Genomic DNA, 72089 nt, shown 5'->3' on the forward strand with positions numbered 1-72089 from the left:
AGTTTGCATAAAGCAAGCCAAATGGCCTGCTACGGGGAGACTTTCATATGACTCCCACAGCAAGAGTTCTCTGGATTGACTAAGAATAATGGCGAAAGCAATCCTGTCTTGAACTGGGTACGTGGTGGAATTGTATATGCTTAGCCCATGGAGGAGAGTTTGCAAAAGCAGTGGGTATAACTGGAAAACACAGGCTGTAGTCACCTTGGGATAGTTGGTTCTATTGGCATAGTTCTATAGGGCCTGAGGACATGGGGTTGGGGAGGAGGCGGGCATGGAATTTCAGGCAATGTGACTTTGACCCAGGAAATGCTGGATGATTTGATATGGGCAGGCCCTCCCCACAATTGGACAAATGGACAATGGCCTTGAACTCGCTCCTGTAGTCTGGAGTAAAGGGGTAAAGGGTCTGTTTCATCCTCAAAGACCTATAATAGGCCTATCTCTATTGGAGATCCAGAGAGTGAATAATTTTCTGCATTCGTATTACGGATATGGTCAAAGAGTCCCAAGGAGCTCTCCCTGAGCATTCCAGACACTGGATTGGAATGCAAACTCATCACTATGTTAAATATGTAACTCCTTATCAAACCCAGCTACAGGAAGCTTTATTGACATCCCACTTTGAAGCATTGCCAAAGAATCAGCTGAAATCAACAGAGAAAATTTCAAAAGCCCCCAAGCGCAGGAGATAGAGAAGGAAAGACATCCTGATGACTTGCGTTAGCAACCATCTTTAGTGGCTGACTTCTCTTTCTCATATCACCACTCCCGTCACCCCCCTACACCCACCCCACCTCCGCTCACCTTCCATGTTCCTTCCACCTTCCAATAAACTAACTGCATTCGAATTCTTGGCTCAAGGTCTGATTCTGGGAAACCAAAACCAAAATACCAAAGCCATCAACCTAGAAATAGGAGTCATCAGAGAAAAGCCTGTGTCAACATGAATACTCGGAGATAATGTGACCAAATAAACATGTGCTGACCTCCTTCCCTATAAAAGAAAATACATCAGGAAGTGTTTTAAAACTATTATTCCTGATACTCACAGAACCAAATGGTATGTGGGGCAACAGCACATGTTTCCACACTTCACCTCCGAGTCTGCTTGTCCCTCTTCCCCCTTGCAGAGCATATCTGAGGAGACAAACGCCGGCCCCGTCCCACAGTTACAGGGACGCTTTTTCTGACTCTTCTCCTGGTTGGCTTCTACTCATAGTTAAGTTCTCAACTACCACATAACACATCTCCCAAGAAGCCTCCCCTGGCCCCTTCCTTTCTCTCCCTCTTGCTCCGACAACACCCTCTACTTCCCCTGTCCGAGCATCAATGGCCTGTTTGTAAGTGACTCTCCACTAAGCTACACAGTTAGTGGAGGCGGGGACTGTTTGTCTTTGGGTTTATCCTCAAAACATAACACTGGGTCTGGCACAGAACACGTGCTCAAAGACTAATTTTTTTCATGAATGAATGAATGAATGAATGCAGCGTTCTAATCCTGCTCATTGTTTATGAGTGATCTTTGATCCCATTCTCCTCCACTTACCAGAGCCACGGACCTAAACTCGTAGGATATTTGCGTTACAAAGGACCCCAGAGATCCCGCAGGAGGTCATTTCACAGATAGGAAAACTCAGACCCAGTACATTACAAAACCAGGATTCAGAAAACCTGACTTCTACCACTTTTAGATGAGTGACCTCGAATAAATCTCAAATTAATGCTCTTATTCAACAAACCGCCTGAATCTATTTCCCCATCTATAAAGCTGGAATCATTGAATTTGCCTTACATACTTTAAATAGTTTTCCTTCTTTCAGTATTTATTGAGCATTGACTAGGTGCCAGGCCCTCTGTCAGACACTGAAAATATAACACTCAGCTCTCAGACTGTGTCCTCAAGGAGCTGATATTGGCAATGATCCAGTGAGATGAAGAATGCATCCTACAAAGGTGGAAATTGATATTTTGCAACGTATGTTACCTGCCCAAGTTCACACGGCTAGTTACCAGCATAACCAAATTTCAAATGCAACTTTAAACAAAATTCTACCTTCCCACACCTAGTTTCAGGTTTCCCTCTCTCACCTACCTCCAGTATGAGGCTCATATACTCCACCCTTTGCAGGATTTAGATTTCAGTATAACTTTATATTTCAGTGTACAATTTTAGCAACAGGCTGGGTGGAGTGGCCGAAATTAGCTAAATAGTAAAGGAATAAAATATCAATAAGTACTGGCCACATTTAGTCAAATTGAATAGTTTCAATAATTTGGTTTCATGAAACTTGGGACCTCCAAAGATCCTGACCATGTCAAGAACTCCAGCTGCATATCATTAGTTCAATTTAATTCCATTCCATTCAGTAAGTCTTTATTGACTGCCTATGATGGCAGGACACTGCATTAAAATGGATGGTGCAAGGATGAATGTGGAGGACTAAGGAGGATCTATTAGGATTCATTTAAGTGAAAGCTACCACCACGCCTCACATTAGATGCTGCCTGGTCAGTGTTTGTTGAGTGAATGTGTGAAAGGATGAGTTCCCATATCCCAACCATATTTGCCTTTTAAAAAGAACAGATGGTGAGAACAGATGCTTATTTGAGTCCTACCTGTGCCACTTACTACTAGCTGTAACCTGGAGCAAGTGTGTAGCCCCTCTGAGTGTTTCCTCATCTGTAACATGATGACAATACTGCATGCACCCCCTCCCCCTTATTTTTTTCTTTACAAATAGTCTCTTGAACATTCACAGGAACCAAAGGTTTGAGAAAGTAAGAGGGAGTTCTGAGCTGGCTGGATTACTGACAGATTTTAAGATTCTCTTCATACCCCTTCTTCCCAAGTCTTTGAGATTGGTCTTTGGGCATGGAACTGGGACAGAATCCTGTCTGCAAAGCTGACCTGCTCTGTGACTTTGGGCAAGTCCCTTCATCTCTCCAAGGTGTACTTTCTCCATTGATAAAATGGGGGAAATAATTGTAACTAACTCAAAGGATTATTTTGAGGACAAAATAAGATAAAGAGGGAAAAGCTCCCCTCTCTGCTTGGCATATAGTAGGCATTCAATAGATAATAGTTCCCTTCCCTTCTTCTGCTTTCTCCTTGAGCTGCCTTAACCCTAGCACACCCTGGCCTCATGGTTTGCCACTCACTTCTCTCCTTTCCATCAGGATCTTCCATCCACATTTAGTGAATGCCACTTCCAGCACCACAACAAACACAGTAGAAACATCTCCTCCCACTTGAAATCTACTGCCTGTTATAACCAGGGTGCAGTCACCAACATCACAGAAACCCCATCCTGGAGCCAAGGACAGACCCTGTACCAGCTCCAGGTAATGAAAAGGAGAGGGATCACACCCGGCCCTCTTTAAACCCAAAGAGAACCAACACAGCTATGCAGCAGCTAACAGAGTTCAGAGTAAACTTAAAGGGAAATCCCATCTCTTGGGGGATGGTGAAGCTGCGCCCAGGTCCCCAGAGACATGTGTACGTTCAAGGTGGATGCTGCAGGAAGGTGGATTCATTGCTGAGCTCGCAGTGCCACCTGGTGGAAATTCTGTGCCACTTTAATCCCAGCTACTTGAATCCCAGGGCCAAAGCCATCAGGTTCTGGAACCCACTATTTCCATCAGGGACACCTTTTAGCGGTTTGTTCTCTGACCGTCAGTCTACTAAGGGAAATAGATCCATTACCCCTTTTCATAACTAGTTAAAAACATACTTAACTGCCAATCAGACCTTCCCCACTGGGGAACTGTAGTATGCCAAGTACAGGGCAACGCTTTGTTATGTGGACCTGAGTCAAATCTTTCAGTTCAAAAGCTACTGATTTGCAGGTGGCCTAAAGAAATTCACTGCTTAACTTCCACATCTTCAAAATGGAGATAACTGTACTGATCTGCCAAGGTTCAGGGGAGACTTAAATCAGTTTCTGTATGTAGAACACCTTGAATTCAGTAAATATTTGTTCACTTCTTCCCTACTAGCATAAATGAATGTGAGCTCATTTTGTAAATAGCAAGGAAGGTTAATGCCGAATTAGTCTGTGGGTCCCAATTTTTATAAAGATTTTTCAGGTTTTAATAACACCTTCCTATCACTGTCTTCATAATGCTCAGTCCCCTCAGAGGTCCCAGAAACCCAAGTTAAGAACCACTTATTAAGACCCTTTTATTTCCCTCTGTCTCACTTTGATCGGCCACACAAGAATTTATGTAAGAAAGGGTTTATTTTTTCAAAGGTTCAAACAATGATTAATGAAGAAAAGGTAACAATAAAAGTGATACAAGCACAGCCCTGACAACAGACCCCAGGTACTGGGTTCTAGGTAAGCCTGTCCCAACAAAGGGTTGAAAAAGACCCAAAAAAGAGGAAGATCTATATCCTAATGCAATTGTGGCCTCAACTGACAGAGTTAAGGCAAGAAGGGAATTCGTCTCTCCTAAACTTTCGTTTTACACAGGAGTAAACTAAGGCCCATGAGGATGGAGCTTAGCAAAGATCACATAGAAATGAGTGAGAGAGCTGGGGACAAAACCCCGATCTCCTAAGTAGAGAGAACACAACCCTTTGATATATAAAAGAGGAGGCATTTCAAGTCAGCAGGGAAAAGAAGAATTAGCCAATAAATAGCCAATTGAGATAACTGGCTGGCCGTTTTAGAAAAGGAAATAAATTCCAGAGAGAGAAAAATAATTTACATAAAAAAACAAATACAAAGAAGTAAAATCATAGAAGTAAAATAAAAGAATGGGTTCATAGTTTTATAATCTTAGAGTGAGGAAACACCGTACTGAGTATGACATAAATCCCACAAATCCTATTTGACTACATAAAATGTTTATGCTTCTGCACAAAAACAAAGCTAAAAGAACACAGAAAGTAAGAATATTGGTCATTTGTTTGCTAGACAAAGGGCCAATTTCCTTACTATAAAATTAGCTTTTACAAATCAATAAGGAGAAGTCATACAACCCAACAGAAATGCTAATGTCCAATAAGTAGATTTTAATATGCTCAATTACACTCATAATTAAGAAAATACAAATTAAATCAACATTGGGATATCACTTTACATCCCTATCAATTTGGTAAAATAATTAAAGTTTAATAATACTGTTGTCAGTGATGAGGGGGAAAAAGTACTTTTATATACAGTGGAAGTATAAATTGGTCCAAGCTTTTAGAAGAACAATTTGGGAAAGTCTACTCCCCCAACGCAGGGTACAAATACCAGCATCTTTTTTGGTTTTATACACATATGCTCTCATGTCCAGAATTTCTTTCCTGAGGGCCTGCCCCAATTTTCTAAAAGTCCAAGGGCTTCTCAGTCAGAAAGAGAGGGCAGCTTTTTGTGTGTGTGTGATCCCTGTTCACAACCTCCAGCAAAAAGAGATCTGGAAAAATTAGATGTGTCTGCTTCTATGGTTGCTTCTCATTCACCCCAGCTCTGACTCACTATGGAAGGCTTGTTCTGGAATATTCCTCAGATGATTGCTGCCCACTGCTCCATGGCCCTTGTGGTCCCTGCCGGAGTCATTGGACTTTTTCGAGAGTAGGAGATGCCCACCTCCAAGTGTCAGCTCAGTGAAAAGGGTTCCTTGTCACACTGGGTCCCTTGAGGACAAAGCTCTTAGGTTTTGCTCACACACTGTAGCTATTCCATCCTACAGGCCTGGAGGATGCCTCATAGTGGCAGAGGTGCAGGCCCAGGGTCTGTCCTTCAGAGACTGGGAGTGACAGAGCTAGCATCAGAGTTAGGAAACTGAAGGAATGGAAGGAGAATTTTTACCATCTCACTATATGGCTTTCTGAACTACTTGATAATTTTTATTAATGAGCATGCCCCGGAGGATTTGGGGTTGGTGGAAGCAGTGCCCAGAGTGTGATGACAAATCTGGACCCTACCAGAATGGCTGGTGTGGAGTCCTGTTCTATGCCAGTGGTTGTTTGAAAATCTGCGAGCTCTTGTGTTACAGCCAGACCCAGGTTCCACTCAAGTGCCACAGGCTCAGCTGTTCTCTCAGCTCTCTGGGGGCCACATCCCTAGAGAGCAAGTGAGCACAGGACGTCAGGTTCTGCACACTCATTACTCTTCCCCACTAACAAGCCATAGTGAGCGCCACCCGTATCCACCCCAAAAGGTCTCCCTAACTCTGAATTTCAGTGAGAAGCGGAGTGCACGAAGGACAGGGGACAGGAGTGGAATCCCCTCCCTCCCAGAGAGACTTCTTATGTCCATTGGCCTGACCCCTCCCCAGAGCTTCCCATTGGCTCCATTCTACATATTATTTCATGCAGGGACCCAACCAGGTACACATCTGCAGATTTGAGATGTGTCCCTCGAGATGTGCTTCAGGGTGAGAGCAGCTGGCAGCTGCTTTCACTGAAAAAGAAGAAAACAGTTCATCTACAGTAGGGCTCTCCCTATACCAGACGTGTGATTTGTCAGAATTTATCTTACAGAAATATTTGAACAAGTACAAAAGGATAGCCATTATAGCATTGCTCATAAGAGCGAAAAAATGAAACTAACCTAAATGTCCATAAATATGAGAATGGTTAAATAAATTGTAGTCTATTCATACCATCACGTGCCATGTAGCATTAAAAGCAATGAGGTAGATGTATGGTTACTGATGTGGAAAAATGCGCAAGATTCTTTAGTGAGAAAAAAATCATACGGCAAAGCAGTGTTATACTATCCTCCTTTATCATTTTTCAAGAGATTCTCTATAAAAATAATAAACACGATATGCCAGGCACTCTGAGTGCTTTACCTATATTAACTCTTTTAATCCTCAAAACAACGCTCTGGGGTAGATGTCCATTTTACATACTAGAAAACTGAGGCATAGGGAGGTTATACAACAAGGGAAAGCTCAGACAACTAGCAGACCCTAAGAGTTATCATGGGAAAACAGGCACCCTGGCTTCAGAGTCTAACATCTTTGCATTTTTCTCTATAGGTGGGTATGCCTACACTTGTTTAAAAAGAAACCCAAGAAAACTTTTAACACTAGTTATTTGCAAGAATCAGGGTTAGGAAACTTAAGGAATGACAGGAGAATTTTTACCCTTTCACTCTATGGCTTTCTGAACTACCTGACAATTTTTATAATGAGCATGCATTGCCTTCACAATATATGTAACACATACACATACACACAATATATGTAAATACAAATACACATGCATATATTTGTGTAGAATGAGTCTCTAGACTTGGACTGATGTCATCATCTGTCTTAGACCTAATCCCACTCATATTCCTGAATTGATTGGGTAAATTCCTCATCTTTTATTCATTAACAGTAAACCTCCTCGGGTACCAGATCAGATCGTTGGATGCACTGTCCTGCTTAAAATCTTCAATGACTTTCACCAGCCCTGACAAAGTCTGTGATCTAGGCCGTCCCCATCCTCAACCCTTGGCACTTCATACTCAAACTTTATACATTGGCAACACTAAACTGTTAGTAGTCCCTGCTCACAAATTTCTGTCACTTGCTTCCCTTCTGTTCCCTCTTCCTGGATTGCTCCTATCCAGCCACCCACTCCCACTCTTTGTTGTACTCTAACTCATCTTTTAATGACTCAGCCTGGACGCTGTCCCCAATCTCAATGATACCCCTCCCCATCAAGAATGAGTTTTGTGCCCTGTGTCCTGCTCCCATAAACCCTGTATCTCAATCCTAGATTTTAATTGCCTGATATGTGTACCTGTCTCCTGTGAGCTCCACGAAGGTTCTGTGCCCATCTTTGCTTCTCAGGCAATTAGCATAGGATCTGGCATAGTATAGATGCTAAAGAATATTTGGGAACTAGTAGAGAATATGAAAAGTAATAGCTTGCCTGTCCTACGCCTGGCACTAATCTTAACACTTTACATATATTAGCTCTCAGTTAATCCTCACAGAAGCCCAATGACGGAAGAACTACAATTAGAGTTCCAGCCAAGAGGCCTTTTAAAGGCACAGAGTAATTACATCACTTACCTAAATTCACACACAGATCTAGGCATGTGACCCAGAGCTACAGCTACCGGTATGTCTTGAATGGAGAGCTAAGTGCTCCTCCTCTCCAGCCCCACCCTAACCCTAATGACTCCCTAAGCTCTAATTTAGGAACACATCAACCATGACGCTTGTATTTTACGGCGTACATACAGATGTCATTTCTTTGTTCCATCAAAGCTCCCAAAGGGGAAGTCAGATATTGTTCATTTGTGTTATCCCAGTGACCATCCAGAGCCTAGAATTTAGGAATTGGAGCTAAGGTGAGTATTTTCTGAAGAAAGGAAGGGAGTGAAGTAGGGAGGGAAGGAGGGAAGGAGGAAGGGATGGCCCACCATCCCCGCCTCTGTACTTGTCAGTGTGCACACCCAGGCACGCACATCTCAGATCTCACTTCTTCTGAGTATTTCAGTTTTCAGGGGGATAAAACAACTTTAAAACAGCATCTCAGACTCTTTCTTTTGTTTTGTTTTTTCTTTATAAAGAGAATAGGATGGTCCTACTTCCTCTCTCCCATAATTCCCAGCGGCATCAAAGCGCCTCAGAACTGACACTGCAGCGCCACCTTGTGTTCAAAGACCGTTATGTCACCCCCAGTAAAACTATGTAAACAAGTGAAGTCTCCTTTTTCTTCTGCTGAACGTTGATCTCTCTCTCTCTCTCTCTCTCTCTCTCTCTCTCTCTCTCTCTCTCTCTCTCTCTCTCTCTCTCTGTCTCTCTCTCCCCTTCTCTCTCTCCCCTTCTCTCTCTCTGTCTCTCTCTCTCTCTGTCTCTCTGTCTCTCTCTCTCTCTCTGTCTCTCTCTCTCTCTCTCTCTCTCTCTCACACACACACACTCATATAAAATACCCTTTATAAAATACCATTCTATGATGGACACGGTGTGCTCTGCTTACATTCCTCATTAGTAAAGAACATGTTACCCAGCTGTAGATGTGGACAGCTGTGGACAGCCTTCACTTGTCAGCCACAGGAATTGTTTCTGCTGCAGAAAGCTACCTCATCCAAGGTCACGCCCTTCCCAAGGGTGATCCACATATAATGAAACATACAGTGGTGTAAAGACCTAGCAATCTCAGCCCAACACCTCTGAAGAACCATTCTCACTCCAGAGCTCCCCATGGGCTGACTGAGGCTGTCACTGGGCCTGCACTGCAGCTCAGCTTTGCCCTCTGCCCAATCTTGCCTCCTGTCCCTCTCTTCCATAGGTATCAATCAAAAGCACACTCCTTAATAACCATCCTGCATGCTAAACTCCACCACAGAATCTACTTCTGCAATACTATGCCTCTGAAATGTGGATGCATCCCTCTTTATTTATCTATTTAGGAAACATGTACTGAGCCTGCATGTATTATGGAATAAATTAGGTCTAATTCTCTATTTCTGTAACCTGTAGCTCAAACTATAGTAGCCTCCCACCTACACCCACTTATCCATGGAGCACTGTCATGCGGGAGACCCTGCTCGCTGCACCATGTGTCATGCAGGGCGGCCTGCGGGGACTCTGCTCCCGCTCCCCACATAAGAACGCAGGATATGGCTAGGCCAAACAGGAACACCCACGAAGCCATAGGTAGGGAAGTCATACCACTATGCTGTCACTGGCAGCTGGGTTGGAGACACGGGAACCAGGAGCAACACAATTCTCAATCCTCACTGTGCCGCTTGCAGGCTCAGCCACCATCTTCTTGCTAGGCCCCATCTTTCTGCTAGCGTAGGCACAGCAGTTATATTAGTGGCCAATGGCTCACTGGTTACAGCTGACAGCCAACTAGCCACAGCTGATGGCCATTTGATCACTGTCGACCATTTACTACCTGAGCCAGCACCTTTCTAGAGAGCCTGGAAACTGCTTTTTGGGGCTCTGTCCCCACAAGCATACATTCCAAGACCCCAGTGGATGCCTGAAACCACAGACTGTACTGAACACTACATATACTATGTTTTTCCCTGTATGTACAGTAAGTCCTCACTTAACATCATCATAGGTTCTTGGAAACTGTGACTCTAAGTGAAGCAACATATAAAGAAACAAATCTTACTGTACGCTAATTAATATAAATAAGAGTTAAGTTCCTACGGCATACTTCTGGTCACAAAAACATCACCCAACTTTTAAATAAAGACTCAAAACACTCCTAATATTAAATACTGAAATAAATATGAGCTGTACATATAGTCAAGAAAGATAATAAAAACAAAGAGGATTATTTTCTAAACCACTTATTCCAGTTTAGGGTCACGGCAGCTCAGGGCATGAGGCAGGAAGCAATCCTGGACCAGATGCCGCCATTTCATCTCCGGGCATGCTCACACACGCTCACTCAGACTGGGACAATGTAGACACTCCAGTTCACCTCACGTACACATCTTTGGGATTTAGGAGGAAACAAGAGCACGCAAAGAACACCCATGCAGAAATGAGGAAAACGTGCAAATCCACACAGACAATGGTCCTGGCTAGAGGTCAATTTTTTTTCTCTCATCAACATTAAAATGAAACAATATGGAGTAAAACGATGTTATTCAAGGACCTGGCTGTACATAGCTATGATAAAGTTTAATTTCTAAATTACACACAGTAACAGACTGACAACTAATAAAATAGAACAATTATAACAATATGTTGTAATAAAAGTTATATTAATATGGTCTCTCTCTCAAAATATCTTAACTGTACTGTACTCACCCTTCTTCTTCCGATGATGCTGTGAGATGATAAAATGCATAGGTGATGAGATGAAGTGAGGTAAATGACAGAAGCATTGTGACGTAGCATTAGGCTATTGGCCTGATGATACAGACGTAACAAGCACTTTACAGCTTCTCTTTGGCATATTATAATTGCCAACATCACTATTCTTGCACTTTGGGGCCATTATTAAGTAAAATAAGAGTTACTGGAACATGAGCACTATGATACCTCCACAGTCAACAGTCCATCTGATAACCAAGATGGCGGCTACTACGTGACTAACCGGCTGGGGGCGTCTAGGGCGGTGATAGGCTGGACAAAGGGGTGGTTCACGTCCTGGGCGGGGCAAAGCTGGATGGTGCGAGATTTCATCACACTACTCAGCGAGCAATTTAAAACCTAAGAATTGTTTAATTCTAGAATTTTCCACTTAACATTTTTGAACCCTGGTTGACCATGGGTAACTGAAAGCAAAACTTCAGGTAAGAGGGGACTACTATACTCTAAATGCAGCTCTTGATTCTGTCAGCTGGTTTATAGGCAGGGAGACTACAAATAAAACAGGTGAATCAGTTAATAGTATTAAAGCCCTCTTTGAGGTCCTGGAGTAACAAAAAGAAATAGAACATCAGGGCCACGTATTTTATCAATGTCATGTGACCTGCAACTCATGGAAAAAAGGGATGGATATTTCCCATATATATTCAAAGAGTACATTTTGAACATGTTTATTTAAGTTGGATGGGGGGGCTTTCCTGTGACAGTATTTCATAACTCCCTTCTGGCTTTAGCCCCTTTCCATACCACAGCAATTAAGGGTATTCTTAGGGAGGTATCAGCTGCCACCAATATCCTGACTCCAAATACAGAGACGCAGGTACTAGGAGTTTCCAACCTACCTTCTAAATGTGAGCTCTCTGCATCTTGCATCATGCATTTCAACATCAGGGCAACAAATCATCTTACCTCATGGCCAGCCTCATAAAAAACCAATATTGTATCACCCAGAGGGAAGAGAAAGCCGGGCATTCTCAAGGCATGCATGTTGTCACCAGTAGCTCTGAATAGCTAACAAAATGCAGAACTACAAGGGCTATAATGCCACTGAGTGAACTCCTGGTATTCTGTCTGTCCAGCACCTGTACACCTTCCACATCTGAGGTACATCAGTCTCTTCTTCTGGGAAATACTCTCCCCCTGCTCTAACCACATGGCTCTCACAGAAGTTATGTCTGTACCATGATTCCATCTCCTCCACCAGCACCACCACTGGGGAGAGACCCCACCTGTGGGGACAGAGTCCCAGAGAACAGTTTCCAGGCTCTCGGCCTCACGTGGAAAGGTGCTGGCTCGGGTAGTAGATGGCCAGCAGAGTGACTAGTTGGCCATCAGCTGTTACCGGTTAGCCATTAGCCACTGATATAACTGCTGTGGCGATGTTGGTTGGTTGGTTGGTTGGTTGGTTGGCTGGCAGAGAAGCAGACGGCAGGTTGCGGATCGTGTGGCTCCTGTTTCCTGTGTCTCCAACCCAGCCGCCAGCAAGAATATAGTGGTATGACTCCCCTATCTATGGCTCTGTTGGTGTTCCTTTTTGGATTCACCATATCCTGCATTATTGTGTGGGGAGCAGGACTAGAGACCCTGCATGACACCACCTAACAAAAGAAGCGTGGCTTTGCCAGACCCTGCAAGAGAACCACAGCAGAGTGCACCTTAGTAAGAAATAAATATGTGAAGTAGTAGGGGCTAGTTTAATTACACTCCAAACAAGTTGCTCATCCCTCTGGGCCTTCTTCATTTGAAACAAGAGATAAAATAGTAGCCATGTGATGGCCTACTATGTGTCAGGTGCTATGCTTGAACTTTATTTACACTGCTGTACATATTCCTCTCAACTACTCAGCAAGAAGTCATTTATTCCCATTTTACAAATGAAGAAGTGGAGGCTCAGAGAGGTTAAATAACTTGCCCAAGGTCACACAGTTGAGAACGGGCTGAGGTCATATTTCAACATAAGTTTGTGTAATTGAAAAGCGCAGCCGCTTTACCCCACATATTGCAGTCTCTTAGTAGCACCACACAAGTTCTTAAAAGAGCACGTGTGAAAGCCCCTGCCAGTACAATGCCTGCACATCACAGGCACTGAATAGATTCTAGAAGAGAATGAAGTTAAAGTGGAATAGTAGCTGTTCAATGAAAAGTTACACAATGGATAGCACAGCACAGCCCATCACCATCTCGTATTCAAATCTGTCAGTGAATATGGTTAACCTACAATGAAAATGGAAGAGGCAGTGAGTGTTCCCTTTCCCAGATTACCTCCCACAGAAAGGTTCTGTCCAAGTGGCAGTTTCAGGTGCTACCTAGACCCAAGCATCTGAGAATTGTTCCATCATGCCAGTTCTTCGATTCAATGAACACCATTGCTTCCTTTGCCTCAGGCAAGAAGTTTGTAGACCCTCCTGTATTTTCATCATACCCCTCTGTTCTGTGATTTGTGCTTTTAGAATAAATGACCTGTTCCTCAGTCACTGATTGTCTGAATTTCTGGAATTTCTTCTGTGGTCACAGAAAAAGTCAATGCGTTTTTCCCTCACCCCCATCTCAACTTCCTTCCACGGTGAAACCGAAGCAGCGAGGCCCAGAGCAATCGTATTTTATCGACAGTTTTATGCAACCCCATGACAATGAAGCTTCTTTTAACTAACCTAAGAAATAAAAATAGTGAAGAGAATCATACTAATGGTCCACACCCAGCATATCTGACACCTGGTGGGGATCATTTTTTAACACCCCACCTTCTCCGTAAAATAAATTTATTTTCAGTAATAGTCATGAAATTAAACAAATAATCAGAATGATCAGACAAGGAATGCAAGCAGTAAAAATTTTCCTTTTTGGCACTGTATATATATATTTATGACAATAAAACAAAAAACTGAAATAAATATTAAGGTAATAAAAGGGAAAAGTATAGGTTAATACTTTATGTTTACACGCGCTTTTTCTTTAAAGGAGAGAACAGTTAACACATAGAGAAATGCTTCCAAGAGAGTGAACTCCACAATGTTCCAAGAGTGATTTGCACAGAGGATAGAACTGAAGGAACTCAAGTTCTGTTTCTTTGTCTTTCAGTCACTGTGCTGTCCATTTTTATTGTGAATCTACTGCTAAAATGCAGAAATATGTAGGAGCATGGGGAACTGTGCCCAAAATAGGCTGGAACCATTCCATACCAATATTAATTTTCTTTCCAAACCCACATGTCTAGCTGAGTCCGCATGTGGTGGGGATGACTGAATAATTGAAAGGTCTCCAAATTAACTTCCATGTAAATTATAATTTTTAATAAAGGATAAGTAATAAAAATGTACTAGATGAAGCATAGATATGTGTGTGTATCAAAATTATTCAAATTCCACAATACCCACAGCAAAAGTCTTCCCTCCCCTCTCCCCAGGGACAAGTATTTTGTAACTGACATTGTTTAGAATTGCTAGTTTATGGTGATAATAGTAAAAAAAAAAAAAAAAAAAAAAAATTCCAGACAACTTTATTACTGTTTATAAATTCTCCACAGAAAATGCACCCTTTGCTTATACAAGCAGCAATCACTCCAACAGCCCCAGCTTTCGTACCCCACTTTTATGGGCTACTGGTCTTAGATTTCTGCTTTGTGCCCCAAACGGTGCTATACACTTTAAATATATTAGCTCACTTAATTCTTACAACGGTTGAGTGAGTTATACTCGGGACTGTGCAAACCACACAGTGAAGCCTCGATAAATGTTTGTTCTCGTCTTGATCATCATTAATCTCACTTAATCACTTAAAACCAAGTCTCAAATAGGCTAAGTCACTTACCCAATATGACCCAGCTAGTTAATAGCAGAACCAGAATTTAAATTCCAATCTACTTGGAAAAAGCAAGTTCTGTCCACAATGCCAGTTGGTAAATATTTGCAGGCTCGATATCGTATAGCAGAAAAAGAAGCTTCCTACTTGAGAGTGATTCAACAGATTCCAAAAACTTCTGTCTGCAGTTAATTTCCTCTCACACTAATCTTTCATAATACCTGACTGTGATATTTTGATTTATAATAAGAAATATGTAATTGGTCTGTGTCCCTATTTCTGACAGAGCTCCTAAAACCCTTGGCATTTCCTAAGTGAGGAGAGCTAATCTAGGTGTCTTTTGTTATGTCAATGAGGTGACTTCTGGAAAGCACCTAGAGGAACCAGGAGGTGCCAGGAGGAACCAATCCGGTGAGTAGAGGAATGAAACTTTCAGTTCCACACCTTGACCTTCAGAGAGGGGACAGGGGCTGGAGGCTGAATCAATGTCCACTGGCTAATGGTTTGATCAAGTATGCCTATGTGATGAAGCCTCCATAAAAATCCAAAAGGACTGGGTTCAGAAAGCTTCTGGGGTGGTGAACACGTGGAGATTCAGAGAGAGAGGTGCAGCTGGAGAGGGCACGGCCGCTCTGTGCCCTTTCCCACACCTTGTCCTACGCATGTCTTCCATCTAGCTATTCCTGAGTTCTTTTATAACAAACTGGTAATCTAGGAGGTTTCTTTGAGTTCTGTGAGCCATTCTAGCAAATTAATCGTACCTAAGCAGGGGGTCCGTGGAAAGCTTTGATTCAGTCATAACTACAGGTGACCACCTGGGCTTGTGACATGATGGGGTTGGGGGGTAGAGGGGTCAGTCTTGCAGAACTGAGTCATTAACCTGTGGGATCTGACACTGTCTATCACCAAGAGATAGCATCAGAATTGAATGGAATTGTAGGACCCCAACCTGGTCCTGAGAATTACTTGTTGATGTGAGAAACCCAACCCCCAAACCCACACATGGGAATTGGTACCAGAGCCTATTTATTGACATTCAGTCATTCATCTCACTTTTCAGCTTTAAGAAACACGAATAACGTTTATTAGAGTTTGAAGTTAAATATGTCTGTGACAACTGATAAATGTGTGTGTCCCCCATAGGCTGACAGCTGCAAGAGGACAGGGTGAAACCACGCCTGCTTTGTGCCCAGCACCTACCATCCGTCCTCGAACGTCATAGGCACCAAAAATGCATGAGTTGCATGAATAAAAAATGAGTGACTGAAAGAGTTCTTTCGGGTATATTTTCAGATTAAATTGGATCCTCCTAAAAGGACCATGAGGTGACATTTTTAAATGAAAAACAATTAAGATTGAAAGAAATGGAAGCTTCCAATCCAAGGTTCTTCACTTAAATTGCTTTCTTGACATTGCCCTCAATTCCAGACCCCTTTGACCTTCCTTTAAACCTGTCTGGTACTCTGCATTGATCCACTGCCTGCCTCCTTGGACCCTGTGCGTTCAGCTGTTGTTTCCTTGTCTGTATTCCCATCCCTGAGGACAGGGATGGCGTCTTGCTGATTTTGCAATCCCATCACTTAGCACAATATTTTATGTATGTATTATATGTTACACATGGTATATAAAAAATAAATACATGTATCATAAGTACAAGTATATGTATAGTAAATAATAAAACAGTCTGAATTTGAGTCTCAAGCTTGCCTCTTCTTAGCTGTGTATCCTTGGACAAGTTAAACACCCTGAGCCCAGTTTACTCATCTATAAAGTGGGGATAATACCTCATTGTAAAGTTTCCGTAAAGATTAATAGTGCTAGAATGTGTAGAATAGAGCCTAGTGAGAACCCAGCAAATGATGAATGCTTATTTTCCCTGCCCTGTTCAGCGGCAGGCACAGAGGACCTTCTAACGATAGGTTCAGACGCTTATCAGTTCCTGCCTCAGTTCCTAAGAAACTTGGCCATGTTTGATGACCCTCTCCATTCCTGCAGGAGGGCTTTTGAGTTGCTCTTCCTTCCCTAAGTCTGGCATCCAGTGTTCTGGGGTGACTCCTGAACCCAGGTCTCTAAAGTGACAGCCACCCTGTGTCACACCCTCCAATGCCCATTTTGTTCTGTTTTATATCTCCCTGCTGATTCTTGGTTTCTGCTAAGTCTGACTCTGGTTTCTGCTCTACTCTGCTCTCTGTGTGTCTCCTGACACACCCACTAAAATGGGAATCCATTTAGCAAATCTCATTGCAGTGGTAGAAAATGGGTAAAGACAGGCCTGTCTTTAAGGAGCTCACAACCTAGTAGTGGGGACAACCATGTCCCCACTATTACACGAGTTGTGATCCATGTCCCCACAGAGAAACTGCAATTTAGAATGGTAAGTGCTGATACGGGGATGTGGAGGCACCCCGAGAAACCTGAGGACAGGGTGACCACAGCCTTCTTACCCTGTCTATTCTGAGAACTCTGAGTTGTAAGCACACGGAAGCCTTGGGGGAGGTGGCGGGGGAATCAGTGAACTTTGCTTTTTTTTAATGTAAAGAAAAATTTTCAGATGGGGTTCCAAGCTAAAAAGAGGATCCTCACTCCCATTGGGTAGAAACAAGGCACAACTGTTAATATTATTGACACAGTAGCTCCAGGCTTTCATCCTCAACCCCAATCTGTCACGCTCCCCAAGAGGAGAAAGAGCCCCCAAATGAGAACAAAAGCAGAATAGAGATGTCAGGACATAAATAGGCTTCCAGGATAAAAGATAGTGTCTGATGGGACTAGACAAGTCATTTCTTGGTCTCTTCTATATCTCTTTGTATTTTGAATATCTCTCTCTTTCTCGCTCTCACTCTCACTCTCTCACTCTCTTTCTCTCTCTCTGTCTCTCTCAGCCTGGTACCTATTACAGCTTAGATCCTTCAAAGATAATAACATGGCAGACACTAGAAGGAAAGTCAAAAAGGGCAGGCTGCTCAGACCTGCCTCTAGTCTGGACAAAAGGAGACCTCAACACTCTTAGGTAGTTTGACCCAACGAGGGTAGGACTTACAAAGGAGTTTATGGATCACAGCTCATGTAGTAAGAAGACTATTAAAAGAGCAAAAAATAAACTTCTATTGTGTTGAATCATTATGTGTGTGAATCTTTTTGTTACCCGAACCTAGCCTACACACACTAATTTTAAAGCTGACTATAATACAAAGCAGAATGGAATAAATGTTAGGTAAAGACATGAGTCATGTGCTTAGAAAAGAACAGATGAAGAAATGATGATATTTCCTACTTACTATGTATTGCCTAGCACATCAGATTGTAGCCTCACAATAACACTGCTGTGTACATTTTATCTCCTTTGTATAGCTCAGGAGACTGAACTTCAAAAAGTTAAGAAACTTAACTCTGTTCATCTTTATAGCACACCATCACAAACCTAACTATTAGTGGAAGGGGATACAAATTAAGTGCCACTTCAAAACCTATAGTCTTTCCACACCATGTTACCCCTTGTTGTGCAGGTCAAAGATGGTTTGACAGGTCCTGGTATTTGAACTGGACCTGAGACAATGAGCAGAGTATATAAACCAGGTATTGGAAGCAGCCTAAGGTATCCCACAGATATCACACTTTTATGCAAATTAAGCCATGCAGGAGTGACCCAGAGTTATAGCATGGTGGCTATAATATTGGAAATAAAATTTGTTCAATACATAAAACGCCTTTCTGGAGAGCTAATTAATTTTTCATTTGAGCGTGAATTTTTTCCTCTCTATTCAGGTACACAAGTCACTGGGGTGATGGGCCCATCCACCATCTGTCTGGGTGAATAATAACTGCCAAAAACCAGGCGCTGAAGCTCTTAGCAGAGTGAGGACACTCTAGTCTTGGCAGTTGGCTTGAGCCTCCTCATGTAGAACACACCAATTAAGGGGACTATTAGGCTTCCATTAGATCCCAGTGGGGTTCATTAGAAGAAAATCTTGTAGAATATATCATCCCAGAAAATGTATTTAGATAATCTAGAGGAGTGATTTAATTAGGGTATTAAAAGCTCGTTGAAGTACATTCCAGAATGGAATTGTTTCTGTTAAAACTACATAGATATCACTATTCCAGGACAAAAAAAAAGGACATGTCAGTGTCCTCTGCCCTCCTTTTTCATGGGCAGATGGCTGCAGTGATTTATGTTTTAACCACTTTAGGTCCAAGTATATAAGAGTAATTTTCATTGAGTCTTCCCTGCCATGATTAAACCATACCCATATTATAGATTTCAATTCTTCCTCCCAGTGTTGCGCAACTGTGAAGTCATTAGCAGCCTGGATCCCAGAACAAAATCCATGTTCAAGGTCAGCCTTGCACCGAAGTTCTGTGTATCCCTTCCAGATTGTGAGCACAGCACAAGCTGTGTCACATAATGCTAATACCATCCTAGTGTCTAGTATATTGTGGTATAACATGAAATCTACAGCTGCTCCAGGCAGTGGAAGATTATTCTTGAAGGAGCTTCAGGTTCTTTACGTGGGTTCTACCTTGCCCCAAGCTTCAAACTCTACCTTCGAGTGAGGTTGAGATCACGTAATGGTCAAAATCCAAATTTTATTCTTGTCTCTCTCCACTTGTATATGCAGAACCTGAGCTTCTGCAAAGTAATTGCACAGTCTTTCTAAGAATTCCCAGAAGATATCTAACCTGTGCTCAGGAACAAAGCCAGGCAACTACTCTGTGGGGGCCACAGGCCCTCTCCTCTTCCCACCCGCCTCTTCCACCCTCCAAGGCATTCAGACCCAGAACCACTGGGGACTGGATGAGGAAACCAACTGAAATAGCAGGCATCGCATTGTACTCAAGCTTGCCTTCCAACCTACTACCAAGACCTCCTAGTTGGGTCTAGTTTATCCAACCTGGCTCATTTTCCCCTCAGGGTAAGGTCTTTTTAAGAAGGCTCCTCAGACTCCCCAGAAAACAGGCTTCTGATGATCCAGGCCTTCCTGGGCAGCAGAGAGCTTTGTGTTCTCAGACGAGTGCAGGCTGGTGTTCTTTTCACACACTCTCACACAACATGTACTTAACTTCATATCATTTATCAGAGCCCACGTCATATATTTATTGTGTGATTAATTAATTAAAATATGTGTCACCGGTAGACTATCAGCTCCAGGGAAGAAGTGACTATCTGCATTTACTCACTATTATATTCCCACTGCTCAGCACAGAGTCTGGCAAAAAGAAGTCACTCAATAAATATTTCCTGAGGGGAAAGGCTCAAGCTTAGCATGCTTCCTTCTCTCTCTCCCCTTCCCTGGCTTCTAACTGCTTATGCTCTAGAAGACTAGATAGCTAGGTGAGGCATTATTGTAATGAGGAAAGAGAGTCCCCTTCTGTTAAAAAATTGAGCTACTGATTAAATTATTCGGCATTATTACTTCTTAGGTGCCAAGTACCATGTAAGTATATTCTCTCATTTAACCCTCATAATAACACTATCAGGTATATCTTATTACTGTGTTTCCCCGAAAATAGGACCTAGCTGGACCATCAGCTCTAATGCGTCTTTTGGAGCAAAAATTAATATAAGACCCAGTCTTATTTTACTATAATATAAGACCCAGTCTTATGTAATAATATAATATAATATAATATAATATAATATAATATAATATAATAATAGTATAATATAATACCGGGTCTTATATTAATGTTTGCTCCAAAAGACGTATTAGAACTGATGGTCCAGCTAGGTCTTATTTTCGGGGAAACACGGTATTATCCCTATTTTATAGGAGAACCAAACCACAGAAATAACATAACTTGCTCAAATGACAAAAACTACTAAGTGGTAGAGGCAGGAGGCTCAGCTGCCATGTTTGCACATTCTTTGATTCAAAAGGTCTGCTACAGAGTGGTTGCCCTAAATCTACTTGGCCACATCTGAATTGGCCCTGCTGGAAAAGTTTGTGGAGAATAAAAGTTGAAGCCAGTTTGTGGGGAATTTTAGAAAGTTATGGTGCAAAGACCCTTTGTTTTCTTAGACCCAAGATCAGAATAAATGATTGTGGTAGTGACTGTGACACAAAACCCCAGCATACAACACAACGGTTTTCCTAACAAACAGTGACGGTAGAGGAGATCAGTGACAACAGAGAGTCTCCTGCACCCCCTGTCAGTAGAACCTACAATGATGGCACAGTGGGACCTCAGAGGTGAAGCCAGTTGTTCCAGCAAAGGTCCTAATGTCACAAAGCAATGCCACACAGTTAGGCAGCCAGTAGCAGCAAGTGAAGACAAGCTTCAACTTTGTTTACAGGAAGACAGTTGGTGGGTGAAAAGAGGGAGGGGGGATGATATAGAACAAAGTCACAGTCCCTGCTGTCAAGCAGTCCAGAGACCGCCATGAAAACCCACAAGTGCAACATGACGTGGCAGGTAAGGACATGCGGTGGTTCACAAGCTCCAGGTGCATGAAAGCCATCTGGAGGATGTATTAAAACAAACTGTTAGGCCCACCCTCATTGGCTGTATATTAGTTTTCTACTGCTGATGTAACAAATCACCACATTTAGTGGTTTCAAACTGCCTTGGGTATAATCTGAAAAAAAAATTTTGTTTCAACTCACTTCTTGAAGTCAAAATAATTTTTACTATTTTACTTCTTATTTGCTGTTTTCACTTGGTATTCTATTACTTTTATCTGTATTTTCTCTCAGTTCTTTGAAAATAATTAAATTTAAATTTGTCAAAATGACGTCAAATCAGAAGTCTGTAATTTCCCCTTTATTGAAATGTTCCAAAACATCTTTTGAAGATGCAGTTTAAATACAGTACTAAAGTTTAAGCAATTAGGCTATTCACATTAAAAAAGGGGAGAAATGTCAAGTATGTTTAGAATTATATATGCTTTTAAAAAATTACCAAGTAGGTAATCCAAGATGGAGGAGTAGATAAACACGTACTTGTCTCGTCCTGTGAACACATCAAAATTACAATTAATTTATAGAACAATCAACCTGGAGAACCATCTTAAGTCTAGCTGAACAGAAGTTTTATAACTAAGGATATAAAGAAGCCATATCCAGACTGGTAGGAGGGGCGAAGATGCGAAATGAGCTGGTCCCACATCATGTGTGGTGTTTGAAAATCAGGACAGATATCTCAGCCACAGAGGTTCCCCATGAAGGAGCAAGGGACCCCCAACCCCCCACACCAGCTCACCAGCCCAGAGTCCTGGTTTCAGGAAGAGGAGCCCCCAAAATTTCAGGTTTGTGAAAAACAGTGGGAATTCTTACCATCCGGGTGGGATGGAAGGTTGCAGGAAACACAGACATCCTCTTAAAATTCAGGCACTCACCCTGAGCTCCAGCAGAGATGGTGACTCTGGTAGCATTAGAGACATATGGGGAGAGACCTGAGCCGTGTATCTTCAGGGCAAAGACTAGATAGACAGTCCCCATTTTTCCTGTGTGGGGCTTTGTTCCAATGCAATGGGCAGGCAGGCACCATCTTTCCTATGTTGAACCCACCGCCACAGGCCAAATCTAAATTTGATTCTCTTGGTGAACCCACTGCTCCCCTCCACTGACTCATTGAGAGCCTCCCTCACCCAACCTGCATACCTCAGGAGACTTTATCAGTAGATGACCCTTATGGGAGCCGGCAGGTGGCAGCAGGCCTCAGAGTATCCTGGCTTTTTGCTACCCCAGATGTGGTACTGGTGGCAGCCATCCTTGGTTTGCAGCGTGGCCTCTCCCACCCATCTCTAAGTACAGTACAGATAGTAACCAACTGTGAATTGCTTTGTTCCTCCTACCAGCTGCTTCCCTGACAGTCACAGGCAGTGGCTGACTTGGGCCTGCACCAAAGCCTCTCCCAAGAAGCCCCAGAACCAACATACTTGGAGGTTGGCTTCAGGCCACAGCAGAGAACCTCCGAATTAGCCCCACAAGTGGCAACATAAAGGGTGGTCTCAACAGACACCCAAGCCGACTGGGGCAAATCCCACTCCATGAGTTAAGTCCCCCAAACAGCAGCCTGTAAACTGTGGACATGGCCAAACCCCACAGTCAGTCAATCTGAGGGTCAATACCACCCTTTGACATGCCAACAGCAATCAAGGCTCAACTATAACAGGAGGGCACACACAACCCACACAAGGTACACTCCTGGAGCACCCAACACAGGTAACCAGGGAGACTGTGCCACAGGACGCCACTGTAGCCCAACTACATAAAGCCACCCAACAAGACCAGGAGACAAAGCAGCCCTACCTAATACATACAAACAAATACATAGAGGCAGCCAATATGAGGAAACAAAGAAATACATCCCAAATAAAAAAACAGAAGAAAACTCCAGAAAAAGAACTAACCAAATGGATGCAAGCAACATATCAGATGCACAGTTCAAAACATTGGTTCTAAAGATGCTCAAGGAACTTAGTGAGAACTTCAACAAAGAGGTAGCAAGCATAAAAAAGGACATAAAAACCAGAACGAAGAACCAGTCAGAAGTGAAGAACACAATAACTGAAATGAAGGATGCACTAGAAGGAATCACCAGCAGACTAGACGGAATGGAGGATTAAATCAGCAATTTCGAAGACCAACTAGCAGAAAACACTCAATTGGAACAGTAAAAAGAAAAAAGAATCCAAAAAAATGAGAATAGCTTAAGAGACCTCTGGGATAACATTGGGCTTAACAATATTCGCATCATAGTGGCACAAGAAGGAGAAGAGTGAAAGCAAGGGATCATGAACTTATTTGAAGAAATAATGACTGAAAACTTTCCTAACCTGGTGAAGGAAATAGACACACAAGCCCAAGAAGTGCAGAGAGTCCCAAACAAGATGAACCAAAACAGGCCCGCACCAAGACACATTATATTTAAAATGGCAAAGGTTAAAGACAAAGAGAGAATCCTAAAAGTAGCAGGAGAAAAGCAGTTAGTTACCTACAAGGGAGCTCCCATAAGACTGTCAGCTGATTTCTCGACAGACACTTTGCAGGCCAGAAAGGATTGGCACAGAATATTCAAAGTGATGAAAAGCAAGGATCTTCAACCAAGATTTCTCTACTCAGCAAGGGTATCATTTAAAATCAAAGGACAGATAAAGAGCTTCCCAGACAAGAAAAAACTAAAAGAGTTCATCACCAAAAATCCAGTATTACAAGTAATCTTAGAGAGACTTCTTTAAGATAGAAAATAAAAAGTAAATATAAAATGGCAATAACTACATATCTATCAACAATTGCTTTCAATGTAAGTGGATTAAATGCTCCAATCAAAAACATAGGGTGGCTGAAACCCTTGAGACTCACCTCAGATTGAAAGACACACATAGACTGAAAGTAAAGGGATGAAAAAAGTGATCTCATGAAAATGGAAAAAAAAGAAAGCTGAGGTAGCAATACTTATACCAGACTTTAAAACAAAGGCTATAACAAGAAACAAAGAAGGACCCAGTAATCCTACTTCCTGGTTTTTATCCAAAGAAACCCAAAATGTGACTTTGAGGGAACATGCATGTACAATTTCATTACAGCATTGTTTACAGTGGTCAAGATGCGAAGTCAGCCTGGGTGTCCATCAATAGTAGAATGCATAAAGAGGGGGTGGTACATATATACAGTGGAATATTGCTCGGCCAGGGGAGGGAATGGGTTCTTGCCATCTGCAACATGAGTGGACCTGGAGGGTATTGTGCTAAATGGAGTATGTAAGACAGTGAAAGACAGATGTAATGTGATTTCGCTTATATGTGGAACCTAAAGAACAAAATAAACAACAAAACAAAAGTAGACTTCTAGATACAGAGAATTGTTTGATGGTTACCAGATAGGAGGTGTTTGAGGGGGTGTGTGAAAAAGGGGAAGCAATTAAGAAGTACAAATTGGTTGTTACAAAGTATTCATGGGGATGTAGGATATAGCATAAGGATTATTGTCAACGATATTATAATAACCACATATGGTGTCAGATGGGTACTGGATTTATACGGTGATAGATAGGAGGGAGTTGGGGGGCAGGGTGGAAAAGGTGAAGGGATTAAGTACAAATTGGTAGTTACAAAATAATCATGGGGATGCAAAGTAAAGCAGGGAACATAGTCAATAATATGGTAATACCTATATCTAGTGCCAGCTGGGTACTAGTCTTGCCAGGGGAATCACTTCTTAAATTATATAAATGTCTAACCATATCCTGTACACCTGAAATTAATATAAAGTAATATTGAATGTCAACTGTAACTGAAAAATTAAAAAGAGGGGGGAAAGGTGAAGGGCAATAAGTGGTCCAAATTTCCAGGTAGAAAACAAATAAATCTGGGGGATGTAATGTACATCACAGGGAATATAATCAATACTATTGTGACAGCATGTATGTTGTCAGATGGTTGCTGGACTTATGGTGATCACTTCTTTAGGTATACAAATGTTGAATAACTATTATGCACACCTGAAACTAACGTAATATTGCACAGTAACTATATTTTTAATAAAAATCTTTAGAAAAAAATTACCAAGTATATTTCTGATATGAGAGAAATTTAATTTTGACAAAGCATCAATAAGAACTAAATACTCTGCTAATAATTTTACATGTCTAATGGATTACAAGAAATTCCTACAAACTACCTTCTGGCAACATACATTTAAAACACTATTTCTTCTCTACTGCTCACATTTTTCCGGGACCAGGCACTTTAGAACATACTCAGTTACAGTACAACTTCTGACCCTGAGCCTTCTTTGAACAACTATACAGTGAGTATAGGAATATTCCTGAAATCTATGCTGAACAGCTAGCTATAACTTAACTCTCCATGGAAGAGACATAAAACCACATACTCGTACATATACCTACTACACTCAAACTAAATGTATCCCCACTCAACTTCCTATTAGTTGGATCCCAAAAATCCCCATGGCCTCTCCAATAGCATCCAACACAAAGCAAAGTGTGATGGAGGCGTAGTTGAAGAAGGAGACAGCTGTCTTACCCAATTGCATGTAGCACTATCCTACTTTTTACAGACAACAGAATAATGATTACCAGAGGGGAAGGGAGTGGGGAGAGGGTGAATTGAGTAAAAGGGGGCAAATATATGGTGACAGAAGGAAAGTGGACTTACAATGAAGGCTGGTGGTAAGCATGCAATAGAGTATAAAGATATTGAATTATAATGTTGTACACCTGAAATTTATATAATGTTATTAACCAATGTTACCTCAATAAATTTAATTTAAAAATAATAAAAATAAAAGTATCTTACTTTTGCAAACTTTACAAAACTTTCTATATGAACACATTGCCAGGGGGCCATACACACATACATACACACACATACACACACACACACACACACACACACACTGGGCCTTGGAAAGGGGCCTGTACAATTGAGGAGCCCTAAAGATAATTTCACTGGCTTCTCTAACTCCCATTGTTGATCTGATTAGCCACCTTTACTGGTTAAGGTAACTTCTGTAACAAACAAACACATAGATGTATAATGGCTCAAACACGATCGAGGTTTATTTCTTGCTCACATAAATTCCAGAAGAGGTTTTCTTCATTGACTGGCGCTCTTCTCTAAATGAGGACATGGAGACGCAGATTCCTTCCATCTTGTGGCTCCACCTTCAACACATGAATTCCAAGACTGCCAGGCCCATCTGTATCAAACCACAAAAGGAGAAAAAGCATGGAGGATCACACATGGGAAGTTTTATAAAAGGGCCCAACCCACATGTGAAGCATATCAGTTCCATCCACATTCCATCACCTAAAACTCAGTCAGATGGACACAGCTAACTGCAAGCTAAAAACGGAAATCCTGACCTTGTAGCAGTTCAGGTCTGCAGAGTTTCCCAGTTTTTATCCTGCATCACTTTGAAGTCCAGTTTACAAGCAGACAAGGTGGACAGTTATATTCGTCTCCATTTGGTGATTGTTAGAGTAAGTAGAAATTTAAGAGAGGAAGAAACAAATCTATTCCTATTACCTCTATAACAATGAAGTTACGAACGAAAGATGACGAAGTCATTTTCATATGTCACCACTAGATGGCTCTTTAGGACTTTTGATTCCTCAAATTTTGCTGAGTTGCTTTTCAGTGGAGCAGGACAAAAGGATTTTCCAGTCATTTGAGCAGCGATATAAATGGCCTTATTCTTCCTGGCCTCACCCAAAGATGGGGTCTGCGCCTGCCTCCACCTCAGGAAGATTAGCAACCGAGAGAAAAGAGGATTCTTCGGTATTAAGCAGAGCATGGGGGATATCCACAGGAGGCAGAGATGCTGAGCACGCAGAGCCTGGCCAGAGAGCTCAAAAGAAGAGAGCCTCACACAAACTGTTTCATCATCTGTGAAATGGAGACTAGTACTATGATAATTTAATACAGGTTTCCTGCTTTTCTTCAAGTGCTTTCGCAAACACCCTTTACTTTTGTCCGCATGACATCCCAGTGAAGAAGTTGGCATTAGGCATTATTGGTCCCTCTTTACAGATGAGGAAATTAAGGGACTAAAACAAAAATTAACTTGCCTGAAGTCACAAGAAAAGGTAGGGGCAGATGTAGAACTTGTAATTCTTCACATTGCCCTGTGCTCTGCTTTCTATAAAACCAACAGTATTTTGCCTTCCTTGCTTCTCACTACGGTGTAATGAAGTAAGCGGGACAAATAATAAGATCGGTATATTCATTTTATAGAGGAAAAAACTGAGATTCGAGGAGGGTTAAGCAACCTTCACATTTTGGCATCACTACGGCTGTAATTCACATTTTCAGGTTTCTTAATATAGGTTTTTTAACCTCATCACCAAACTTTTATTGGCCCAAAGGACTGATTTTCTCCATTTGCTGCCACATAGAGTATAAATATTTAAATTCTTTTTAAATATTTAGAAAAGACCTTATTCCTCTCTCCTATCAAATACTGTATGATCCCATGTATGGTTTCTGGACAGAAATTCCCTCCAGTTCTCAGGAATTTTTTTTGCTTTCCATTCCCAAATCCCAAGATATAAACTGTTTTCTGTTCTCCATGATGAATCATTTCCACAAAGTGACGGCCGACACTACCAACCACCTGGGTTCAAGGAGCTGATTTTCCCAATTTCCCGACCAACTTTTCTCCAGATTTGGGAATGAAAAAGCAAAAAAAATTTCCTGAGAACGGGCAGGAAGTCCCACCCGGAAACCCTAATCCTATGATTTTGGCCAATGTCAAGATTCGCCCTGCATTTTTACATGCTCTAGTTGCACATTTTGACAGCTATTTTTTTAAAAATAGAAAAACAAGGTAAGTGCTAACAGAGAAGCACACAGCCAGTCTTCTCATTTCTATGTAAGAAGCATGTGACACAGAGCAGTGGTCTTCAAACTGGGCTCCAACGATGGCCAGATGCACCAGCCACTGCAGCTGGTGTTGGTGGAGCTAGGGCTGTTCTTCAAGTCCTCCTCTCGCCTGAGGTTATTCTGAAAAACAGCCAGGACGGAGAACCATTCTGCTCTACAAGGTAAGGTCAGTTCTCGAAGTCGATGATTTGCTCTTACGTTTGAAACTTTTACCTGAGCCGAAAGAAAATGAAAATGTCACTCAGAAGAAATTATATCAAGCTGACCTAAAAGTCAGCTACAAATATTAGCTTAGAATTGGAAACCATTAAATAACCAACAGAACTTTGATCTTCCACATACTCCAGATGAGATGGAAATAAATTCACAGGTAAAGAGAGGGGATTGTGTTCTCTAGCCATGTGATTTTCAGATTCTACTACTATTTGCTAACGCCTTGGACGCAGAGGCCTTGTTGGATACTTCAGTACCTCTCACAACCACCAGGTGGCCGCACCAGGGCCCTCATTTTGTAGATGAGAACACTTATACTCAAAGAGGGTCAAGTGACTGACTTGCCCAGCGCTTGTTAATAGCAGACTTGGTTACATCCAAGTCTTAGCCTTTTGCCAGTAGTATATAAATGATTTCTAATCCTCACCCCAACCCTGAAACACAGAGAATATTATTATTCCCATTCTCCAGAAGAGAAAACCAACCCTTAGCAAGGTTCAATAACTCTCCCAAGGGTATCACAAGGAGAAGGCAGAAGCACAATTCAGCAGAGATCAACCCGGGTTCGTGCCCAGTGAGGGATGGCAATCCCAAGTCCAGGGTCACTGTTGTAGCTGTGATTGTTTCCCCATTTTCCAGCTTCCCCTCAGCAGTTGGTGTGTGATAACACACAGGAGCAAAGGCAAGGCCTTCCCAGCTGAATTGCAGCCCTGCTCAGAGAGAGGAAAGTAATTAAAGTCATGCTGCAGTGCTTCCTGTTTCCTCATGACATTGTGTGGGCGAGAATGGCTTTTCTTACAATGTTCTGGCGGCAACCCATGACCCGGTCCTGTGCCAAGGTGATTCAGATTCTGTCCAAGTTCTGGGCTACTGTTCAAAAGTGTCCCCAGTTTCTCTGGGCCACTTTCTCCTCCCCATGCATTGAAATCCTGTTGTGATGGGCAGAATTGATTAAGAGATCGGATTTCTGAGCAGCACTCTGCACCCCGGACTCCGTGTTCTGGGACTCCCTGGTACAAGCTGACCACCCACCATCGGGCCCTCAGAAGGAGGCCTCCTCCCGCCGGAGAAGGGCCAGACACGCAGAGCATGCTGGGAAGATGTACCACTCCTGCCCCACCGCTGTGAGTCCTTTGTGCAGGAGTCCGGGTGGGGTGGGGTGGGGTGGGGTGGTGGTGTTTGTTTTGTCTTCCGGAGTAAAGGCTCCCTCCGCCAGTGTTCCTTACCAACCAGCTCCTGTGAAGGGGCCGGTTAGTCACAGATTCCGTGTCATTGTGGAGGGATGGGGCATTTTCAGTGCCAGAGCCTCCAGTGACTTTTAAATCCTGAGATTAAAATCCTGGGGCATCCAGAGCCCTTCCTCCCTGGATGCAGAGAAGGGAGGGAATCGGGAAGTCCAAGACTCTTTTTCTGCTCTCTACTGAAGGCTCTTTGAGCAATGTTGGTAACAGTAATAGTGACTGTTTAAAAAGGGGTCTTTATATAATGTGGGGGTGTCTATTTATGTCATTTAATGCAGCCACAACCCTATGTGATATCATTATTGCCATTTGGCAGAAGAGAAAACTGAGGCTCTGGTTTAGTAATCTGCCCAAGGTAACACAGTTAAAAAGGAAACACAGGAATTAACACTCAGTTCTGTCTGGTTCCAGTGGTTCCAAAGATGCTTCTCAACATTCAGACCACCTAACGAAAGCAGTTAGGACCCACCCACAGGGCATCTACCAGAAGGCAGAGAGTTCTTGTCTAATAACAAAAGTTGGCAGCTAGAGTGGGACAGTTAGAAACAGGAAATAAACTGTGAACACTGAGGCAGCCTCCCTTAAAAGTAAGGAGCCCCATTGTGTTAGCTCAGCTGCTGTAACAATTACCGCAAACTGGGGGGCTTAAACAACAGACACTTGTTTCTCATGGTTTTGGAGGCTGAAGATTAGGGTGCCAGTATGGTTGGTTCTTGGTGAGGGCCCTTTTCCTGGTTTACCTATGGCTGTCTTCTTTCTGTGTCCTCACCTGGAGGAAAGACTGAGCCAGCTCTCGGGCGCCTACTGATAAGGGCACTAATCCCATTCATAAGATTTCCACCCTTGTGACCTAATCACCTCCCAAAGCCCTCACCTCCAAACACCATCACATTTCAATATATGAGTTTTTTGGGGGAAATCATCATGTAGACTGTAATACCCATAGTTCAGGGAAAAGGTTTAAAAGGAAATGCTGATGGATTCAGGTACATATTAGAAAGACAGGAAAGGAAGCATTGGTGTTGCTGGGGACCTGAGGTGACAGGTGCCAGAACCAGTTCTGACCCCGTGCTCCTGGGCCCTGGTCCTGAGGGAGGAGCTCATCCTCCCGCAATGTACATGGGGCCTTCTCTGCAAATGGGAGCAAGTGCTCCAGCATGTCTATTCTTCTGAGTAGGACCAGTTTTCAGTGGTGACCCCCAGGGCCAGAACTACCTATACTGTGCCTTTGTGCAAATTCCCCTTCCTTTGAGTGCACTGCTAGGTAGCACCAAAGTAAGCATGGGTTGCATTTTAGTTTCTGCTCACCTTCTTGGCTGTGTACGCTCCACAGTGTGTACGATCTCTACAGCTCTGTGATCCGGAGTTGCATGACTTGCCGTGACAGTAGCAGATTTATCACACCTCAGTTCTAAACTCACTTGAATGGCAAAGCCAGCCTGAGTCCCTTTTTTGGACTATGTCTTTTGGACTGTAGAAGCTTCCAGGGTTCTGGCTAGCTCTGGGGAGAGGGGAAGACTGTAGGAGGAGAGATACTAAGACTTTATACAAATAAGGTAGTAGGTGCTTGAGCAGTTAATTGACCATAAAAGTAACCAAGCCATAGTTGTCCCCAAATTGTGGCGTTGTCCCTGTAAGTTATACTACTTCTCCTGCTCCAAGTCTCTGCTCACTGTGTGCTGTTCTGATTCTCAGGTCTTTTGTGTAGGTAGATACTTAGGGATACTCCTGGTCAGGCAAGAACTGATTTATGTTTATGGTTCTCGCTGCATATTATCAAGAGGACTTATGATTTACACTTTGAACTTGGACAATGTGAGTCAGTCTTCCAGCACTGGATCCGTTCTGGGGCCCTGACCAAATGCCAGATGGAAAACAGGTTTTCACCTGGACAGATGGTACTAGACAGAGCTAAATGCAGGCTCGCAGAGCAAGAGTACCCTGTTGAATTAGTAATGTCTTCCGTGACTACAGCAGTAAGGAGTGGGCTCCTGCCACACCTTTGCCAGCGCTGGCCCACTTCAAATTTCTGCAAATGCTTGTTTTGTCCTGCCCTCTCTTTTCCACAGGGCATATGACCACTCTCTTGCACCTTCCTCACTCACTATTGCTGCTGCTTGCTGCTAACCAGAAGCTCTGTTGGGGCAGGGACCCTGCCTGTTTCCATGTCCATCTTTCTCATCATCATGTCCCCACCACTTAGCACAGTACCTACTCTCAGGAGAGACTTAATAAAAATGTTTGACTAACTGACCCAGTTTGCCTGGGACTGAAGAGTGTCTTGGTATCTGGAACTTTCAGTGCTAAAACTGAAACAGTACTAGGCAAACTGGGATAGTTGGCAAACCTCAGTCTCAAAATGGTTAAGATTTAAATAGCAGGTGAGGTGGAGGCAATGGGTGGATTCTTTTTCTGAGAGACTGAACTCTAAAGAGAAGGTCCTGCTCTTGCCTCCTGGAGAGAAAAACTCATGTGTGAAAGTAGGTCTGGGAAATGCAGGGAATTACAACAGATGTTCTCCATCTTGTCAGGACGTGCAGTGAGAAGGGAAGGGTGGAGGCTTGAATAGAGATGAGCAAAGGCTTGGGACAGCCATCTAGAAGCAAGAAAACACATTCCAGGCACCAAGGAATGTCCAGCTGAGATGGGCAGCCATGGATATACAGCCTCCAGTGTAATGAATGATTAGGTTAAGATCCCCAGACTGTCCAAAGTCATACAATTACAAGACTATTATATCCTATTTCTGGTCTTGAAAAATATCTATCATTGCACTTAAAGAGAATTATCTACAGGCAAACATGAGACAAAAATACTTCCTAACAGGCCACAGCAGAAAAATGACTTATGAGAGGAAGCAACAGTACACTGAGTCCTTGGCAGGACTATTATTGACGGGCACTACGTACTGTGCTGTGATAGGTGGCAAGGTCAGAACACATGTGCTCAGACTGGAAGGCAATGTGGGCAGTAAGGGAATTGGAGATGGGGCGATTTGGAGGCTACCTGGGGCCAAACCACATTCTTAGCGTTCTGGATAACAGGGTAGTTTGGAACCTTGACATAAGGCCAAGTCTTCGCTGCCTGGGACTAAGAACTACTCGCTCCCTCTTGGTGGGCATTTATACATACCCTCTGCCAAATCCCATGATAATCCTTGTGATGCCAGTTACCCAGTTTTGCCAATGGGAAGACTGCACTTCAATACCATTAAATAGATGGTCCGTGGCTGGTAAATTAGCAGAAATGAGATGGAGCTAAGTTAATTGATTTAGACCCTCCCCTGGTCCTTCTTACTTTTCGCCTATAACAATAAAGATAATAACAATACCTAAGCTCAAGCCTTGCTAAGAATTCAATGAGATCATGTGTGTGCAAGTGCCAGGCACCCCACAGAGGCCGCTTATGTATTTGTCCAGCATAGTGGTTCTCAACTAGCAGCAATTTTGCCCTCCAGGGGATATGTGGTCATGGAGATACCTTTGATTGTCACAACTAGGGGAGTGCTACTGTATTGCTATCTCGTGGGCAGAGGCCAGGGATGCTGCTAAACATTTTACTATGCACAGGACCGCCCCCTCAGCAAAGAATTATCCTATCCAAATGTCAACAGCTGTGAGGCTGAGAAAGCCTGATGGTAGCATAGTGCAGAGGACTGGGAATCAGACACACTAACACAGCGCGGCAGAGCCTTGCAAGTAGCAGGCAAGTCAGGTGTTAAAGACACTTGTAGATCTGGATCTTGAAGCCACTACTTGCTCTCAGCAAGTTATTTAACCTGTCTCCGCCTCACTTTTCAAATGGGAATAACAACAGTACCTACCACTGAGCCTTGTTAAGAGGCTCAGTGAATTCATGCTTAGGTCAGGGCTGGCACATGGAAACACATAATACTGGTATTACCATTCTTAATGCAAGGTATGGCAAGCAAGAAGCTGGGAGAGAGATACCTTGTTTTACTAAGCTAGAAAAGAGGGAAGAGGAAATTAAAAAGCATTGCAGTACCTTTGTAATTGTCACAGGGTTATTACTGTTTTCCTACTGGATGATACTCATCAAGTAGTTTCGATAAATTAAACAACTGCTGAATAATATTCTGCTAACACAATGGAATTAATCACTTTTCGTCACTTTGAAAGAAATTCTATAGACACCAAGTTTCTTGAGTTGCAAAAAAAGTTTTTTCATCGTTAATAAGACTCATTGCTATACTTCTTGTGGTGCTTTCTTCAGAAAGGTTTTATTCAGAAGAAAGTGACTCAGTGATAGCATTTAATTTTGTCTGCCATGGCTGGATACCCATTTTTTTCCCCACAAATTCTTTCTAAAAATATTGCAGTACTTTTGTGTAAACATTGACCTGGATTTTAAAATCTTTTGCAGTAATATTGGGGTTTTGACTTTCTCACATGTAAATATTCTTATAATCCATCTTGGCTGCCTTGAACAGAGGCAGCCTATCCTTTGCATCATAATCAACAGGCATCTCCTTATATTTTGTGGGTGTTGGTCTCTTTCTGCATTTTCATTGGCAGGGCTGCATAAAGGGCTCCCCTTTTCCTCTCCAGCTGCTCACTTCTCACCCAGTCTTTCCTCCTTAGCTCCTCGGCCCTCCTGATGATGCCTTGTGTGCCTCTCGGCCACTTCATGCCTGGTTAAAACATGTCTCTGCTTAACACTTTCTCCCAAATTTCAGATTGACAGATCAGATTCCTCTCTCCAGTGCTCTGATAGCTTCATTAAACCTGCTCTTCAGGGAACTCTACACCCTTCACTATTCCTTCCAAGGGGAGAATGTGGGTAGAGGAAGTGAGGAAGCAAAGGAGGCAGAAATCAACAGAGGGGGAAGTGGAACAGAAGGAGAGGAAAGGTAGGGTGCACAGCTTATAAGGGAAAAGGCAATCACCAGGTAAATGGATGGGCCAAAAAAGAGCATGAGATTCACAATCCTAACAGCTTCCACATGGGGAAACCACTTATGTATGTATATAAAATAGATATACCTGCAGAACCAATCAAGCACTGACTGCAGTGGCTTCAAGGCATTTTAGGCATTTCCCTTCTGAGTTACCCAACAAGCTGTGAAGAAACGAGAAGTGGAGGAATACCGTCATCCTCACCTTCTCCTATAAGGAAATTTAGATACAAAGAGGTTATAACTTGCCTAGCCTCCCCCACCCAAAGTGGCTGAAGAATGGGAGAAGGAAATAAATGGACCCCAAGGTTTGCCAGACTTAAGCCTCCTATACAACAGATTTGCAAGAAAAGCCAACAAAAAAAATATCAGAAAGAGCAATGAGAGGCCAGAGAAATAAAGAAAAGTAAGCAATGGCACTGCTGAGTGGAAACGGATAGAAGAAGGATAAAGAGATTGAAGAAGGGGGCAGAAAAAAACACTGTGAGAAAGAGTGACAGAGAAGAGACTCACACCTAAGACTAACACATGGGAGGTCATTGGTGGACCACGGGCCTCATGTCCTCGATAACACTCTCACCTAACAAGGCAAAGAGACCGCGCAGGAAGCCGTCCTCTAAAAACAAACAAACAAACAAACAAACAAAAGCACCCAAATTAATAACAACGTATCTCCGCTCCAATCTTTTCAATATAGGCTTTAATTCATGATGCATTCAAAGGGAAAAGAAGGGGAGGAACCAGGGCACTGTTTGGAAGGAGCAATTACACTAAATACACTGACATTTTGCTGAAAAGTTGGAGAGGGGACAGGTGGCTACAGAAGCCACCTCTTGCCCCTTCTGCAATCCCCACCCTATTACCCAAACCCCGTCTTGGTTTCTTGGCTCGTCTGTTCCAGTAAGAACCTATCAACGGCATTTAAAAAAAAAAAAAACAGAAAAACATTTGAGGCTTTGATTAAAACAATCCTCAAGTCCTCTTCATCTCTTTATCTTGTTTCTTTTATTAATTGAATTTTTTATTCCCGTTTCATCTCCACGTGCATTTTCCAATCGTTCTTTAGGCTTAGGAGAGACCCAGAGCGGGGGCTCCCCACAGCAGTTCCTAATAGGAGGGAGGGTACCTCGCGTCAGTCCCGGTGCGCCCCCTCCTCTCCGGGAGCCCCTTCCCAAGCCCCATCGGGTCTCCAAAGGCTGGAGTAAGCTGCGCGGCCGTAGCCGGAGCTATAATCGTAGGACACTTGGTGGGGTGGTGGCGGCGGGGGCAGAGCGCAGTCTGAGAAGAAGGAGGCAAAAGAGGCCAAAAGACCAGGTGCATCCTCCCCGCTCGGAGAGTCCGCGGTGGCGGGGTACAAGGGGCGCAAGGGCTCGTTCAAGGTCGAGCTGCCGCGGGGAGCAGTCAGGGACTGCTTCTTGGTCGGGGGGCAGCCCGGAGCGCTCCAGGGCTCGGGGTACAGTAGGCTCCCCACCATTGCCGGCGGCGGCTCAAAGAGGCCGGGCTCCAGCTCTGGGGGTCCCCGCAGGACTGAGGCTCCGGTGGGGAACACATCGAGAGGCTCCGCGGCGAGCAAGACGCCCGCCTCTGTGCCGGCGCCGTAGTCGGGCCCCAGCAGCTCGAAGAACTCTACGGTCTCGGCGCCCTTTTCCAGGTCGCCCAAGCTCATGCCGGGACCCGACGGGCCGCAGCCGCCGCTGCCCGCCCGGGACGGCTCAGTGAAGAAGGACGGGGGCAGGTTGCGGGCCCGCAGCGGAACCTTCCTGGAGCCAGGGACCGCCGAGCCCCCTGCAGGGCCAGTCGCGTCCCCTCCTGCGCCCCCAGCTCCCGCTCCGCAGAGCCTGGACGCCGGCGCCGCCACCGAACCCCCCGCCGGCTCGGCGCCTCCGGGAACGTGGCGAAGCGAGTCGAAGAGCGCGGCCAGGCTTCTGCTTTGCAAGCTGGCGGCCGCTGCGGCCTGCGACGCTTCTCGCCGAGGGGCCGCCTTCCCGTGCGCCGGGATCGCGACCGTCTGAGCGCTGGGGGCGGTGAGCGCCCGCTTAGCAGGCGTGTCGGCGGCGCCTGGGGAGGGCGGTCCCGGGGTCGCGGCGCCCATGAGGCCGCTGCATCGCTTGATCTGCTTCTGCAGGTACTTGCGGTGGTTCACCTTCCGCTTCGACTTGCCCGGCTTGTCCAGCGCTAGCTTGATGTTGCTGGACGCCGAGTCGATGAAGCTGAGCAGGTCGCGGGTGGCTTCGCGCACGTCGCCGCCCTCGGTGCCCGCCAGCAGCGCGGCCGCCGGCGTCCCGGTCTCGTCGTCTTCGAAACAGCAGCCCTTGTCCAGGGCTCCGAAGGCGCCCCCCAGCCCGTCTGGGGAGCCCCCAAAGCCGAAGGGGACGAACGGGTGTGTGCTGAGGAGCGCCGCCTGCACCGCCATCGCCGCGGCTCTCCCGCGGCCGGCGGCGCAGCTGGTGAGTCCCCCGCCGCTTCCCGCCCGCTGCCCAGGCCTGGCTCCGGCCCTGGCACCGTGCGTGCGGCGCAGCCTCCTAGCTCCCGGCCGGGATCGCAGCTCGGCCTCCCGGGGGAGCTCATTAGGTCTTGTAAGCAAGGGGCGGAGGGAGGGAGCGAGCGCGCGGCGACCGCCCCGGTGGCGGAGGGGAGGGGCTTACTTAGTCCGCCTTGGGGCGGGGGTGCGGTGGGGTGGGGTCGCTTTTCTAGTTTAATGGGCTTTCTCTAGCTCCTCGCCTTAACCCTTAGTTTCCCATCTCCCCGCGCGTTTCTCTTGGCTGTCTCCAGCCGCGAGAGGTGAGGATGGGATGGCCCGTGCTCAAAACTCCAACTCCTTCCTGTACAACGACACTCTGGCACGGGATACTCTCCCTGAGGTTGAGAAGGTAAGAGTCCGGAGACACGGGTTTCACTCCCAGCTCTGGCAACAGTAACAGTTCCCAGCTACTGGGCCCTTGCTTACGCCAGGTGCTTTCCATTTAATCGTTGAACAATAGCCCTGTGAAGTACATGTTATTATCTCTAACACATGAAGAGACTGAGCATCAGAGAGTTTCAGTGAGTTGGCCAAAGCCACATCCAGTCTCGTCTGACTCCAGAGCCATTTAAACTCTTGACAAAACCTGTGTTCTCTCTTGGCCTCGGTTTTTTCAACTGTAAGTTGGGGGAAGGAAACTAGTGTCTCTTCAAGCTCTAACTTTGGTCCTAAGATTCTAACTCCAGTTTCCACAGGATTCTCAAGGTGGTGCTCTTTCTTCTACTCCTTGATTGTCAAAGTAACAATTACCCATAGTAAATTGAGGTCAACACGTGGCCCATATTTTTAATAGAAGCAGATACACAGCAGGAGGCAAGGGAGAAAGGAGTTGCTCTCACTAAGCTAACTGGTGCTTGATAGAAAGTCCTGTGTGTGTATAAAACCCACAGCCATCTTAGGACAAAATGTGGATCGGGACCTACAAGTCATGCCATTCAGGTTGTCCTGAAACTTCTATTGTGTTTCAAGAATCACCTTGAAGTTCACTTAGACCCAATTTCACCTGGGCAGTCCTCTTGGGATAGAGAAAATGAGCGATATGGTGGAGTGTGGAAGATGATTCAGAAAAGACTTGGGTTCTGGTCTTAGCCCCACCTTTCAATAGCTTTGTGACTTGGGTTGAAACCCTTGCTTTGATGAGGACATGGCTTTGGGCAAACCAGCCAACCTCTCTCTGCCTTAGCTTACTCAGTGTTAAATGCAGATAAGGTTGCTCATCTCATAGGGCTCTTGTGATATTCAAAGGAAACATCCTGTGAAAAATCCTTATCTGTTAATTGTCCCATAAACTGTGATGAGTATTTGTTCCTATTTCTCCAAAACACAAAAGGGTGACTATGTTCCCTTACCTGTCTTCTCTATCACAGAGCCTTCATGAGGATTAAATGCAATCACATATATGAAGATGCTGTATGTGTGATAGTGTTCTCTAAGTAAGTTATCATAGTTTAGGTGCAGAGTCTTCCTGGGGGAAATATAGACCATCTTTTTCAAAACTCTTTTCTTTAAGCCTCACTTTCCAGGATGTAGCAAATGCGTATTTGAGCACCCTGAAGGCACAAACTTACCAAAGAAGAAAGGCCAGATGAACACTCTTCATTTAGGAGATAAAGTAGGCACTTCCCAAGCCAACATAGCTGAAACTTTTTATTTCTTTTTAATTCAAGTTGGCTCAATTATAATGTACCTTTCATTTGAGTTACACACACAGGATTTTGTCCTCCATGATTGGAATGTCTGTTTCATGCTTGGTGACATTTGCACTCAGAAAAATTGTGTGGGCCTGTCCTTTAGTTGTGTTTCTCACCCCTCAGATGCGGATGTCAGCTCTTCCCTTCCACTTCCGACAGGACCATTCCATAGATCTCTGGGTCTGGCAGCCAAGAACACTAACTCTCTTTTTCACCTTTTTCAAATGAGCCCCTCTTAAAAATCCCAGACACAGATTGCATGGTACAGTACATTTAATTGACATCTTTAGTCTGAAAAAAATCTCTCTTAATCTCCATAGAGTTAGCTAAGCCCTAATATAATCATATTCAAAATCAATGCAATATGAAAAGACTCATATGAAAAAGTCTACATTTCCAGATCATTTGTGTTCTAAGCACCAAAGTTTATTTGCAGTTAGTTGAAGCCAGGTTCAAATTCTGGCCTGCCACTTGCTAGATGAGTGCCCCTGGACAAGTCCGTTTATAGTTCCTAAGGCTCAGTTTCCTCATCTGAGAAATGGGAATGGTCATAACTGTTCTGAGTCTTTGTGAGAATTACATGACGTAACAGGCAAGATACCTCTGAATCTTACTTTTTCCATCTGTACAATGGAGATCATCTCAAGTACACAAGACTTTTGTGAGATGGTATATATGAAAGTTCCTGGCACAAAATTGCAGCTCCACAAAAGTCCATGTTTTTGATTCCTTAGGCCCCACCCATTCCTTACCAACACATCACCCTACAAAATTAGCATCATTTGCTCTGTCCCCCAACAAAATGAATGACTATTTTCAAATGCAAGAGAGCAACTATACTTGTGCATTGTAGAAACTTAAAAAAAGGCAGTGTAATATAGTAGAGAGAGTGATGGAATTAGAGCCAGAGATCGAAACTGGAGTCCAATCTACCTTTTCATTATCTGACTGACTATAGAAAAGTCATTTAACCTTCTGGACCTCAATGTTCCCATCTATAAAATAGGAATAATAATGTGAGTCTATTTGACCAGGCTATTGTGAAAATCGATGAGATAATGGCAATAGAAGTTCTTTATCAACCATAAAACTCCATATACAAATATAAGTTATTCATTGCTCAGAAGTTTTATAGCCTAATTCACAAAATTACTCCTTACACATGAAATATCCATGCAGTCACTCATTCATTCAACTGAAAGATATTGACACCAACAATGTGCTCAGCACTGTGGTAGTATTGTGGATACAGAGATAAGAAGCCATGATTCCTACCCTTTCTAGCGGAAAGACATATGCAAACAAGCCACTGTAATATAAGTGATACTTCTCAATGGGAGTAACTAAAGATACAATAGTTGATGGAATAAAAGGATCCTCAAGTCAGCCCACAGAAGTAGGGGAAGGCTGCATAGACAGGTAGCATTTGAGCTAAGGCTTAAATGGTGCATTTGAGAATACCAAGCAAACAAGCAATATCTCTGGGAACAGCCTGGAAGAGGCATGGTCCTATCAAAGCAGTGGTGTTTACAGGAACTATAGATAACAAGGCAACAAAGAACAACTCCTGCTGAAAATAGCTCTATACCTCAGACAAAAAAAAATAAATCCTTAAAGTTTCCACTATCCAACTAAAATGTACACGTAGCCTTGTGTTAAAAAGTTACTGATTCAAACCACAGTCCATCTAAGGAAGCCCCTTGCAGAGCCCTTACTATTACTCAGTGCAAAGAACTGCATTGTTTTCCTAAGTACATAATTTAAAATGAACTTATATGAGGTCTTATCTGCACTACAGTCTTTTGGAGCCACAACATTACCCAGAAAAAACTGGACCAGGAAAAAACTGAAAGTTAGGATCCTGTGAGTTGCAAAGGAGTGAGACAAACCTGATATGTCCATAAGATCTTGGACATGAAACACACTTTACCTGTTTTACAATTTTTTTTAACAGTTAGCTAATATAAGCATTTACAAGGGAAAACAGGAAGTAGCTTAAGCAAAAATCCCTTTTTTTTTTTTAAATATAAAAGAACTGCTTTTCTTTGGGTCGAACTGATTTTCTCCTTTACCCCCAACTTGTGCTGTTATTTGGGATTTCCAAATTTAAAAAATAAAATAAAATAAAATAAAATAAAATGTACACGTAGACCACCCCCATCGTGATCTCAGTTGCTTTCCTCCGTGATCTCCTTTCCTATAGGGGAAGAGCTCTATCTGGAATGAAATGAGTTTCAGTGAAGTCAGTGGCCAGCTCCTGCCCGGCCCTTTGGCCCCTCCTCCTATACCCTGAGTGAGCAGGCTCACTTGAGTGGCTTTGACATCAATACATTTCACTTCCTATGAGGCCGAGGGACCCCGCTCCAGGCTGCATTAGGGTCTCTCTGCAGAGCTCCAAGCTGGAGCTCTTGTGCTTCAGTGATACCTAATGCTGAGCAAGTGAGATTAATCTCCTTGGGAACCAAGCCCCCCAGGGGCTCAAGGGCGGAACTTGCCCCAAACCGTTTGGGAGAATTGAGATTTCATATTGTTCTTTTACACTTGGATTTCAGGACATTACTTAGACAAAAGCCCACCTGAGAGCTGCCTGCTTTTTTATGGGTAAATATAGCAGCAGGATCAAAAGCTGATTTACTTATTTTGTTTTCCTCTTTGTAACTTTAATCATATTCCCTGCAGGATAATCTTAGTCCTCAGGAATGCACTTGCATAAAGGGAAAACTAATTATGCACCTTTTTTTTCCCTCTCCCCCTACCAATTTCCTGTCACTCTCTTTTTAAACCTAAAATTTCACCATCCAATTTATTAAGTATTACTTTCATCAAAAATAATGTTACCTTACAAATTGTGCACCCCCAAAAAATGTATCTCTTGTTTTCTTGTGGTTTTTTTTTTTTCTCATGCTTTCGTCCTGCAAACCAGATTCTACTAACTAACACTAGATCTTATTTTCGATCTTAAAATATTAGATGTTATTTTGGTCATCTGTAGTAGTATAACAAACTACTCCTGAACTGAGTAGCTTAAAACAGCAACCATTTTATTTTACCTCACAATATTATGGATCAATTATTTGAGCAACACCTGGCTAGAGGAAGAGAATATTATCAAAGAAATAAGAACATTTTGTAGAACTGCAGGATTTGACAAACTGAAGGATTCATGGTCAAAGACATAAGGAAATCTATCACCTCATTTATTTTTCTTGGAGACATCTTCTCCTTCTCCAGGAATTCTTCATTCTCCTGTTCCAATGCGGATTGATTGTCACTAGGCCTGCGCTATGCTATTGTGATACTTCTCTATAATGCGGTCATTATCCAGGGAATTCTCTTCGCTTTTCTTCCATGATGGATCCCCTGATTTTTGAATACCGTTTTTTTCTATTTTCTTTATTATTCACTGGGTCTGGAAGTAGTTCCAGATTAAAAGAACCCACTAAATGTCTAACAAATTTAATGAAGAAAAAAAAAAGACCTATGCCTAAGCACATTATAATGAATTTTTGGAATATCAATAAATAAATAAAAGATTCCAGAGAGAAATAAATGTCATATTCAAAAAATAAAAACCAGTCAGAATAACTTCAGGCTTCTCATTAACAACACAAACATAGAAAACAATGGAACAATCGTTCTTAAAAATCTGAAAAAAAAATTATTTCCTACTTAGAATTCTATACTAAACCCAATGATCAATCAAACTTGAGGGTAGAGGAACAATATTTTCAGGCATACAATATCTTGTAAAATTGCCTCAAGAAACTTTTATCAGGGAATTTCTAAATAACGTGCTCCATAACTACATTGGGAGGGCTGGAAAAGGGAAGAGGGGAGCACCCCACAGGTGGAAAAGATAGAAGTGCTCTATAACTTACAGAATATTCAGAGCAAGTGGTTTTTTGAAGGCACTTCTGAAAAATAAAAGGAGAGAAAGCAGAATTGGACAAGGAAAGCCTTATACAATGCAGATCCAAGACCTATAAAAGGAAAGAGGAAGCCAAATCCAGCAGGGAAGGCCTCAGACAGTTTTGTAGATCTGACAAAACTCTCTGCAAGCCCAGAGGGGACATCTAGAGCAAAGGTGACTCATTAAATAAATGCTCCATTAGGCAGAAATGGCTAGGCCTTAGTATCACTCACTACCTTGCCCAGTCATGGGATGGGGTCACCTCAGGAGGAGTGTGGCCTTAGCTTAAAAGAGGAGAGAAACCTGAACAAAGTAACATGAGAAGGCTGCCAGCTCACCAGCTGGGTAATGGGTTCTTTCTTGAAGAGAAAGCTGAGCAGTGCATCTGTGTCTGCCACATAAGATTTGTTTGAAACATGTAGGTAAAAATAGAAAGAAGAAATAATTTTAAAATCTTCAAAGTGAGAGTCAGAAATAAGGATAATGGAGAAGAAAATTGTAACACACTGCTAATTTTCCTTTCTAACCTATGCACATATTTATTTTAATAACGAATTTAAATTGAAAAAGTCATTCTTTTTCACTTAGTTCACAATTACTCTATTCCTAGTAGAAATGATGACACTATAATGCTAATAAGGATATTGTAACAATGTCAGAGATATTTCTCAAGTGCTTTATCTCAGCAACATAGTCAGTAGTCCCAATGGCCAGGACTAATCACTTTAAAGATGAAGTATCAAGAATTGCTTTATGTTGAAGATCAGACAACAGGATTTTTAGGAATAGAACTTATGGTGAAAGCAACTTGATTACCTAAGGTTTGATTTTTTTTTTCTTTTAGGCAATGATTTATTTATTCAAGAAAGAAATTAAAGGCATATTATTGAAAAATACTTCAAAACTATATCAACATGCGGCAATGAAACATTAAAAAGTACTTCCTAGAACTAAATGCAGCCAAAAGTGGAATTGGAAGTACATTCACTCTCATCTCCCAAATTAAAATATCCAAGCGTGTTACGCTTATAAAATTAATATCTGATGGGATATTGAATTAGAAATCTCTTTATAATTTCTATGAGCAAATTCTATCATTGGTTCAGCTGCTCATTGTTACCACCATGAGCCCAGATTCTACTTTTATGCTCCATCTTCCTTGATGTGTTAGTTTTCATCCTTTTGTGGGTGCCTCATGGTTGCAAGATGGTTGATTCACTTCCAGGCATCACACCCCTATTCTAAAAGGGCAAAGGGCCTTTTCCTGAGGATGCGTTATGATTTTATACAGCAAGAGAAGGCCTCCCGAGAAAAAAAAAAACAAAACATCTCATTAGCCAAAACTAGATTGTATGCTTACCATTACACCACTCAAGTACCATGGGGAAGGTATTACCATGATTGGTTTAGACCAATCTTAATTTACCCCCTGGAGCTGGGTAGGCATCTGTCTACATGAGAGAGGGATCTCTACCCAAAACCTCACTAGATCAGTGTTCCATTTGCAGGAAGAAGGGGGAAGGATGGCTGTTGAGTGTATAATAGACAAGATACCTCGTTTGATTCAAATATCCAGAACTGTCTAACCAGCAAGCATTTTCTGTTATTCCCAACAACCTATAATTGGAAGTTAGAACTTCTAATTTAGTATGACTAGATCGCAAGAAAAATCACCTAGTTATAGAATCTGACCTATAGCTAAAACAATCTGTTACTGATCTGGATATAGTCACTTAGACAAAAAAACTGCGTATGATTTTATCACTCTGAATATGAAATATTTTCATTACTATTTAAAGCTGTGTTTTCTTGCTGTAATCTATAATTAATTTTTAAGTTTTTATTTCATTTGCCTAAAATTGGTAATTTGTATTAATAGGTGTGGTGTTTCTTTTTGAGGTGATAAAAATGTTCTCGAATTAGATAGTGGTGATGGTTATACAATTTTGTGCATATACTGAAAATCACTGAGTCACACACTGTAGTAGGTGAATTTTTATGCTCTTTGAATTATATCTCAAAAAAAAAAAACGGTGGCAGGCATGTGTACTGAATACCCATTCAGAGGTTCTCAGATGTCAAAAATGTAATGAAAATCTCCCTAGGCAATCCAGAGACGGGCACTAGATCTCTGAAGAGATGGAGTTGGCAGTGAGGTAATACGCCTTGATTTCTTCTAGGCAGTTTCCTGGACTGTGAAGAGACAGACCCTGATTCAGGTGGGCTGTTAAAGCTGTTTTATTGGTTGGTGCAAAAGTAACTGCAGTTTTAACAGGTTAAAAATAATTGCGAAAACCACAATTACTTTTGCACCAGCCTAATACATAGTACTAAACAATGTGATTCATTAATCCAAACAATGAAATTATCAATTTGCTATCTTAAAATTCTCTCTTCACAGAACACAACACTGTTCTGATCCTAGAAATTCCAAGAGATGCTGTGCATTATGCCATTCTCAAGGATCCCAACATCCGATTTATAATTGAGGGAAGTATAAAGGGTTGTGGCAACACAGAGGACAGAGGAATAACTGGCTAGGAGGTGAGGGAAGGCTTCACGTAGGCTTGAAGCCTGGAGAGGAACCTGCCATGGAGGAAAAGGGGAAAGAATGTTTCAGCTGAGGACACAGCCAGATCAGAATACACAGAAGTAGGAGACAGAATGTATTAGAACAGTGAGATGTGCACATGGAATATAGTTTGCATGGATGGGAGTACCTGGAGATAAGGCCATAGCCAGAGGAGAAGAGACTTGAATGTCATACCAAAAATTGTTGGCATTATTATATAAACAGTGGGGAAGGAACTATGAAGGATTTTTTTTAATTAAAATTTATTGGGGTCACAACGGTTAGTAAAATTACATAGGTTTGAAGTGTACGATTCTGTAATACGTCATCTATATATCACAATGTGTGTGCACCATCCAGAGTCAGTTCTCCTATGAAGGATTTTAAGCACAGAGAATGGTCAGTTCTTTATTTGAGAAATATTAGTCTGTGATATTATAGAATGGAATATATTTAGTAATAAAAAAGGTAAAAAACTGATACAATAACATGAAGGAGTCTCAAAAACCTTTTGTTGGGACAAATAAGCCAGACATAAAGGAGTGCATACGGTATGATTCCATTTATATGAAATCCTAGAACAGTAAAACTAATTTATGATGCTGGACGTCAGAATAGTGATTGCCTCTGGCAGAAGGGATTGACTAAAAGGGGGCACATGCTAGTGACGTGGGCGTATGTACTCATCAAAACTCAAGAAACTATAGACTTAAGATCTATAGGTCATTATACACAAAACACAAAAAGAAAGAAATTTCACTCTGCATTAGTACAAAGGATGGATTGGCAGAGAGTAACGTGGAAGATGAACCTGCCTTTTCAACTGCTTTCCCTTTTGCTATAATTCAGTAGGGCCTGCTCAATCACCTACCTGGCCTCTCTGCTGCAGGCCCAAGCAGGTGAGTCCAGGATGGAGCCCAAGGACAGGATTTCCAATAGCAAATTGTGCCCCCTCCTTTTCTGAAAATGGGAAAAATCACACAAGACCATCCATGTGGAATCTCTTTCTTCAGACTTCATTCAAATACCTGGTATCTTACTCCTCTTAGAAACACGAGACTTAAGTTGACTCAATGTGGAGCGATTCCATGAGAACACAGCGTAAGGCTGCTCTGAGCCCACAGAGATTTATACCAAAATGTGGCAAGTACAGACAGCAGAAAGACCCAGGGCCTCAGAGAGGCAGGGTAACTTGAGCAGCCCTCAGCCCAATATCCGGTATGGCAGACAGAAATGCTTAAAGACCTAGATCCTATTATATGAGGATGAATTCATTCAATTAAATGGCTTAAGTAGCTCCGATCAGCCGCTGGAACACTTTTCTGAGGAGGGCTATAACAACGGTCCTGAGGGGCAGCTGAAGTTTGCTTTCTCTTGTGTGAGGCCAGCTGGAGTTGCCTAGCACATGGCCAAGTTGGGGGGTAAGGAAGGGGGGGCAACATTGCATAATTGCATTAAACCTGCCTGTTCTTTCCGGAAAGCGCTTCCTGACCACATCAAGGAGGAAATGAGTTTAAGTGGGAGCTTTCAAGTCTTAAGACACGAAACCTATCTTTCAATCCCGCTGCCTCAACCCCTCAAAACCACTTTTATGAAAAGAGCCTCTGAATTTAGATTCCCCTACCTAGGGCTGGTTTTGCTGTATTATACTTGGTCTTTCCTCATTACTTATTAAAGTGACTTTTGTTGGGCATAGCATTTGGGGCAGCAGAAAATAGATTATATTTCCATGAGGTAGAACCAGGGTATCACTAATTCCATTGTACTTGCTGAGGATCCTATTTCTCCTTTCAAAATCCACATTAAATGGTACTGTCTCTCAAAAAGCCCTCCCGGATTTTTGAGAATAAAAGGTAGCATTTCTTGTTACCACCAACTCAGGCGGTTATACCTCCCTCCTTCATGCTTTCCTGATACTTTATTTTTTCTATCACACTTCTTTTTTCATCCGTTCATTCACTCAACAAGCATTTGATGCAGTATTGGGCACTTTCACACATTATTCATTTAATCCTCACAATAACCCTTTCAGGCAGTTAAAATTATCCCCATTTTACTGAAGACACCCAAAGTCACAGAGCTTAGGTAGCTTGCCAAAGGTCAAACAGCTGGTACAGTGCTTAGCTTCAAATCTAAATCCTATGCCTAGTCGGCCTTAACCTTTTTACTGTATTAATTGATTTCAAGTTTGTTCTCCAAAATGTGTCAAAAATCTATAGAAGATAATTACAGTATTTAAATTTTTTAAGTAAATACAGTTAAGGTGCTACATTTTATTAAAATAAATGATTACTTTAAAGTATAAAAATTTCCTGTTAATTTCTTTTTGAAAAACACAAAAATATAGAAAAATACACATCTGCTTTCCTAAACTTCCCTTCTGGAACTGAGCTCGTGGGGTAAAGTTGAAAGCTACAGTCAGCGGCTTGGAAATAGTCATTGGACTATAGATGAACGCCGCAGCGAAAAAGTTAAATCAGCTAATACTTGTCTATCATCATCACTTCATAAATATTTATCAGGGCCTACTGTGTGCCAAGCACCAAGGACAGATACACACATAACTAAGTCCTGGTCCTGGAAAGACAGACAAAATCCCAGTGCTCTGAGTTCAAAGGTCATGTTATTTATTTATTCATTCAGCAGACATTTGCTGCGCACCTGCTATAGCCTAGATACACCATGCTCTAAGCATGGGGAAATGGCATGGACGTGATTCCTGTACTCAGGACAGTGTTTGAATAGAGGCACAAATTGTCACTGGAGCACACAGGAGGGAGTAATCTGTTGTGTATGGGGTGTCTGGAGAAGCCTTCATAAAGGAGATGACATTGAGTTGGGCCGTAAAGAATAAGGTAAGTTTTGATGCATTAAAAAGAAAAAGGCAGGGGAGGGGAAGAGGGCATCCTAGAAAGTCCTCTTGCGCCGACACATGGAGGTTTAAGTTTCTAGGGTAGTGTCAGGGCAATTTAAGTAGTAGTGTGGGGCTGGAATGCAGGGTGTGAGGCAAGGAGTAGAGGGAGATGATTGGAAAGAGTGCCTCAAATGCTATTCAAAGGAGCTTAGGCTTGGTCTTATGAAAATGGAGAGAAACATTAGAGGTTTCTGAGCAGAGGAGCTTATTTATCTTTGTGTTCCATGGCATGTGGCACACTGCCTTGTTCTTGGTAGCAGGTTTTAGCATTTGTCACTTTCCTGGCACCATAAAAGACTCTGGCCCCCAACCTGATGCCATGCTCTGTTTACACAAGCAAAATCATGCCCATGCTCTTGCATATAGCAATTTTCTTGCCAGCCCCTCTGCCAAGACATCCCAGGTCTGAGAGCAATCTTTCTGTTTTATCCAAAGCCAAATTGCTGCCTCCATATTGTTGTCACTGCGACAGACTCTGCTAATTTCTCCTTTGAGAATAGAATTTGGTCTGGTGGAAGAAACTCTAGACTGGGAGGCTTAAAAAACCAGGGCCCTGATCCCCACTGTACAAGTACCTAGAGTGTACCCTTGGCCTGTGGTGTGTCCCATCTATAAAATGGATAGGTGATCTCTACATTCCCTTTCAGACTTAAGAATCTCTGGTTTTAAATGCAGGGTCAACATGCCTTCAGTCAGGCCAGACAATGGCTATATCTGCAAAATTCTGCTTTAAAATATGGCAGAATAATTTTCTATGGTTGTAATCTATTTTATTCTTCCCGTACTTTGCCTCACACCTCCCCACACTACCTCCTTTTTGCCCATTCTAGGAAGGTTGCCAGGGATGTTTGCACCTATGCCTCAAGAGAATTTTGTGTTGCTAAGCTAGAAACAGAAGCTGCTAAAGAAAACCCTTTCTGCCAAAGAGGATCTTCTTTGAAATCCTAAGTGCACTGAGGATATCAAGCCACTTGTCCCAAGGATATCAAGCCACTTGCCCAGAGAGAACGGAGCATTTTTCAATAGAGAGAGGCAGGAGTGGCAAGACTGAAAACTTTTTTCTTAGGATGACCATGAAATTGATCTTTTGTAGGAAGACATTTTTGAGAATAAAAGGTAACATTGCTTGTTAATAATTACCCTGGAAGCACAGGCATAAACCAGGATGGTCCCAGGCAGACTGTGTGGGGTAGTCATTAAATCAAAGAAGAAATGGCATCACGCCCCACCATCCTACAGACATCACTAATCGATCCCCACGTTCTTTCTAGTGAGCCCAGATGAGCCTGTAACCCTTCCCAACATAGCGCTCCTGATGCCGCTTACTAATCCATTAGTGTTGGCCCTTGAGTTTAAATCTTTTTATTACAACTAACCTTGTAATACAAACAAGGCATAGTGGATACTGTGGTTCTCTGCCCAGATTCCCTCTGGGAGCTGGTGAACCCACCGCCCAGCTGCTGAATCTACTGTCTACTGATGGCTGACAGCTGGACCCCTCAGCTTAAGCATTGACCACAGCTGCCTTGCCCAAGGTTATATCCTCTCCCAAGTGCATAGGAGACTAATGATTGGCTGGGTGGTGCAGGGATACAAAGGCTAGACCCGCCTTGCTTCAATTTGAGTCAAATTTGAAAGGCCATCCCAGCTCCAAAGCTTTCCATAGATCAGTGGACGCTGATGGCCGGTCAGCTTCTGCCCAATCTTGACTTCCTCACTTTCCTACAAATGTATCTCCCAAGAGTCCTTTAAAATCGACCTCTGTACACAACTCTCCACCTCAAGGTGTGTTTCCAGGCATCCCTATATAAGGAACCGAATTACCTCTGTGATCTTAGTAAGAAATAAACCCCTTGGCCATATAGATGACCAATAGACATATGAAAAGAAGCTCAACTAATCACTAATCATTAGGGACATGCAAATTAAAACCACAATGAGCTATCACCTCACACCTGTCAGAGTGGCTATCGTCAGTAAACCAACAAACAAGTGTTGGTGAGGATGTGGAGAAAATGATGTGGAGAACCTCATGCACTGTTGGTGGGATTGTAAATTGGTGCAGCCACTATGGAAAACAGTATGGAGTTTCCTCAAAAAATTGAAAATCGAACTACCAGATCACCTAGCAATTAAACTTTTGGGTACTTAATCCGAAGAAATCCAAAACACTAATTCAAAAGGATATATGCATCCCTATGTGCACTGCAGCACTATTTATAATACCTAAGATATGGAAGCAACCTAAGTGCTCATAAATAGAAAAATGGATAAAGACAATGTGATACATTTATACAATGGAATATTACTCAGCAATATAAAGAATGAAATCTTGTCATTTGCGACAACATGGATGGACCTAGAGGATATTATGCTAAGTGAAATAAGTCAGACAGAAAAAGACAAATACCATATTATTTTACTTATATGTGGAATCTAGAAAACAAAATAAATGAACAAACAAAAAAGAAACAAACCCACAGATACAAAGAACAAACTGATGGTTGCCTGATGGATGAAAAAGATGAAGGGATTAATAAATACAAATTGCCAATTATAAAAATAGTCATTGGACATAAAGTACAGCATAGGAAATATAGTCAATAATATTTTAATAACTAAGTATGGTGTCAGATAGGTACTAGACTTATCAGGGTGATCACTTTGTAAGTTATATAAATGTCTAATTACTACGTTGTACACCTAAAACTAATATTATATGTCAACCATTATTGAAAAGTAAAAAGATAATTTAGAAAAAGAAACCCCAAGGTTAACTTTCTAATTTGTATCTTAACAAATGGATCAGTTAGCATATTTTCTTGTTCCCACAGTTAATTGATCTTAATTTAAAAGCTTCCCTGGAAAATACATGTCCCTTCACTTTTTGCAATCAGAAAAATGCAAGTCCTCTCCTTTTCTGGTCTCCGGTGGAGGAAACACAATTGCTATGTGGTTCCACAGCAGTAAAGTGGAGCAAACACTTTTAGAGAGACAGGAGACCTGGGTTTTAGTTCTGGCTTTGTCAACAACACATTATGATGTAGGCAAATCCTTTCCTTTCTCTAGCTGGGTCCAAATTTACTTGTCTATAAAACATAGGACTTATCAGGAAAATTACCAAAACTTCAAATAAGGCAGAAAAGTAGGTCCCACATTATTTCAATGTTATACAGAACAAAGACCACTCAGATATTGTCTAGAGGAATGTATTTAATTTCTCTTACCATTTGCTTTTGATTAAAGGTCCCAGATTGAGTAAGTTGCTTATTGCTTGGTAGAGTTTGTCCAACAGATATGAAAATAATTTCTGTCCATGAAACAGATAACCACAAAAATGTATAGCCTAATTTTCATTGGAATCCAGCAAATTTATCCCATCAATTCATAATATATACTTGGCTTCTTAAATGTTCTTTGAACTAGTCATAATATCTTGTTGGTTCGTCACTAATCCATGAGTTAAACAGAATCTCTTACATGTGGTTCATTTTTATGTTTGCCCGAGATTCATGATTTTAGCTTTTTTAAAACATTATACTTCAACAGGCTTGCTCTGTTCCTTGATACTGGAAGAAAAGAAATCCACACAGCCATCTTGAGAACTGAGGGATCCCATAGTTTTAATGTAACACAAAGGCATCTAGGACCCCTTTCTACAGAAATCCTCTGGACCATGTTACCTTCTGAAGACTAGTTGGCAATCCCAGAGTTACCAGAGCCACCATCGCTTGATCACTGCATGGCTGGGGTGGAGGCTGGGCAAAGAGCAGCACAGCCAGGGCTTAGTGAGAGGGACTTTCCCAAGATCTGAAAAGTACAAAAATGGCATATCCTCAGAGCTGACACTCAAAGCATGTGTGTCTTGCACTGAAGGCAGGCCCACTGCTACACTCTTCATAGATGAATGCCATGTCATTTGCCTGCATCCCCAATGTATATCACATAGGCCTAGTACATAGTAGGCACTCAATACCCCGTGCAATTAAATTGTTTTTCCTGCTGACTAGAGCTTGGATGTTTCCAAAGGACCAAATCTATCAATTGGCTTCCCTTCAGGGCACTAGAAATGATAGACACTGGAAGCCAGACAGGCCTGTGTTCCATCTTATCATTGCCATTTCGTGGCCAATTAGCAGTGTAACCTTGAACAAAAAATGAAGTCATGTGAGTGTCAGTTTCCTCCCCGTCACATGCGAATAATCCTTATATTATTGATTATTAAATTCCTTGTTGTGAGGATTAAAATAGAAAAGGGAATGTGAAAGAACTTAGCACTACACCTAGCCCAAAACTGCCCCCACCCACAATGGTCTTTGGTCTTTCCTTCCCCTCTCAGAAGACCCTGGAAGGCTTTGAGGCCTGGGCTGTGTTGCTGCTTCTACCAGCCCCCTCCTTAGTCACACGGTAATCAAGGGATGGGAAAATCAGTCTGTTCAAACAGGTGTCACTGTTCTAAACCTACAGTCTCATTTCCTGATCGTGTCTTAATCTGCTCGTCGGTGGTGAAAGTTGATTTCTTGCACATTCTTATATCAGTGGGAATTTCTGCCCTTGGCTGACAGGCATTATGGGCTGGCTTTGACATACAGCCCTACAGGGCCTGAACAGCCCCTATTCTTTCCCAGTCCTGAAAGGGAGCTTTGTGCCAAGGATTCATTAAACTGCACTGCACAGCCCCTTCATAAATGGGGCTCAATAATGAACAGTCGATTTAACTGGAAAAGCTGCTGGAGCTGTTAAATTAAAGGGAAATAAAGTGCACTTTGGACTCAGTCTGCCAGAAGAAACGGTGACCTAAAAGGGAAATCTTCATTTTTATTGAAGTTTTTTAAAAAGTTTAATATGTCCAGGAAGTTTCCTCGTGACAGGCACCGAGACATAAAAGTTCAGAATGCAGGCGTGCGATGGTGTGCTTTTTATTCATCATCGTCGTACCAAAGTGAGTCTCAGGCTCTTAGAGGGTGCAAAGGAATAATCCAATTTTGAGAAAGAAATTTTGGGTGACTCTGCAATATGCCACCAAAGGTGTGGCTTTTTTTATTTTTATGTTTTAAAAGTATTCTGTTTAAGACCAGGCTTCCTCTTTCATTCTTTGAACAGTTGAAGGACCAAGAGCCATTCTTTTCAGTTTTTCTGCTCTCTTTCAGAAACAGGACATCTCTCTGGGAGGAGATCCAGTTGTTTCCTCTCCTACTATAGCTCAGTTACGTTTGATTTGGGTCGTGTGCTCTGACATCTGACTCAGTAGCCTCTTTTTTAGGTTTGAAATTTTTAGCAGTATGCATGACTGTTCCAAAGAACTTTCTCTTCAACTTCAGGGTGAATTAGAACTTCTGGAAGGCTAGAAGGTTATAGTTTTCAACAACTCTTACGTGCAAGAAGCAAAAGCCACCGTGCTTTGGCAGATAAAATAACCACAATATGGTCTCAGCTTCTCTCTGCTACACTGCTGCAAGCTAAGAATTCTTTTTAACATGTTCCCCTATCCTTCCTGTTTTCACATCTTTATATGGAATCTGCTCCTGGGTATGTTACAGGTGTCACTACCTAGTCAAGGCCTTTTCTGGTTTCTGTCTTAAGCATCATTTTACCATCAAAGATGACAAAATCACTCATCTCAGGGAATTTAAAGAGAAATCTGAAAGGCAATGTGAAATAAACAAAGGCCCACTTCCACCCTCATTGTTTAGGGTCACTGCAATCCAAGCACAGATTTTCAGTTGCAAAGCTGCATAAAAAAGGGAAACTTCCTTTGCAAAAAGTATTATGCTCTCTTTCTGAAATGTGATTGATTTTTTCATTTTGAATTCTAAGCCATCAATTCAATTTTTTAGGATTCTGCATTAGGCAATTCAAAACCACCTTAAAAAATATCCTGAAGATAAAAACCATAAATCTGTGCATGTATTCATTTTAATAGTAACTATGGTGACCTACTAAATAGTATTGTTTTATTCTTTGTCCATCTACCACTAATGAGTCACGTTCAACCAAAATAAATCACGGGCTCTCCACACCACGAAATTCTGGGTTCTGAGGCCAGTGACAACTTCTGGGATGGACTTTGCCCAGTGTGGGCCCTGATGTTTATTAGGGTCTACACCTGCATCACAGCAAACAAAGTTTCATTCACCTTCCATTACGGATTGTCAGGTTCCAAATTGGTTATGTCATCCTTTGTGGACTGTGTGGGCCTGATTACTTTTTGACATTTAGCAGTGGGGTAAATGTGCACAAGAAAATACATATTAGACCAGTCCAACTTTTGCACATGACATCAGCCAACAAATGCACTCTTCTGGTCATGAATTATCCCTACAGAAATAATTACAACCTATTCAAAAGATATTTAGTCTTAAAGATGGGAGATGAGGACTTCCTCCATCTGCATAGATTCGACCACAGCCAGACTACAAGTTAAGGATAGTGTTAATATGTTACAGCTTATCTAAAGGAAAATGACCAGGAAAGTGATGGTGATCAAAATCAAAGTACAGGAGCAAGTCTACTTCTATAGGATTCAGAACATTCCTTAATTCTTCTATTTGTTTTGATGAATAAAATTGTATGTGCATTTTTTTCCTACCAGTGTGTAATCCTTCTGAGAAAAGGAAAGAAGTTACCCTCAGTGCCTGTGGGGCAATTACAAAGGGTATAACATATGCATAATGGGAAATAGCCGAAGGGGAAGAAAGGGAGAATGGAACAGAAGAAATATTTAAAACAATAAGGTCTGAGAGTTTCTCCCAAATTATTGTCAACACCAAACCATAGATCCAAGATCAGAGAACACCAGCAGGATAAATGCCAAAAAGCAAAAACAAACAAAACACTACACTTAGGCTTATCATTTTCAAACTACAAAAAATGAAAGGTAAATAAAAAATCCTGAAAGAACCCAGAAGGAAAAAACACCTTACCATGCTAACACTAATCAAAAGAAAGTGGAAGTACTATATTCATTTCACACAGAGCAGACTGTCAGGAAAGTTATCAGGAATAAAAATGAACATTACATAATAATAAAGGGGTCAATTCTCTAAGAAGGCATGACAGTCCTTAATGTGTATGCACCTAACAACAGAGTGTTAAAATACGTGAGGCAAAAACGTAGTATTACAAGGAGAAATGAATGAATCCACTATTATACTTTGAGAGTTCAACATCCCTCTATCAGTAATGGACAGATAAAGCAGGCTGAACTCAACAACACTATCAATCAATTGGATATAATAAACATCTATAGATTACTTCATCCAATAACAACAGAATGCGCATTTTTCTTAAGATTACATGGAGCATTCTACCAAGATAGACCATACTATGGGCCATAAAAATGAAAAAAATTTTCACAAGTTGAAAAAAATTAAAATCATCTAATGTCTGCTTTCAGACCTAATGGACTTAAACTAAAGATCAATAATAGAAAGAGAGCAAGAAAATCCCCAAATACTTGGAGATTGAACAATTCATTTTTAAATAACATATGGGCCAAAGAAGAAACCTCAAGAGAAATTAAAGAATAGTTTGAACTGAAAATTAAAACACAGTCTATCAAAATTTGCAGAATGCAACAAAAGCAGAGCTTAGAATAAAATTTATAGCATTGAATGCATTTATTAGAAAACAAGAAAGACTTAAAATCAATCATCTAAGCTTCCACCTTAGAAAACTAGAAAAAGAAGAGGAAATTAAATCCAAAGTAAACAGAAGAAAAGAAATAATAAAAATTAGAGCATAAATCAATGAAATTTAAAACAGAAAATCAATGGAGAAATACAGTGAAACCTAAAGCAGTTTCTTTGGAAAGATCAATAAAATTGATGTTAGGATAACTAAGAAAAAAAGAGAGGGAACATAAATTACTAATATTAGAAAGGGGAGACATTATTGCAGATCCCATGGATATTAAAAGGATAATGAAGAAATACTATGAACAACTCTATGCCCACAAATTTGATTATCTAGATAAAATGGTTCAATTCCTTAAAAGATTAAAACTCCTACAAGAAGAAATAGATACTCTGAATAGGCCCAGACCTATTAAAGAAATCGATTCAATAATTAATAAGCTTCCTAAACAAGAAACACCAGTCTGTTATGAAGCATTGGCCCTGCATGATGGTGAATGAGGCTGGCAGGCCCAAGGTCCAAGTAGAACACAAGGAGAGAGAAAAAGTTTCTGTCTAGAAAAGCTGTCATCTATGGTTTTGACAAAGATGAAGGAAATCTCAGAAACCTACCTTGGCAAGGATGTTACCAATGCTGTTGTCACAGTATCACCTTCCTTTAATGACTGTCAGCATCACTAGAATCATTGCTGGTCTCAGGGAACTTAGAATCATCAAGGATCCAGTTGCTGTTGCTACATTGCTTATGCCTTAGATAAAAAGGTTAGTGCTGAAAGAAATGAACTGATCTTTGACTTCGGAGGTGGCCATTCTGATATGTTAATCCTCACTATTGAAAATGGAATCTTTAAGGTTCAGTCTACAGCTGGAGACATCCACTTAGGTGGGGAAGACTTTGACATACCAAATGGCCAACTATCTTATTGCAGAGTTCAAGTGCAAGCAGAAGAAGGGCCTCTGTGAGAACAAGAGGGCTGTCGATCACCTCTGCACTGCTTGTGAATGTGCTAAGTGTATTCTCTTTTTCAGCACCCAAGCCAGTATTGAGATTGATTCACTTTATGAAGAAACCAACTTCTATATCTCTATTACCAGTGCCCAATTTGAAGAATTGAATGCTTACGTATTCTGTGGCACACTGAACCCAGTACAGAGAGCCCATCAGGATGCCAAGCTAGACAAGTCCCAGATCCATGATATTGTCCTGGTGGGTGGTTCTATCGGTATCCTCAAGATCCAGAAACTTCTATAGGACTTCTTCAATGGAAAAGAGTTGAATAAGAGCAGCATAAACCCTGACAAGACTGTTGCTTATGGTGCAGCTGTCCTGGCAGCCATCCTATCTAGAGACAAATCTGAAAACATTCAAGATTTGCTGCTCTTGGATATTACTCCTTTTTTTTTCTTGGCATGAAAACTGCTGGTGGAGTTATGACTGTCCTCAAGTGCAACACTACCAATCCTACCAAGCAGACACAGACCTTCACTACTTACTTCACTACTTATGACAACCAGCCATGTGTGCTCATTCAGGTTGATGAAGATGAGCGCCCCACAACCAAGGATAACACCCAGCTTGGCAACTTTAGACTCACATGCATACCTCCTGCACTATGTGGTGTTCCTCAGATTGAAGTCACTTTCTATATTGACGCCAGTGGCATCCTTAGTGTCTTTGCTGTGGCTAAGGGTACAGGAAAAGAGAACACGATTACCATCACTAACGACAAGAACCATTGGAGCAAGGAAGACAGTGAGCATATGGACCAAGAAGTTGAGAAGTACAAAGCTGAAGAGGAGAAACATTGGAACACCCTCTCTTCCAAGGATTCACTTGAATTCTTACTTTGCAATCAACATGAGAGTAACTGTTGAAGATGAGAAATTTCAAGCAAGATCAACGAGGAGGACAAACAGAAGATTCTTGACACATGTAATGAAAGTATCATCTGGCCTGATAAGAATCAGACTGCAGAGAAGGAAGAATTTGAACACCAGCAGAAAGAACTGGAGAAAGAACGTCTGCAACCCTGTCATTACCAAGCTGTACCAGGAGGCAAGCCAGGAGGGATGTCTGGGGATGTCCCTGGTGGTGGTGCTCCTTCGTCTGGCGGTCCCTCCTCTGGGCCTGCCATTAAAGAGGATGATCAACAACCTGAGCATAGATTTAGCATGTTCCACACAAAAACACTGAGGACCCAAATTTGTAGCAAATTCCATGGCAGTTGTAAGGTGGAGCTGCTGTAGTAAACAACTGCACGTTCCCGATACCTGAATATGGAATATGTGCATAGGGAAAGGAAATAACATTGCACTTTATAAGCACTGTATTGTAAATGGAAAACACTGTGTCTTAAAAAAAACTGTACTTAAAATTGGTACCAAAAAAAAAAAAAACCAACAAAAAAAACACACACAAAAACCCACAATAGAAACCACAAACTTTTTACTGCATTTCGATACAGTTGCCTTTTGTTTTAAGGATAGAGGACAAAAATATGGAGGTGTGTTTCCCAGGGCCCAGAATGGTATTAATTATAAGAATGGCTATTTGAGGGTACACGTCTTATTGAGCACCAATTACCATGCAAAAGTTCTGGCTACATGTTCTTTAATAAATGTATTTTCATATGTATTTATGATATTGTGAGGCCTCTAAATTGTGGGACCCAGGCAAGGACCCATCTTTCCCAGATGTTGTAGGTATTACTATTAAACCCATTTAACAGTGAGAAAACTGGGACTTTAGTATATAGGTCAGTATGAAATGTAAGAAACAAACATCTCTATAGAGTTCAAGCAGAAAACGGTTTAATACACAAATTATGAATTTGCAAAATGATAGGAAGGCCTCGGCCATGGAGCTAGAAAGCTGCTTTCTCCATTACAACAAAAACGGAGAAATTTTAGGCAGATGAAGTTAGGCTTTGTTTTGGGGAGAGTGGGTATAGATATGAAGACTCAATGTACGGCAGAAGGAAAGGTTCCCATCTAATGACTTCTTTTGGTTAATGAAATGAGGAGGCAGCTAAGAAGACGAGAAGAGTGAGGTAGGAGGTTTGAGAAGAGAGGAAAGGCATGGAAAGCCATTATGGAAAGTAGATATGGAGCATATTCAAGGAACCTAGTATGATTGCCAGACAGTGTTTCAGGGTCTGTCGATGTTGTTAGTCATTAATTTATAGGAAATCAATCTGTCTAGTTACGTGCTCTTTTATTTTCAGGACCTTTGCTAAGTTACATGTCTGGCTTTCAGTTTCATACTCATGGTCTAAACCAGTGAGGGTAAAAAGCCCTAATAATATTGCTTTGTTGAACTTGGTATCTGTTTCCACCCTAGATATGACACACATAGAGTCCCAGCCCAAATTCAAAGTCCATCAGAGAATATCTCATTCTTGCAAAGTTCCTCTCCTTTCAGCACCTCTTGACATCCCTCCTCTAACCCAGACCACCTCACAGCCCCAGCCCTGAGCTCCTGAGAAAAAAAATCTCTAACCAGAGTTACCACAGATTGTTAGAGACCTGGCCCCACAGCAGAGGCAAAGGTAAGTCTGGAGCCCTCACCTATGAAGGGACTCAGTCCCAAAGTTGGAGGAAGAAGTAGTTTGAAGAAAATACCAAGTCAGTGTTTTATGAAAGGTTCTACTGCATAGAGGAGGCATGGATGGAAAGAGCTGTGCTTCTTAACAGGAAAGCGGTAAGGAGGACAGAAGGAAGGAAAAGGGAGTAAAATTGCAAAGGTTAGGGTAAAATAATTATGCTGATGAAAATGTTTGCGGGCCTGTTTGCCAGGATCCTGAGGTGGGAAGCCTCTTCCTAGGTGTTTCCATTCCATTACTTAATCTGTGGCCCCTAGATCAGTGGTCTTCAAAGCAGAGTGTAGGGTGTGAAAAGACTCTTCAAGAGGACCCAGATAGGAGTGCACTAACAAGATGAATGACCGTTCTCTCACACCCCGTATGTACTCTTTCTTAAAATTGGCTGGAGAGGCTTATTTCCCATCTGTCTCTCACAATTGTCTTTCTTTTATTTTAAAAAGCAAGGACTGGGGCCGGCCCGGTTGCTCAGGCGGTTGGAGCTCCGTGCTCCTAACTCCAAAGGCTGCCGGTTCGATTCCCACATGGGCCAGTGGGCTCTCAACCACAATGTTGCCGGTTCAACTCCTCGAGTCCCGCAAGGGATGGTGGGCTGCACCCCCTGCAACTAGCAACGGCAACTGGACCTGGAGCTGAGCTGCGCCCTCCACAACTAAGACAGAAAGGACAACAACTTGAAGCTGAACAGCACCCTCCACAACTAAGATTGAAAAGGACAAAAACTTGACTTGGGAAAAAAAAGTCCTGGAAGTACACACTGTTCCCCAATAAAGTCCTGTTCACTTTCCCCAATAAAATCTTAAAAAAATAAAAAAGAAAAGAAAAAAGAGCAAGGACTAACATTTCCCTCCTCTCCTATTGTTTTTTGCTTTTCCTTTCTTTCCCTTCCCTTCCCTTCCTGAATAATCCAGTCTTAAGATGTTTAGGGAAGGCAAAGTTGACATCTGTGCTGGCCATGCATGGAGCAGAGTATCGAAGGGAAACTGAGGTGGTCCACAGCAAGGGGGCCAGAGCCCAAGCAATGAAGGGATACCAACCCACGGAGGCAGCCTGACATGGGGGAGGAGAAAGTCCATGGATCGAGGTTAGGGGGAGCTCACCGATGAGTGTCAGAACCAGAGCACAGTGAGGAATGGGGTATGTCAGAGCCCAAACTAGGTAAGGAGACAGCTACGTGGAGGGAATGCCCAGCAGAGCATGGGAGAGGGTTGAGGAGAACATTCATGTAGGAGAAGAGGTCGAAACAGAAATGAGACATTGGTTTCGTATGGGTGGATTGATCCAAAAATAAATATATCAAGGATCAAGTGCCAGGATTCTTAGTTTCAGAGAAGAAAGTTAGAAATACTGAAGGAGGGGGAGACTAAAATGAAATCACTAGCTGGTGATTTCAGTGTAGCCTGAGGAAGTAGCCGTGGTGGACCAAAGAAATTCCCTGAAGGAATTTACCAAAAACATCAGACTGATCCAGCCAAGTATGACTGACAGCGGGCAAAGTACTCTAAACTCCTGCTCTTAGAAAGTAAGATCCCTAACTAGAGTTGGTGTGCTGCTACTCGGAGTTGCCTCGGACAACCCCAAACTGCATGGATAAAGCCATGTCATCCTCCAGCTCCTCCTGAAACTTTGTAGAACAGTAAGTCTTCTTCCTGTTTTCCTTTTTTCAAAAACATTTCCTTTGGATTCCATCCTAAACATATCATGTGTGGTGTGGAAAAAGTACAAAGGAACTGTTGGAGAAATTGTGTTGGACATTTTAATTTTGCAGTGAGTGTCTATCAAGAGATTTTGGTCTAGATAGCTATTTGAAGAGCTGAGCAGTAATAGCCTGGAACTCTTTGCTAAGATTCTCCCCACCTTTACTCATTGAAAAGAAGCCCATCTTTCTCTATCGGCTCTCAGCAGCTTCATAGATCTCTGCATTATTTCCACAGTGTCCCCTCCCTGCCATTGGTGACGAGCCAGCTCTGTCCTGTGCGGGACAAACCCGTTAAGTTTCTCTTGCCCTGGTAAGACAGTTGCCATAAAATTTTGTCCTTAACCTGTCATTTCCTACACTTTCAAGAGATCTGGAAACAGGTACCCACATAGTTGAAGGTACAGTGTACCAGTAGCGATACCAGTAGGACTTCATGTTTCATCCTTAAGCATGTCTTCTACTACTTTCCCCACCAGTTGGGTTCTTCTGATGGCTTTGCAAGATGAGCAGCAAATGTGAGGACCAACGTCTGACAGCCTCTGTTTGGTGACAGTGTCTACACTCTGCTTGATCGACTACCTAGACTTAGTCATCGGTCAACTGTACTGATTACTGCTGCCCCTCATTGAAAAGAAGCCCCTAGAGCAAGAGGAAGAGTTCATGATGCAGACACTCAAGGAGCCCAACATGGTCCTACCTGGAGGCTGCTGGAAAAGCAAGGAGGCCAGGCAGGGATTCCTGGTGGAGCTCAAAGCAGCAGCACCCAAACTCTGTCCTCACTTATATCGGATATTTTTGTCAATTTGCAGTTGATACGTGCAAACTAACTACATAGTGATTATCTTAATATTGTCTGCACACTCTACAAAGTAAAACTCATTATTTTGAAACATTAGGTAAGAAAAAATTCAACTGGATTGTAAATCCATTCAAATTTTCACAAGAAATTTCAACATTACATTTGTAAAGGAAAGAAAAGAAAGAACTGTTAGGTTCTTTAAATATAATTTAAAAGAATGAGAATACAACAGATTTTTAAATTTGTGTCACCTACTTATGCAAATGAAATATTTCATCAGTGGTGACTATCAAGAAATTGACGATATTATCATTGATAATTATAATTGAGCATTGATAATTATCTATAGTCATTGCTTTCTTTTTAATGTGATATGAATATTTTATTGAGTGAGAAACAAACTGAGCTTGAACAGGAGACTGCAATCCCAAAAATGGTATGAAACTCAGAGGCATGACATTACAGGAGGTCTTATAAAGTGAGAATGAGGAAGTTGTTTACCCTTCACAATGATTGGTGGTTATTACAAGGGGCGTTTCCAGACAGCAGTGGGTTGGTTAAAAATAATTATACCATTTTAGAAAGACAACTTAAGTTTCATTTATGATTATCAGAGGCATTTACAAGAAATAACCTAAATTAAGTTTCACTTACATTCATGAAATAAAGACTAGATGAAATTTTGCTCATGTGGCTTAACTATTCATATCTGCTTAAGTAATTTTTTTAATGAGGCTTTTTATTTTAGGTTAATTGTAGACTTGAATGTAATTGTAAGAAAATCTGTAGTCCTTTCAAGTAAATAATTGGAAATGAAAAAGCTATATTTATCGAAGCAACTTTAAAACTTATAAAAATTTAAGATTTTTAGGTGTATACCCTCTAAATTTATATTTACTATATTTCTTAATAATTTCTATTTCCAGCAATCCCTCTCCTGGGTATCTACCCCAAAAATCTGAAAACATTTATCCATAAAGACTTATGTGCTCCAATGTTTATTGTAGCTTTATTTACGGTGGCCAAGACATGGAAACAACCAAAGTATGCTTTGGTAGATGATTGGATAAGGAAGTGTGGTATATATATACACAATGGAATACTATTCTGCCATAAGAAAAGATGAAATATAAGATGGGAGGGGGGTGGGAGATGAGGGTAAGGGGGATCAAATATATGGTGATGGAAGGAGAACTGACTCTGGATGTTGAACACACAATGTGATTTATAGAGGATATAATACAGAATTGTATACCTGAAATTTATGTAACTTTATTAACAATTGTCACCCAAATAAACTTTAATAAAAAAACAAAACAAAACAAAAAAAAGATGAAATAGTACCATTTGTGACAACATGGATGGATCTTGAGATTATAATGCTAAGCGAAATAAGTCAGACAGAAAAAGTAAAGAACCATATGATTTCACTGATATGTGGTACATAAAACTGAAAACAACAAAAGAACAAGACAAACAAATGAAGAAACAAAAACTCATAGACTCAGACCAGAGGGTAAGGGGATAGGGGGTGGTAGATGAGAGTAAAGGGGATCAAATATATGGTGATGGAAAGAGAACTGACTCTGGGTGGTGAAGACACAATGTGATATATAGATGATGTATTACAGAATTGTACACCTGAAATCTGTTTAACTTTACTAACAATTGTCACCGCCAATAAACTTTAATTAAAAATAATAATCTCTATTTAATTTTATTTATAATTATATAATATAAATGCCTTTTCATCATCAACAAGACAAAAAGGTAACCTACTGAATGGGAGAAGATATTTGCAAATACTATATATCCAATAAGGGGTTAATATCCAAAATACATAAAGGCCTCATACAACTCAATGTGAAAAAAATGAACAATCCAATTAAAAAAATGGGCAGAGGACCAGCACAACCATTTCTCTAAAGAAGATATACAAACAGCCAACAGACACATGAAAAGATGCTCAGCATCACTAATCATCAGGGAAATGCAAATTAAAACCACAATGAGATATCACCTCACACCTGTCAGAATGGCTAATATCAAAAAGACAACAAATAACAAGTGTTGGCAAGGAAAGGAGAAAAAGGAACCCCATGCACTGTTGGTGGGATTATAAACTGGTGCATTCACAATAGTAAACAGTATAGGGATTACTCAAAATAGATTCCTAAAAATAGAAGTACCCTCTGATCCAACAATTCCACTTTTGAGTATTTATCCAAAGAAAACAAAAACAATAATTCAAAAAGATATATGTACCCTTATGTTCATTACAGCACTATTTACAATAGCCAAGATATGGAAGCAATTGGGTGTTCATTGATAGATAGATGAATGGATAAAGAAGATGTTCCATGATATATACAGAGGGTGCCAAAAAAATGTATACACATTTTAAGAAAGGAAAAAACTATTAAAATTGTAATACTCAATATATACCATTAACAAAAGATGACTACAAGTCACGTGTATACACTTTTTTGGCACCCTCTGTATAATGGAATATTACTCAGCAAAAAAAGGATAATGAAATCTTGCCACTTGCAATAACATGGATGGACCTAGAGAGTATTGTGTTAAGTAAAATGAGTTTGAGAGAGAAAAACAAATACCGTATGATTTCACTTATATGTGGACTCTAAAAGCGAAACAAATGGACAAACAAAATGAAACAGAAACAAACTTACAGAGAACAAAATGATGGTTGCTAGAGGGGAGGAGGGGTCGGAGGATGGATGGAAAAGGGGAAGGGGATTAAGAAGTACAAATTTCCAATTATAAAATAAGTCACAGGGATGCAATGTACAACATAGAGAAACAGTCAATAATAATGTAATAGCTGTATGGTGGCATGATTACTAAATATATTATGGTTATCCTTCGTAAGGTATGTAAATGTTGAATCACTATGTTGTATACCTGAAACTAGTGTACTACTGTATTTCAACTATAACTAAAAATAAATTTAAACAAAAAACATTTTAAAAAATTTTATAAAATAACCCAGATGTGAGGTTTGACATGGCTTCAAAATTAACATCTGCGAGAACTAACCTGCAGCACTACCACATGCAAATTCTCTTCTCTAATGTTACTACCTTTCATGTATCCCACCAAACTATGCAGGATAAAAGCTAGAGCATTTCAACTCTCATGATGTATTCCTATAAACCCGAGAGAAACCCGAGATCCTAGGCTCCTTTACTGTTTCTCAACATTTCCCTAATGCCTTTCAATATCTGGATTTTCTTGGCCACTAAATTTTTTTTTTTATTATGCAGTATCATCCTTTCTTAATAGTTTAATGGGTGAGTCTCCTACTTAGCTGATTGAGTAAACCTTTCTAAGGATTTATCCTTTTAGGGCTTACTAAAGGACACTCACAATCTTTTTCTTAAAAGTTTATAAGGCCGGAGTCAGGGTTCTTAATCTGTGGAATGAGTCCCCTTTATATTACTCAAAATAGCTGGTGCTGGTATCTCGTAGAGCTCTCATTTGTTCTGAACTTTCCCTTCTCAAAGGCGTTAGGTCTCCTCCTCTTTTCCTCCCAAAGTTAATTTCAAGAAATTAGAAGAAATTTAAGGCTGTTCAAGTCTTCAAACATTAGGCCTCTACTATCAATGTAGTATTTGCATGGAGTCTGCACATTTACATATGAGGTCTGGTAGGCACTGACTACATCAATCTACTATCATAGCATCTCACTCTTTCCTGAGAGGATTCAAATGGCTCTCTCCTCGATTGACAGTGAGGCTGAGAAAAATCTTGTATCTGTGTGTGTGTGTGTGTGTGTGTGTGTGTGTGTGTGTGTGTGTGTGTGATTTATTCTCCCAATGGCTGAGATGCCTGGCCCACCACCTGCTTCAATAAGAGGCATACGCATATGTCCACAGTGTAGTACTCTAGCGGTGCTCTCCCCCAAGGATTCTAATTATATCAGACATAATCCTTCCATCTTCTCTAGGAAAATATTTTCGTATTTTTAGAAATTATACGAGTGAAGTATTTTAGAGAGGCCCTAAAAATTGTTTTTCAATGCATCCATATTTATTACTCTCTCAAAGGAATTCTGAGTAACCAATATCTTCCACAACTTCTAGAAAGTGTACTGTTATGCTCTCTTCCTCCCTGAGTATTTTCCCAAGGATTCTGTGGCTGCCTAAGGTCTTTCAGGCCTTCTCTACTCTCTCTTCAGCCTCTGTCTTATTATAGTTCACCAGAATCTCCCTAAACAGCAGTGAAAGTCAGTAGTCATTCCCTTATACCAATTGCCCAAGAATGTCACAACCATTGTCCAGATATCAGAATGATCTAAGGGTAATTAATTAATGATGCATATACACACTGTGAAATCATAAAATCCCAAAAAGAGGATATCAATGAGAAGGAAATTACCTTAACTAGTAATAAATTAAAATGTCAGTGATTAAAATAACTTGGCAATCGCATAGTTATTAATAAACACATCAACATAACAGAGTTGGGAGTCCAGAAATAAACTCCAAATCATATGAAAATGTATGTTTGATAAAGGTGACAATTCTTATGAAAAAGGAAAATTTGGATTCTTCAATAAACAATGATGGGCCAACCGATCTGAGGGGAGACAAAAATAAATTTGCTGTTTATTAGCTGTGTAACTTTGGGTTAATTAACTGCTTTGAGCCTCCATTTTCCCATATATCAAAGAAGGATAATAATAGTTTATGCCTTATAGGTTTGTTGAGGAGATTATATTGATATGTGTGCTTACAACAGTATATCATAAGGACTATATTTATTATTATTGTTCCAGTTTTATTCCTCACTCACATATAAATTCCATATAAATCAAAGAGAAAATGTTTAAATAAACTTCAATTACAGTTGAAAATCTTGGAGAAATATTTACAACCCATATGATAAACATGGACTACTTTTCTTAATAAACAAAGTGCTTTAAGGTATCGATAAGAAAATGATCAATATCAAATAGAAAAAGCACAAAAGACAGTTTATTAGTTATGGGTCACTTCAGGACAAAGAAACAACTTTAGGTATTTGGGCAGAAAAGGCAATCCGATCTAGCTAGCTAGATAGTACTTGAGCCATAAAATGAGATGCAGAAATCAAGAGCTTAAAAAAATCAACCAAAGTATTGGAGGAATGGCAGTCAAGTGGCCAGTACGAGGCTTCAAGTTCACATCACTACTAGGTCTCAAGGTCAGGAAACTATTGCTACTACCCACGGGTCAGAAAACTGCAGGAAACCACTGCAGTTGTCACAGTTGGTCTATATTCATAAAGCTGGAGGCTAAACAATAGAGTGCGGAGTCTGGCCACGCCAAAACACCCTTGCCTGCTGGAGCCCACACATAAGCTGCCACCACCCCAGTAAAAATGGCTTTTGCCCTCCTTCTACCTTCCAAACCTAACACGAATGTATTTCATTAGGAGATCCTAAATTACATTCAGGATCCTAGCAACAATCAAGTCTTGGAAACGAAGTCTTTATCTCTCTAACATCTACAATACAGAAAGAGGTTGAGGACGTAGAACAAGTAGCGTCGGATACTAAATGCCAATAGACAAAATATAGTACATTCCCCTCCTTTGCCCACATATAATATTGACATATAAGTTTCTATATATTTAAAATTCCAATCAACAAAATAGCAACAACATGGTCTTATAGAATGTAATTATCCCTCGTAATAAATGAAAATACACTACCCTCTGCCCCAAAGGTGTGGAAACCCAAAGCCCCATCTATTGGTGATGTTCTTTTCTCTTCTAGCTCAGACACAATTCCATCTTGACATCCTATAACCTAATAAACCGGATTATAAAATTAAGCATCACTAACACACCTTATATAAATGAATAATGAAAAGGAGGGTAGGATAAAGGAAATTGGTATATACATAACAAAACAAGAAAAATATGTATAACTACTATAATTATCTCTCTAACTGGTCACAAGGCTGCAGTTGGAATTTATAACGACCTTCTTCTGCTACCAATTTCATGGCCCCTTTGCCTTCAGTCAGTACGTCATCTCGTCAGGATTTTTTATTTGGTGAGGTAACCCTAATCTTTATTTCCGAAAGGCCTGAGTCGTTTGTGGTGATCGCGTACTGGCTTCCTATGGTATTCCTCTATCCTTTGCCACTAGGTATGCAAAGAAACACACCTCCTCACAGGATCCTCTTTGTATCAGTCAAGGCCCCATCAGGAAGAAGTAAACCGCTCTAGAAGATTCAAACGTGGGCATTTAATACCAAGAGTCGCTTATACTAATATCAAATGACTAAAAGAACCAAAAGGGGCCTCTGAGGGAAGCCAAACATTACTAACGAAAGGGAGCAGCAGCTCACCCTGGGGACTGAAGAAACCCAAAGTGGAGGTGGGGTTACCAGAACTGGGGATTTGGAGGAGGGGCCCTTCCATAGCTGTTGCTCTGACTGGGTGTGTGGGAGGCATAGCTGGTGCTGGGAATGCCATAAGAAGCTATACCCTGAGGCTGGAAGGATGCTAAAGGGAGCCGAAAAGAGCAAGAAGTCCCTTCACCCCTTTTCTGTCTTTCCAATTTCCCACCAGTGCCTTTCATTGGCACAACCTAACTGGAAGCAGCCTAACAAGAAAATCTAGAAAACTAGATTTTGTAGAAAACTAGAAATAGTGGTTTTCAGAGTCCCAGCCCCAGTATCACAGAAGAGAATGTAAAATAGTAGGTTTAGATCTAGGAGACAATAGACAAATAAACAGCACAGTGCATTCCTTTTCCTACTCAGTATCCAATCATACCCTTCTATCCATATTTAAATTTTCATACAACAGTAACAACTTCATGATGCCTCCAAACAAAGTGCAACTTATACAAAGGAAGACATTCGCACCCAAAAAGGGGAGGTAAGTGCCCATAGCCACCATATCCCTCTCTGGAGGAGGTTACTTTCTTTTAATTCAGTCAAAATTTTACCTAACTATTTTGTAACCTGAAGATTAAATTCTAAAGTTAATCCTAAAGAACAATTCCTATATATAAAAAAAAAATAGAGAAAAGTAGTGAAGAAAAATAGTTAATATATATTAATATATACATGTAAGAAAGGAATAAAATATCATAACTGCTACAGTGCTCATTTCTATAAATGATCAGAATGCCAGTTGATTTTTATAATTTCCTCTTTCCCCTAACTGTCCGAGTTCCTTTTTCCTTCAGCCATCACCTCAGTTTATCGAAGTTCATAACCTGTAGAATGACCCAAATCTTCATTCTTAAAGGGTCTGGATCTTCAGCAGTCCTATGTTTATTGGGTCACTGCAGTGAACCTAGAGAATCCCTGGTTTCCAGGCACAGTTCTTGGCTCCGTTGTGTATCAGCAACGCAATTTTCCCTTGAAAATGACAATCAATCACCGCAGCCGTTGCAGTCACACCTTTGTTTGTAAGTTAGATCAGTGACATAAGGAGCCCAAAATAGCTAGGTGACAGTCTCAATTTTCCAATGTAATGGAATCATTGCATGTTCCTTGCTGAAAACATTCTTTCCTTGCGTAATAAGCCCTCACGGTACAGCTCCAATCTCCAAAAGTGATGCTTCTCAGTTGACGCTGTAACTGGCCAGTCTGTTGTCTTGCAGACCCAGTTGCTTCTGGGTAATGGGATACATGATTGCATAAGAACAGTAAACCCCATGAGCTAGAGCCCATATCTTTACTTCTTTTACTGTAAATAATTATTTCCCTGGACAAAAACAATCAAGTAGGAGAAGCTATGATGGTGAATAAAGCATTCTATAAATCCAGAAATATTGGAGCTGGCCGAAGCATTTGGAAAGTAAAAGCTAATCCATATACAGCATGACTGTCTATTCTAGCAAGAAAAGTCGTCCCCTCAGTGGGTCTGGATATAAAGACAGACTGACATCTACAAAATTGGACTCTTAGGCTCCTAAAGTACACTTCTGCCTAGAGCCAGTAAAACGTGGAACTATATGTAAGCCAGATTAGAACTATTTTTTCTCTGTCAAATGGTCACAGAGAATTCCCCGTGAAGCTTTGGGTGGGTATGGGCTTAGAGATTCCCCACGTAGCCATAGGTAATGACAACGCAACCGTAGTTTCCATGGGAATCTCAGTCATAAAACTTGCCAGTGCCTTCAGGTCCTGCTCCAGCCTAATCACATATAAGTCACTTTTAATTGATGGTGGAATGCTTGTCATAGTTTGCCTAGAACGTTCCCAATTTTAGCACTGAAAGTCCTGGGAACCTCCTCAGTCCCAGATAAACCAGGACAGGAGATCATCTTAGTTGTTGAACTCAGCTAATTTAATGGCACCCAGTTCATGATGGGCAGCCCCAGCAACGTGTCCTTTTAGACTCCCACGGTCAGGCGGGAAGTCTGATCGCAATCCAGAAGAGAAATTTTCCAAGGAACATATGGCTTTGCTCCAAAACCTTAAGGGCCTGAGCTGTGAGTCCTTTGGGGGGCTTCCCACAGCCTCTATGTTATGGAAATATGCTGCATTCACTGTAAACGTCATTGTCTCAAACGGACTGTAAGACCCACGTGATGTAGTTGCTGGTCCACAGACCAATTCTGCTACAGAAACTTCTTTCTCTGGGCTCCACTGAAAATGGAAAGCCTCATTTGGAAATGTCTCTTAATAAATAGGTCTAAGCAGCACACTCAGATATGGTGTATGTTGCTTTCAAAATCCACAGGCCACACCAAGTCATTTCTATTTCTTGGTAAAGCATATAAGGCACAACAACTTATCTTTCACTTTGGAGGTTATATCTCAACTTGTCTCAGACTAAAGTATACTGAAGTTTTTGTTTATTACTCATCGTCTGGGTTGTTTTGTCCCCTACTATGCATGCTTCACCAAGGCATATATATGATTTTGTCATCAAGAGAGTGAACAAGCTTGACATCCTCATGAAATGGTGAGATTATCAAAGACCGTATAGGCTAAATTATAAAAGTGCTGACCACACCCAGTGAATGCCAACTACTTCTGGTGGTATCTGCTTATTGGAGTGCGTGTATATCATTTGCCAGATTAATAGCTGTATATCAAGTGGCAGGAGCTGTGTTAATTTGCTCCAAAAAAGAGAGACCACATCGGAAACAGCAGTTACAATGCAGTCGTAATCTAATCAAATCCATGGTAATTCACTGTCCCTCTCCGAACTCCATCTGTCTCCTACTGCACAAGCCAAAAGGCAAGTCAAATGGGGACATGAGAGGAATCATCACCCCTGCATCTTTCAAGCCCTTGATGATAGCTCTAATCCCTATTTCCAGGAAACCACTGTGCTGGGTTCTTTCATCATAGATTAGTACAGCCTATCCTAAAATTTCATGCAAATGAAACCGTACAGTATATATTCTTTTACATCTTGCTTCTTTCCCTCAACGTGCTGTTTTTGGAAGTCATCCCTATTGTCGGATCAGTAATTCGTTCTTCTTTGATGCTGTGTAGTAATCCATTGTATAAATAAATATACCATGTGTTTGTCCATGTTGATGGACAATGGGTTAATTCCTGGCTTAGAGTTGCTATGAATAAAGTGCTATGATCATTCTTATACAAGTCTCTGTAAACGTATGTTTTCATTTCCCCTGGATAAATGCCTAGAAGTGGAATTGCTGGGTCACAGGGTAGGTATATATTTAACTTTATAAGAAACTGCCAGACCAACTTCCAAAATGACTATCCCCTATTGCCTTCCCATCAGCACTGTTTAGTATTCCAGTTTTTCCACACCCTCACCAGCATCTGGTACTGTCAGTCTTTTTTATTTCAGTCACTTTAATGGACACACAGTTGTATCTTACGTTTTTTAAATTTCGTTTCCCCAATGACTATGATGTGGAGGACTTTTCCATGTGTTAGTGGCCATTCATGTCTTCCTTTGTAAATGCTTCACGTCTCTTATCCATTTTTAAAATTGTTTTGTTGGTGCTGTTGTTGTTCTTTATGTGTTCTGAGTATGAGCAGTCTGGGGTTTATCTATTGATTTTCTTAGAAATGTCTTTTGATGAACATGTTTTTAATTTTGTTGAAGTACAATTTGGCATTTTTTGAAAATTCTTAACGCTTTATGGAAGCTATCTTAAAAAGTTTGCCTATCACAAGATTGGAAATGTATTCTCCTGTGTTTTCTTCTAGAAGACCAACCTTTTTATTAAACATATGCAAGTTTTTATTTGTATGCAGTCAAATCAGTTGATCTTTGGCCTTATAATTCATCCTATCCTTTTAAGTTTACAAAGACCTTTCCCCACTCCAAAAATATTATTGATTTATATTTAACTGTAATTTTCTTATGATTTTATTTATTTTTTCCAGCTTTAGTGAGGTATGATTGACAAATAAAATATTAAGGTATTTAAAACGTAGAATGGAATAATATAATGTACATATACAGGGTGAAAAGATTACCCCCATTGAGT

At 41.5% G+C, this 72089-nt stretch overlaps 1 protein-coding gene and 1 pseudogene across 1 annotated transcript; one reads left to right on the plus strand and one right to left on the minus strand.

Moving 5' to 3' along the window:
• Positions 1-34979: 34979 nt before the first annotated feature.
• Positions 34980-36914, minus strand: FAM181B (family with sequence similarity 181 member B). Its single transcript, XM_033121287.1, has one exon. The coding sequence runs from the start codon at positions 36708-36710 to the stop codon at positions 35430-35432; it is 1281 nt and encodes a 426-aa protein (XP_032977178.1). The 5' UTR covers positions 36711-36914; the 3' UTR covers positions 34980-35429.
• Positions 36915-56005: 19091 nt separating this feature from the next.
• LOC117029749 (heat shock cognate 71 kDa protein-like) lies at positions 56006-57786 on the plus strand (annotated as a pseudogene).
• The last annotated feature ends 14303 nt before the right edge of the window (positions 57787-72089 follow it).

The sequence above is a fragment of the Rhinolophus ferrumequinum genome, chromosome 11 (genome assembly GCF_004115265.2).
Source record: "Rhinolophus ferrumequinum isolate MPI-CBG mRhiFer1 chromosome 11, mRhiFer1_v1.p, whole genome shotgun sequence".
NCBI lineage: Eukaryota > Metazoa > Chordata > Mammalia > Chiroptera > Rhinolophidae > Rhinolophus > Rhinolophus ferrumequinum.

What these genes read in the sequence shown, in the direction of transcription:
- FAM181B (XM_033121287.1), bottom strand. Translation starts at nt 36,710, where the DNA reads ATGGCGGTGCAGGCGGCGCTCCTCAGCACACACCCGTTCGTCCCCTTC.